The sequence below is a fragment of the Pinus tabuliformis genome, chromosome X (assembly GCF_031772625.1).
Source record: "Pinus tabuliformis cultivar Carrire ecotype Pingquan chromosome X, CPIR1, whole genome shotgun sequence".
Lineage (NCBI taxonomy): Eukaryota > Viridiplantae > Streptophyta > Pinopsida > Pinales > Pinaceae > Pinus > Pinus tabuliformis.
In genome coordinates, this window is record NC_142308.1 from 891706283 (window position 1) to 891778371 (window position 72089).

At 38.8% G+C, this 72089-nt stretch overlaps 1 pseudogene; it reads left to right on the top strand.

Moving 5' to 3' along the window:
- The first annotated feature begins 36777 nt into the window (after positions 1 to 36777).
- LOC149142556 (AP-3 complex subunit delta-like) lies at positions 36778 to 59378 on the top strand (annotated as a pseudogene).
- Positions 59379 to 72089: the final 12711 nt, after the last annotated feature.

Below are 72089 nucleotides of genomic sequence, written 5' to 3' on the forward strand. Positions count from 1 at the left end.
TAAAATGACATGAAAGGGTGTTTATAGTTAAATTAAAACAAATTGTTCGTAAAAGATGCTTGGAGTGGTTGGAACAACTTCTCTAAAAATATGGGATTTCATGACAAAAAGAGAATGGAAAATAACTTCAAAAAGATGCATTGCATCTATCATTTCTCCTGTGGCTTTAATTAACAAATCTCAAGCATAGTTTTGACTTCTGGTGGATGAATCATCCTTACATGCAATTGACCTGTGTACACCGCATCCAAGAGTTCAGGTATCATGCAATCAACAACATCTGCAAGACATTTGACTATCATTTGTTGGCTATGCAGTTTGACCAAATAGATGCAATGTGTATCCCAATTGAGGCCTTTTAATTTTTCGAGCTTTTATTCTCTGGTGTTCAAATCTTGCTTCCATTGCTTTTCCAATACTTTTACCTTAGGGAGATTTTCAGGGGTACACTCAAAAATTAATTTGGCGCTGTGTAAATTATCATTTATCAATTCAATGATATTATTCCTTGCTGCCCTGGCCATTGAAGTTGATCTTTCTTCTTTGATCAACTGTGTCTCCCATTCTGAGAATAATATCTGTTTATGAGATTCTTCAATCACTTGTAATTTAGTAGCCCTTCCCTTTTCTGTGTTTTGCCAAGAGATATAATATGTAATCTTGTCATCTGCATCCTTGAATTCCAATCTAGAATTTACTGCTTGATCTACCAGTGTGTTAGTTTTGATGCATAATGGATGAATGAGGGACATCTTTTGGCAGAGTTTGGTTAGCTGTTGAGATAAGAAATTATTTATTACTAAGGATTCCTTTATGAACTCTTCAAATTTAGGATTTTCTTTGAATTTCTCTATTGAGAGTTGTAGCTGCATTATTTTCTCATCCTTAGCTTTAATCTCTTCATGATGCGCTAGTTTTAGCTGTTCAAACTCTTGGGATAGTTGTTGCTGTCTTTCAATTTCCTGCTGATTAATCCTCTATTTCTCGGCCTTTAGTTGATCTTCAAGTTGTTTAATCTTTTTATCTTTTTCCTTGATCAATTGATTAAATTCAGTTTCTTTATCAATTATGGTAGTTGTATATGCACCTGCAAACTGAGATAATTTAGTCAAGTCTTCAGAGGGATCAACTTCCGAGTCTTTCCAAATGACATTCATGTATTCATCTTGAGAGACTGTTGCCGATACTTGGTTTATTTTCCTCTTCTTCCTCTGTCTTTTGACTAGAGCCGTGTGTTTAGGGCTATAAAACACATCCAATGGTGGGATCTCCTCAAAACTCAATATAATATCTGATGAAGGATTCTCAGGGATTATCTCAACTTCCCTTATAGTTGAGTCCTTGCTGGATGCCTTTTCAACCATAGGGTCATGAATCAGGGGCTATTGTTTTAAGGAAGATTCTAGTGCAATAACAATTTGGGTATTACGTTGACATTTAATCTGTTGATCAAACTATTCCCATTCTTTGATCAATATCATATCAATGTGAAAATTTGTGTCCAATTGTTCCATTTCTTTCTCGCTTGTCTCAGCTGCCTCAGACGTTTTCTCCTACTCTATGCTTTGTGCTATTTGATGGATGACTAGTGCAATACTCAAAAAGTCTAGTGGCACTATTTGAAGCCTTTGCATCCTATATTGGATGAATTTCTCCATTTTCCCTGGTCCCAACTTAATCTTTTCCAGGTGGTGTACTTGTGAGAATGACCCGACTGATCTAAAGAAATCATCCAATTCATCTTTCTTATGGCTGAATTGTTTAACTTTTACCTAAGTAGTGAAATTAAAGGCAACATTATTCAAATCATATTGCCATTTGGGAATAACCGCTATGTTCAAACTCCCTGTTTTCTCGGCTTCAATTTATAATCATGTAATGAATAAATGTTGCAGCGAACCGAAAATGCAGGCCATAACTGTTTCTTGGCATTGTTGAGATTTTTTGTAAGCCATTTTTCAACCGTCTGACAGGTTATTTCCCTAGCCAATAATTTATCTGGGACATATAGGGGAAGGACATGCGGGTTGGTAATGCTGCCAAAAACCCTAATTTATGTAAACAAATCTTCCCCAAACCAACTACCAGTTGAAGTTAGATCAATGCTAGCTTCCTCAGACAGCCTAAGGGCTGGTCTATTAAAGATGGCCTGATGAATGGGTAGGATGAAGCCACCGAAAATCCTATAAAAGTGCTTCTTATATTTCTTTTTCCACAAGTCTTTATGGTAAATATGGATATGGGTTGGGTACTGCACAGTCCATTTCCATCCCATGATGGGAAAATTAGAATTGAAACAAATGGTATCGACTATGTAGGCACTCATATAGAATGGGGGAACAACTTGAGTGGTCACAAACCTATTTTTCCTATAGTCAAGTATTTGGACTACCATTTTGCCTTAGAGGATAGTAGCCCAATCCATCACAAAAGAATTCAATGCTGCTTCTATTAACAAGACCATTTCAATGGAAAACTTAGCAGAATTGGGGCTTCCAAATAACCTACACATCATTGCGGCAACATAACAATATGGAGATGCTAGAGAGTCCACAGAATACATAGTGGATGACTCGTGCTTTTGTTTGTTAGGGAAGTGCCTCCATTGTTTGATGGGGTCTGACTCTATTTCGTTTTCCTTCACAAAAGATTCCAGGAATGATTTGTTGTAGCACTCCTGAGGCTCTGGCAAGTGATACATCTTTTTCAAGTCCTCAGGCTTGAAATATCCAAACATTTTTCCATCGGCTATAAATAGTGTCCTATCTGTTATATTGATGCCCTAAATTACCCATTTTACCATGTCATTGTATGGCAAAATCTTTGGTCAGGATGCTATTCTATGAAGAAAAGATTCGGCTAGATCACTCTGTGTATTCTTAGATTCTGTAGGTCCATCCGTTGTTGCCTGTCCTTCAATTACCTTAAGATTTTCCTTTTCCATCATATCATATATGCCTTCCCATGAAATTTTCGCACAGTCCTAGCATGTCATATCTGAGATCACCACAACTTTTTATATTCCTTCGGCTACTACAGGGGAAACTTTCATCTTCCGGGCTTTCTTTGTCATTTTAGCTGGCTGCATACTTCCAGATTCAAACTACAATTATATGAAATAGAAAAGAGTGATAAACTTAAACTTTTAGAGCAGTTAATCCTTGAATAGATAGTGTTGATAATAGTACAGTTGAAGATCAGGGTGGGAGTATTTGGTGTGAAAGATTTCATATTATGAACTAATATCAACATGAACGACGAAATCTTGAAGGACTGAAGTCATTATTGTTCTTAATGTTTCACTATATTGAACATCATCAAACTTAAATGCTTCAATAAATAGATCACATCGCAGTTTTCCCAAGGCCTAATTAGAATGTGTGCCATCAATCTTCCGATTTTGCGATGAGCGATTTCAATATATATTATTTTAATATTCCAAGAGCCATCACATATTTCAAATCAGGAGGTGTAGGCGCCATGTTCTAAAAGCCTTTTGAATTTATGCGATGTATGATGACTTGGAACAAAGAGTTGGGGAAATCCTTATTTACCCACCCGCAAAATGTTTTCTTTTTATTATCACTTTATTTATATTTAACATCGCATCACATTTTCTCAAGGTGAGTATTATTTGTCTTTGCTAGGATTGTGATATGCGAGATGTGAGAATCTTATCGCATCTCAAGTTTTCAGGTGTGGCTTCTCTTGGTTTTGTGATATGCAAGATGTGAGAATCTTATCGCATCACAAAGTTTCAATGTCCTGTTAAACCTAACACTTGGAATTTGTGACTTGATAGGCGATATGTGATCACTTTTTCATATCACATGTTTGATAATGGTTTTCTTAAGAATCTCTAAGGTTGAGACTTTTGGATCGCAACAATATCATATGGATTGTATGTTTCTTAACCTTAAGCGATTTGTGATGTGTGTTGTTTTTATAGGGTTTTTTGAAGCACTTTTATTTAAAAAGCGAGAAATAAAGAAATTGATCTATATGTAAAGATTTTATTGCTTTTTACAAGCTAAAGGGACCCTATTTCCTATTTAGCATCTAAGAATAAAATTAAGAAAAATATGAAATTGGGGGGGGGGGGTGTGTTGTTGTATAGCATAACAGAAGTGAACTTTGCATCCCTGTCTGACACAATCTTGTTCAGAACATCATGCAGTCTCACTATCTCTCTAATGAAAACCTATGCTACCTCATTGGATAAATATTTAGTCTTGAATGGAATGAAGTGAGCTACCTTCCTCAACCTTTTAACCATGAACATAATAGAATCATGATGATTCACTATCCTCAAAATACCTATGATGAAATCCATGGAAATGACCTCCCATTTCCATTCCAGAATTGCTATAGGCTGTAGTAGACTACTTGGATGCTTGCACTCCACCTTTACCTGCTGACGATATAAGCATCTATACATGAACTCAACCACTTATTTCTTTAGGTTTGGCTACTAGTAAAAATTCTTCACCGGCGTCAATGTCTTATGATATCCTGGATGACCCAAATATGACTTCACATGAAACTCCCTCAAGATAAGCTTCTTAAGCTCACTGCAATTTGGCACCTAGGTCCTGTCTTGAAACCTCATGAAGCCATCTGCCATGAGAGGATAGTCTGCATCCTGATCCCCCATACTTGTACCTGTACCTATACTTGTACCTATGCTCTGCTATAACCTATGCATAATATCCATGTAATTTTCATCCCGATGTCCTACTTGCAAGATCCTATCTTGTAACTCTGTCCCATAAGAGCTTATAGATTCTATATGATTTACCTATACCTTCCTAATGAGAGCATTTGCAACTCAGTTCTCCTTGGCATTTAGATTTAGTTGGTCAAACACATACCTCAAGTCGCTATGATCACTCATCAATGTGAACCTCCTACCTAAAAGATAATGGATCCACACTTCAATGCATGTATAATCACTGCTATCTCAAGATCATGCATCAGATAGTTGTGTTTGTGCTCATTCAGTTTCTGTGACTCATAGAACACTACTTGTCCTTCTTACATGAGAACTCCACCAAGTCCCCTTTTGCAAGCATCTACACACACAAAAAACTCCTTGTCTGGATCCACAATCTTAAGCACTAGTGCATGTGTGAACAACTTCTTAATCTGCTCAAAACTATATTCACATTCTGTCATCAATTCAAACTTCTTATATTTTCACTGCGATGATGTGATAGGATATGCAATGCGTGAGAAGTTCCGGATGAACCTCCTGTAGTAGCATGCCAATCCCATAAATGATCTCACCTCATCTACATTATTAGGAGAGCTGCCCAATCCATGATGTTCGTTATCTTCTCTAGATCTACTGATATGCTTTCCTTGGAGAAAACATGTCCTAAGTAATGTACCTCATTCTAAAAGAAGTTTCACTTGCTAAGTTTAGCATACAACATATGCTCTCTTAGCAATCTCAACATTGTTACTAAATGTTCAGCATGTTCCTCCTCATTCTTAGAATACTAGTATCTCATCAATGAATACAATAACAAACTTTTCCAAATAATGATGCAACACGCTATCCATCAAACACATGAAAGTAGATGGAGCATTAGTTAAGCCAAATGGAACAACAACAACAAACCTACAATTTCCATACTTGGTACTTAACACAGTCTTGAAGATATCCTCTTCCTTGATGTGTACCTGATGGTATCCTGATCTTAAGCGATCTTAGAGAACACTGCTACTCCCTTTAGCTGATCAAACAATTCATAAATCCTCAATAAAGGGAGCCTGTTCTTGATCATTACTTTGTTTAGCTACATGTAATCAATGCATAATCTAAGAGTACCATATTTCTTCTTTACGAATAACACTAGTGCGCCAAGATGATACACTAGGTCTGATGTATCCTTTGTCCAACATTTCCTTCAGCTGCAACTTCAACTCTACCAACTCATATGTGCTCATCCTATAAGGTTCTTTCGATGCTGGACCTGCCCCTGGAACCAGCTCAATAGAAACGTCTACCTCCCTATGAGGTGGCATCTCTGAAATGTCCTCATGAAATACATCTCGAAACTACTGCAATACTAGGTACTTGCTCAAAACATCAGTGTTGTCAACCTCCTTACCATTGTCACTAGAAATGTGTGCTGCAAAAATGAGACAACCTTTTCTACAACTATGCTTAGCCTACATAGCGGTAACCATCCTCACTAATGTAGGATTATTATTTCCCTACAAGGTCCTCTTTTCCCCACTATCATCCACACACTCAATGGCCTTGCCAAAGCAATCCACTTTGGTTCTATGAAAGTATATGCAATCCATACCCAAAAGCATACTATATGATCCCAATGGCAATACATTCAAATGCGTTGTTGCAGGCATCCCATTTAACTCAAATTCACAAGCTCTTATCCAATGGCGAACTCGCTTCTTTGTACCTGTAGCCAACTGTACCAATCAAGATTCTACATGAACTTATTTTCTCAAGCCATACTTATCCACCAGGCCTAGACTAATATAATTATAGTTAGATCCAATATCAATTAAAATATAAACAACTTTATCACAAAGCTTACCGTCCATCTCAATGATCGATGCCTGATGATACACCTGCTTGTTTTCCACTACTGCCTACATCTCAATAATTCTATGACTAACATCACCAACTGTATGTGCCTCCTGAGCACTGTAGATCTGGGATCTACCACCACTTTGATATTGTGGACAATCCCTCTTATGATGATCCTTACCACATGTCCAATACTGCAATGGTTCCTTACCATTGCCTCTAGCTTGCTGCTGTCCATGTCCCTTCTCAGCTGTATTGAATTTCTTTTAAGGAAATGCATTATCTTTCTCACTTGCATCTTGAGGTCTTCCTCTCCTTTTTGGCCATTTTCCTTTAGCTTTGTCATTTTTTTTCAAGTCACGTTTAGGCTCAACTTTGCACTTCAATTGCTCATAACAATGCTTCAAGTTTCGAATGGCCTCCACCAAATACCTAGGCTCATTGAACTCAATCCAGTCTCTGTATGCAATTGATAATCCACTGAAGAATCTATGAACATTGGCCTTCTCCTCTTTGAGGTAAGGCACATATCTCAACAACTCCAAAAATTTTCTAGTATACTCCTCATTTGTGATAGAACTCGTTGGAAACTCATAAAACTCCTTAGCTCTGTCATCATAATACCTCTCAGACAATAAATTCTTCTTAAAGATATTTTTAAACGCATGCCAGGTCAACTCATCATCATGTATGTCCTTGACATTCTTCATGTCTTCCCACCAAATATCTGCTTTACCTTTGAGACTGAAAAGGGCTATCCTCGCTTTCATGTTTTCTGAGTAATCATGCAATCTAAATAATTTCTACATGCCAAGCAACCAAGCCTCCACATCATGTGATTTATTTATCTCTCCATTAAAGGTAGGTGGATTTTCCTTATTGAACTCATCTGGATAATATACCCTATCATCCCTCCTATAGAGATGATAATGATTACGATCATGATGTATGTCACAACCAGAACTAGAGTAATACCTATGTCCAGTACCTCTCCTATTCGGAGTGTGCAATATCCTGCCATCTATGATAGTGCCAGATATATTTGACCTGTGTCTACTATGAGATATGCTTCCATATGCCCCATGAATTCTATCATGTTGTCCATGAATGATCCAAAGAGGTCCATGTCACTACAAATCTGACAAACTCTTAAGTAATATCGCATTCGCCTCTGCTTGTTTCTCTTGTGCCTGCATGATTTTGTCATTGTCTACTTTGCAACTCCTTATTTCCTCCTTGAGGCTTCTCAAGGTGTTTTCTAAGTCAAAAGAGTGCCCCACACCATGCTGCTCATCTGATTCATAGGGAGATTCTATGTATTCTACCACCTTGCTAACCATCTGATTTATTTCTTGCAAGGCATACTATCTCAGCGAAACCAAATAATCATGAATCAACGTACCTTAACATACTCGGGGAGGATACCTTGTCTACAAGATCATCAAATCAACACGATGCATGTACAACATAACCATAATAACATATAGAAATATATCAACAAGTTCATCAACACATAACCATCATACTTACTAGGGTCCAATAATCAATGCAAGGCCATAGCAACAATGCATGCTATGACCTCATGCATGACAAAAACCATTACTCCAATATAAACACTGCCTCATGCAACTATCCACCCGCATAAGGAATTCCTAATCAACTACACATATGCATAACCACATGTAGTCGAGCATAAGTGATCAATTATTATAATCAACCTACAATACCGATGGATGTAATGAAATAACCAAGAATGAAACCCAACATACAAGAATGTAATCAAGCTACATATAATTGTATAACCAGTCATATAATCATGACGATGCATTCCATAAAACCGACATCAAGTTCCTCATGATAACCTTACTTCTAACATGATCAATATGATGCAGTGCAATAAGCACATGGAACATCAATGTAAGAGCCACACATACAACTGACATGCATGCATGACCAAAACATTCACCCATATCTGTAGCACCAGATATGACCCAAGGAGAGTGTAACAATTCTTTGATACCAATCTGTAACACCCCCTCCCAGTTTTACCCAAAGTAACTATGCTAACGGGGTAAACATGAGGAGAGATGGTACTAGAATTATATTTGACCTCCTATGTCGCCTTAAGGAAGTGGAACCAACAGAACACCACATAAATTCATCCAACATTAACAACAAACCCCTCACGAGACAAGTCAACCACTCAGACAACATGTCCCAGGATCCCACTGCTATTCCACAGCTCTTAGTCCTCAGTCACTCTCATGCTATGGGCAAGGGAGTGACCAGTAATTCAAAGTCACTCTCACAGGCCTACCTACTAGTGATTATGGTCCTGAATTTCCAGTTTTGTGCCAATGACCCTAGGATTTGAGCCACTTTCATAGCCCAAAATACTAGCCTCTTCCCAAAACTTATTATAACTTTCACAGATCATTAAAAAACACAATAACAATGCTGATAAATAAAAATCACCCTCAAGATTATGCCTGAGCATCCCCAACCGGGACTGACATTATGTCAAACACTTGGCATCAATGCAACCTATAGGTCTAGGATACAAGACAGAGTATAAATGACTGAAACAACTTATAAAACATCATCAGAAGGATCACCTCCTTCTCGATTGATCTACTAGATCATAAATTAGGTCTTGCATCCATCCATTTAACAGTTCCAAATAAATACATGAAATAAACATGACATAAATAGTCACATAACCATGCTTATAAACAACATTAAACCATGTAAATAGTAGAGATATGACAACCATTAAATACATATATAAATCAGCACAGAAGTAAGAGAACTTAGCTTTTATTAATCATAGTCAAATCCGATGAGGTTCGGGACTTCCACGTACCACCCGACCATAGACATGGCTGAACCAAATCTCTCTTTCAGCCAATCACCCTCATACCATATTCCAAGCATGAATGTGGGATATCATATAAAAACCAATACAAGAACAACTAAGGGAATCCAAAGGTTAAGCCACCTCCATCCTCATCAAACCGTGATCACACAAAAACCAGTGCTCCAATCACAACCAAGCATAATTTGGAATGCCATCTGAAATCCATTACTATCCTTGAGGAATTTTCCATCTCCTTGTCTCTCAAGCTTTACCACAATCCAAACCCGAATCACTAGGCCCTAAATCGAGACCACTCCCTCAGGTCTTACATGTATCCCGCCAAAACCGGTCAAGGGATTCCTAGGCCTTTGGGAATGAACCTTGAGACCACCTCTGCCCAGGATTCCAAAATCCATCCGGCAATTCCAAAGTTCCAAAACTGAAATAAACATCCCAACACACCATGGAAGTTGGAAAACGGCTACGCTAGGCTGAAAACCATTGTCATAACTCGAAAAAATCATGCCACCGATAGCAAGAGAACCATACACCAACATGCAAATCCATGCATGTCCAAACTAACTAGGAAATCACACATGCAAAAGGTTACCTGCAAGTATTCCTACTGAAGTTTCTTGATCCTACTTTCCTTTTTGTGATCTTTTCTTGCTTTTCTTTTCCTTTCTCCAAACTAGAGTGCTCCAAGAAAACTCCAAGTGACCAAGAGAGTGAGAGTGAGAGAGAGAATAATGAGAGAGCTCCAAACTTGAACTTAATAAAATCCATGAACTAATCCTAAGAATCCTTTTTATGAATGGGGCCTCTATTTTCTTCATTTTAGCTTATTTTCCTTCTTTTGCCTCCTCACATGCAACGTGTGACCCTTTACCTCCCTTTTCTCCTAATTTCCTTTATTTTCATACATAAATGTGCCAAAAATTCCTTTTGTCTTTTAATGCCTTTTTCTTAGCCTTTTCCAATTTCCTTTGGCAAAACACACATCCAATGATGCCCACTAGGATACATTTTCCCATCATTAACCTTAGAATAAGTGTCCCTTAATCGTGGTCTTATTTTTCCTTTATTAACTTTTATTACATGAACTTCTCATGAGGGTTGTTACAAGGGATACTGGAAGCTCAAATTGGCATTGGGATACGGCTGGGACTACCTATCATTTCCCAGAAGTACCAGTTGGCTACAACCTAGATGGTATAATTGAGCTAGTAGTTTAGCCTGCACATTAGCTAGGGGAGTCTCGGTCAGTACTAGTGCCAACCAGTTTATGGACATACTCCTTTAGTTGTCTTGGTATGACATCTATACATGAGATCACGAGGTGACCAAAATACTTTGGTAGGATTTTCTCAAAGGAGGTGGCATTGGCAAGCCATCGGACGGTGCCTTGTGTGGACCTGGGGACTCTTCACTTTTGTGTGGGGCACACAGGACGCAAAGGAGCAGTGTAGTGGTATCATCACTGCTAACACATAGGGAGATTCAATTCTCGAATCCCTCAGGGAGGATTTGGACTGAAGATCCATTCATTGGTGGGTATAATGATGCAATGGTGGAGGTGATGATATCGATCAGGTGTGGGCTTACACGTAGAGACATAAATCTAGGCCATCACATCCAGGGATGTGTGGGAGCATTTGGTATTGAGTAGTGGACTACAGGTGGGCATGGAGATGCATGGTGGTGTACCATAGTGTGTTGGTCATGTTGTGGAGTTACTGGTTGCTTGACGCAGACATGATGCGTGGCAGTACAGGATGGTATAGCCTTAGCTGGGGGTATTTAGTGGTGTACAGGGATAGGTTGTGTCCTACAGTGGCATGACGAGGAGTACAATGATACTTGGTGGTATGATGTGACACATGATGCAACGTAGGAGAGTCTTGGAGTGTTGTGTCTAGGAAGACTCATGGACCAGGGAATTGGGTGTGCCATTATATGCAGCTCACCCAAGATCGATGAGGACATCGTTGAGCATCTGGGGAAACCATTTTTAGTCGAGACATGGCTTTGAGGTAGTTATCAGCAGATTTGAGGCGAAGAGAGTGTCGTTCGTAGTATCACTCTTGAACATTATGGTAGAGTTTTGATCATACCCTTTGGGACATACCCTTCCATCATCCTCCCATGTTACTTACAGTCACAGAGTGTTTGGTTGTTTCCCCTTGACACTATCCATTTAGGCAGCAGGGCATGGGAGGCTCACCCTAGACAGTTGGATGAGACACCATGTGTCATGAGTTAGGAGGAGACTCTCCATTTGAGACCCTTGGTAGGTGCACGAGTTGTCAGATATAGGCTTAGGGATGACGTGGTTGATACCCGAGGTAGCATATGTTCCACCCTTGAGATCATACTTGAGGGACGGTAGATTGTAGAATTCATCCTAAGGAGGGTACTGAGGCTCCGAACAGTGTTCAGGTGTATCATTAGGAGTTGGGATAATGGATTTCTCTTCGTGGTCTAGATGGAACATGGTAGGTTTGTATGTGTGGGAAATACTCCTCATACTTTCGGTCACCACATGGAATACATACATGGTTCAGAGATGAGGGCCAGATGGGATCTAGAAAATAGTAGTGCTACACAATGACATCCTATGATGAGAGGGAGTTACGAGCTCCCCGTATGTTTGGGGGATCCAAGGACCTGGTTGGCGAGGGGACTACTCCCCTTTATGATGAGAAGGGTCATGGAAGATGGTGATATAGTTCACTTTAGGTTTGACACATGGGGGATCACTTAGACCTCCATGACATGGCGAGGCAGACTTATCTTGTTATGGCTCAGGGTCAAGATTGGCATTGGAGGATTATATTGGCATCATGGGGATGCCCGGGCAGGATGAGCTTGACTCTCACAGATATTTCACCACTAGGCCTCAGGAAGGGAGGATATAGTCCGCGCACGATGGGGAGTATGTCATAGTCAAAGTAGCGTAATGTCAGCATGGTGGCACCATTGTGGGACTAGAAGGGAACCAAAGCATCACAACTCTTCATAGCTTAAGCGAAGATGAAGGTAGTAGAAAGATATGAACTAATTGTCTGGTTTTATATATAATTGAATAAAATTAATAATGGAATTAACAAACTAAGTTGTAACAACTATATTTTCTCCTTATTCTTCTGTAACTCGAATTTAATTTTCAAATACATACTTAATATAGGTGAACTCTAATAAACTTTTATTATTTTTATTATTTCATATAATACTTATAATATAAGTTTCTATTATATTGAATGGAATTAACAAAAACTAATTATCCTGATATATCCTTAAAATTTTAAATAAATTAGATTAATAAGGGATTTAACATACTAATTGACTTGAATTTATTTGCCAAATGGGTTAGTCAAACACGTATCTAACTAATTAGGTTGTCCACTTAATAAACATTTATTGACTTTTTCTTATTATTTCATTTAATAGTAAAGATATAGGTTTTTATATAGTCTATATAATTTTAAATAATAATAAAAGGTCTATTAATTAATTATTGATTTATAGGTCACATTTAATCAAATAATGAAAAAAAAAACAAAAGTTCTATTAATTAATTATGGATTTATAGGTCACATTTAATCAAATAATGGAAATATAACAAAAATAAATTAATTAACTAATTAAATATCCTTGTCCCTTTCTCTTGGTCTAGTCCAGTTACCCAGTTCAATATAGCCGTTTCTTGGTCAAGTATAACCATTGAATGATCTGCTCTCTCTATTTAACCTGTAGCCATGAACTGGTTCTTCAACTTGTCCTGACGATGAAACACACTTGTTCATTTGAAATGCGTCGACAAATGAATTACGATGTGATTTTCACTGAAAACTCTTCTCTATAAGCTTCATAAACTTTAGGGATGAACTGACTACTACATAGGGAGATCATGCATATCTTCCATTTGGCTTTAGCGAGTCACGGATGGAGCAGGAGAATTTTGGTAATTGCACCTGGTAGGATAGTGTTGGAGTTAATGCTTACATCCTATATTTAAGATGTTGGTTTGAGATGGTTGAGAAATTATCTCAACCTCTCCTTATAAGTTAGGAATAAGTTAGATATGAGAAACTCTATATATTAGAGTAATCTTCGAGTGTAATGTGTGTGTGTGTTGAGCGCATACACCTTTGTGTGAAATATATTAATGCTTTCAGCCACTTTTTAACATGGTATTGGAGTGCTAGGTTAGTTCTATGCTTCTTTAAAAGCTACAAATGCAAATTTTTCCATAAAATTGCCATTATTTAGACTGAAAATGAATGAAGAGACAACTATGTCCACTCATGTAAATAATTTAATGTCTCTTATAAAGAAAATTATCTGAAGCAGGTGCCAAGGTGGAGGATGACGATGATAAAGAAATATTACTAAAGAGTCTTCCTTCAAGTTATAGTAATGTTGTCTTCACTTTGAGTCAAATGTCGTCACAAAAATTTCATGAGACAATTGCAGCACTTCTCACTGAAGAAAAGAGACTAATACTGAAGGATATGGAAGAGAACTCTCCAGTAGAAAATGCATTGTTTACAAAGACAAGCATGAAAAAGAAAAATGAAAACAAAAGTGAAATTGAATGCTACTATTGCAGGAAAACTGGGCATACAACGTGGAACTGCAAAAGCCATGCTAGTGATCTATTAAAAGGGAAAGAATAAGAAAATATAGTCGCAGATGAATATCCATTGAGTTCTAATGATGAATTCAATGAAGAATTTGAACCTCTTAAACTTTTTTAGAATAGCTCAGTGAAAAGGCTCATCATGGATGTTTGTCTAGATAGTACGGTAGTTTCAGATCTTGGGAAGAATCCCTCATTCGTTAAAGACATAGGAGTCTTCTTCTAATGAGGTTATGCGACGACTTGGGACACCATTAATTAATTGACTTTGGGAGGTCCTTGATTTCTGAGTTCAGGAGTCGAACTCTGGAATCCAACTTGCCGACTACACCTTTACAAGGGTTATGAGGCAACTTGATGGAGTCTATACTAATAAGTTGTAAACCAGTTAAAGAATGACTGTGTATTTTGTTGTTTGTGGATGATTTCAATAAATGTATGTAATGTATGCATTAAGAGGGGATGTGAATGCTTACATCCTATATTTAAGATGTTGGTTTGAGATGGTTGAGAAATTCTCTCAACCTCTCCTTCTAAGTTGGGAATAAGTTATATATGAGAAAATATATATATTAGAGTAATATATGAATGTAATGTGTGTATGTGTTGAGAACATACACCTTTGTGTGAAATATATTAATTCTTTCAACAATTTTTTAATATATAGTAAGTGGAGCAAAGGGAGGTTCACGTTTGACATGATGGCCTTAGATCCTGGTATTGAAGGATTCTTTCATGTCAGGAAAGTGCAGAGGTCAGGGACAATTCAGTGGCATATTTGGGACCCTCACACATTTTGCAGTGACAGTGGGGAGCAACATCTAGAGAGGATACTTGTTTAGGCATTGCTTGAGGACAAGTTATTTTTGGTGGGGAGGATAGTGATACTCCCACTTAGCAACATTACTAAGGGAAATATGAATTTTTGGCCAGTTTTGAATTAATTCACATTAGCACTTAGGATGTGTGGGTTTAGAGGCCCCTCATGTATTTTTGATCAAATGTGAGTCTAAAAATTAGGGGATGAAGGAGAGAATAGAGCCACTAATGGTACGTAGGGTCCACTCATAGAAAATTGCGGCCCACATGGGCAACACACTCTCATTGGAGCGAAGTTGGTGAGGGAAAGTTGAACTAGGCCCACATGGGCATCTTGGAGGATCTTTGATAAATAGAGAAATAGGCACTCATTTTGGTCATTAATTCCTCTATTATGAAATTTGTCTTTGACATAACACACTTGAGAGGAAGCCAAGTATGCAAGCGTTGTTTAGCACATGAGTGTCTCCGAGTAGAGATCTCAACCCTTGCTTTGGTGGGCTTCGAGTGCCAGCCCAAGGAGGGAGTTTGAGTTAGTGCTAAATCATACTAGCAACAGGGAGGTCGAATTACAACAACAAAGGGAGTATAAGTAGGAAGGACAAGTTATAGAAGTAGGGAAAGTAGCAGCAGGGAGGCTGAGTTACAGCAATATGGAGTCTATGTTACAACAACATGGAGACCAAGTTACAATAGCAAGGAAAGTTGTAACAGTGTAGGGACTATGCATTGCTTGGAGGAGACCCACATGAGAGTTGAGGAGTGAAGGGAGTTGGGCATAAAACTTGAGGTGGAGTTTGGGGAGGTGTTATGGGGGATTTTCTAGAATTTGGTAGAGCAGAAAACACAACATCTTCTACAAGCTACATCTTTTTCTTGTGGAGGAGGGCCAATAATTTAGGGCCAATTTTGGAGTGTCAAAACTAGGGAAAACCCTTTCTAGGTTTTTATGGGTTTTTGAAAAGGACCTCAGAAATAATTTGGTACAATTTTCTCGACAGATTTGACGGGTCAAACAAGGGTTCCAATTCAGCGAGCAGCTAGAGGAGCCAGGGGAAATAGGGTCGAATTTCCGAAGTCAAGCATGGTTCAATTTCTTCGTGGGTTATTTTGGGTATTTGGTGTAGAGGCCGAGACTAATTTCCTAGAATGTTTTGAGCACCAGAGAGGACCCTAACAATAGATCCATTTAACCGACAACGTATTTCTAGGAATTTTTAGTGTAGAGCTTAAGAAACATAGAAACATTTTGGTGGAGGGTGACTTATTTGTGATTTGGGGCTTTACTAGCTTGCCTTGAGCAAGTCTAGGTTCATTCCTTCCAACACATTATTGTAACCCCATCTTTATCAATAAAAAGAGCTCAAAAGTGAAATTTTTGGTGTAATTTTATGGCAGGGTTATGTGTTCATTGTTTATGGTGTTTTTGGCTATTTTTTCTTTGCATATTTAGTGTTATATTTCCTTAGGGATATTACAAACTCATATATATGTGGTTCACCTAATTTTTACTATGTCCATGAATAATCATTCAGTCCTTCCTTATATATTATCCAATAAAATGAAGAGATACAACTTACAACAGATCTGCTATAATTTCCTCTTCGCTCTCACTCAGTTTCCTCTCTCATTCTTGCTCATAATAATAATACACAGTCACAATAAAATTCCCTCATATAAACCAAGGGTTTCCTTCTAGGGAAAAAAACCCTAAATTAACATAACTTCTACCATCAAATCATCCACCTAATGAACGATCTAGATTGAATATGAAATAAAAATATTTTACAAGGAATATTTTCATCAATTTTTAGCTTCGAGGGCACTGCCCCCATGCCACTGCCAGGGGCTTGCTAGCCCTCCAATCCCCCAGCTGGGGGAGATATTCCTCGTCGGACAGCCGTAGTGGGGACAACTCCCCCCCGTGGGAGGGGTGTACAATATTCTTAGGGTGTTATATGAAATCTACGACTGCATATAGAAGTATCTTCCCTAGACTGGGTGGCCTAGCCTAGAACAAAAAAAGGACAAATAATTTATTGTTTCCCTTAAAGTAAATAGATAATGGGATGAAGCCTACCTATAATATATTGTATTCTTTGCTCCTCTCTTGGCTTGAATGCTCGAATCCTAGCTCCGATCACTATAATTAGAACCTGCACAATCAATCAACAAAGGCCAATGATCTATGATATCTATGTAGCATTATATAGATATACTTCACTGAATGGATCAACATGGCATTGAAGTACATGAAATCATAACATCGCATATAGGAAAGCAAATAACTCTTTTCATTAATAGAAATTGAGTGACTTACAACCAAATATAGGATTTGATCTTGTAGAAGAGCTCCTCCATGTTGACTTGTCCTTATTTGCCACAATGTGTACCTATATGTCACCCTAATGAATGGAATAATAAATATTCACAACAACATACAATGATGTGTGGTTTGACGGTAAGTCTACTTGGGTGAAGCTCAAGAGACTGCGGTTCAAATCTCATTGAGTACATGACCCGCTTTGGTGGCAACTCGAGAGCAGATTCCCCACCCCCGCCTTGGCGGCATGAGAGTCTCGCTTTGCTAAAATCATAGGATCTTAGTATATCGACTTGCAGGTAGTTGGATGTACTCTTGGTGTTATAGTGGCAGCTACGAGGATTGATCCTGGGTCTCCCATAGATTAGGACTGGTAGTTGCCGATTCACCATGTGGTTTAAAAAAAAAAAACTCTTCACAACAACATGAGGGTATAATCTATCTCCAAAATCCAACCCCTAGCTGTGGATGACTGCAAATATATAAAAGAGGATGGTAAGATGGGAGTTCTTATCCCTTACCGATATAGGCTTGAGATACACTCTTCGTGCGAGGATGAGATCAAGGATAAGGGATGGAAAATCCAAGGAAGGATAGGATATGATTCAAAAGTTTTATTAGAGGTAAATAGTTGTAACAACTCTTGGAAGCTTCTGGAAGAAGAAGCTTAGGAAATCTTTTAATTTTCCAGAATTTATAGAATCAATGCACTCCCAACATAGGGGTAATACCCCTCCAATTTCTATCATGCTAGGAAAAAATGGGAGAAAATATTTTATTACCCAAATAGATAAATGGAAATTTAAATTCTTGGAAAATGAGCCACCTAGAGATGAGACTCCTGCCAAATGTGTAGGTTTTAACCCTGTACAGAAATTACCGGCATACGAATTCTTAAACAAAGAAAATAAACAATGTGAGAGCATAACCCATAAAACACATATGCACAAAGATTTTTCCTTGGATCCCATAACCAGGACTACCAGCTTGATTTTTCATTATGTTCCTTTCAATGTTACAATACATATTTATACATGCCGAAGCATCCAATACCATGGACTGAAATCCATCGCGTCCAATACCATGGACCGAAAACCATCGCGTCCAAAAAACATGTGCGAAAATCATGCACAAAAACATAGGTGGGTCCGCCCAACCTAACATATGGTCCAAAACCAAAATTTTCCGGGGCGCTGCCCCAGACCCCATCAAGTGGGGTTACGGGTGCCCTTCAAACCCCCTATTAACTACATGGAAAGAATATAACACAACCCAACAATCTCCCACTTGTTTTTTTCTTTCCACAGGGGGGCCACAGGAGAGCTTAGTCATTTTTTTTCAGCCCTGAGATTCCCATTGCTTCTCTACACCAAGAGAACTTCTCAGAGCTCACAGATTTTGTCAATGCATCTGCAGTATTCTTCAAAGTGTCCACCTTTACCAGCAACACCTTTTTGTCTTCTATCATATCCCTCACAAAGTGATACTGAACATCAATGTGCTTTGTCTTTGAATGATAAGCAGGGTTCTTTGCCAAGAAATTTGCACTTTGGCTGTCACAGTCTATTCTTATAGCTCCCTGTACTAACCCCATACTTGAACACAATCTCTGCAACCAAACTGATTCCTTGCTTGCATGAGTGGCTGCTATGTATTCTGCCTCTGTAGTTGATAGTGCCACTACAGATTGTTTCTTACTCATCCAACTGACTGCACCTCCAAATAGGTTAAACACATACCCACTTGTAGATCTTCTCTGATCCAGATCTCTAGCCCAGTCTGCATCAACAAAGCCATGAATATCCAACACTCTGTCCAATCCTGGTCTTCCTTGGTAGCACAAACCATAATCACTAGTGCCACGCAAATACCTGAAAACCCACTTCACTGTTGTCCAGTGCTCCTTCCCAGGTTTTGACATAAACCTGCTCAATACTCCCACTGCATGTGCAATGTCTGGTCTAATACAGACCATTGCATACAACAGGCTACCCACTGCACTTGCATATGGAACACGAGACATGTCCTCTTCCTCTTCTTGTGTCTTGGGACACTGTTCAACAGATAACCTCACACCTACAGGAATAGGAACCTTCACCGGTTTACTATCCTGCATATTAAACCTCTGCAGTATTGTCTCGACATACTTCCTCTGGTTTAACCAGAGCTTCTTCTTTGACTGATCTCTTTTAATTTCCATGTCCAAAATATAGTTTGCAGCACCAAGATCTTTCATGTCGAATTTGGAGGACAATTGGGTCTTCAAATCCTGGATAATTTCTTTGTCATTTCCAAGTAGCAACATATCATCCACATACTAGACCAGATAAATAACACAGTCACCAATTAATATAAAATACACACAATGATCTTCTTTGCTTTTGGTGAAGCCAAGTCCCCATATAAATGTATCAAATTTCTGATACCACATCCTTGGTGACTATTTTAACCCATATAGAGACTTCTTTAACTTGCATACCAGTTCTTTCTTACCCTTCACCGCAAAGCCTTCAGGTTGCTTCATGTAGATTTCCTCTTCCAAATCCCCGTGAAGAAATGCTGTCTTCACATCCATCTGTTCTACCTCAAAATCAAAAGCAGCAACAACAGATAAAAGTAATCTAGTAGAAGTTACCTTGGCAATAGGAGAAAAAATATCACCAAAATCAATTCCCGGCACCTGGGAATAACCTTTTGCTACCAACTGAGCTTTGTATTTCTCCACCTTTCCTTCCGCATTTGTCTTCTTCTTGAAAACCCATTTGCTGCCAATGGGTTTCCTTCCAGCCGGCAACTCCACCAGATCCCAAGCCTCATTTTTGTGCAAAGATGCCATTTCATCAACCATGGCCTCTTTCCAGACTTTTCCATCCTCTGAATCCACTGCTTCCTTCACAGTTCTGGGATCATCATCGGTAACAGACAAAGAAAAAGCAGATGGACTATACCTTTCTGGTTGCCTTCTTTCTCGAACTGATCTTCTCACAGCCGGAGTTTGTGGCTCTTCATCTTCTGATTCCTCCTCTGCGGTAGAGTCTGATTCTTCCTCCTTTAGCTCAAACTCTATCTTCTCAGGTTCCTTTGGTTGGACTTCATGTTGAATAACATCTTTTACCTCTCTAAACACCACATCTCGGCTGTACACAACCTTCCATGTGACTGGGTTCCAAAGCTTATAACCCTTTAAACCATCCTTATACCCAATAAAGATGCACTTTTCAGATTTACTATCCAACTTGGTTCGTTTCTCCTTTGGAACATGTACATATGCATCACATCCAAATACCCTCAGATGTGAAAGAGAGGGTTTCTTACCAGTCCATACTTCTTGTGGAGTCTTATCCTCCAACGCTGATGAAGGTGACCTGTTGACCAGGTAACATGCAGTATCCACCGCCTCTGCCTAGAATTCCTGTCCTAACCCAGCACCACTGAGCATGCTTCTTGCCCTTTCCATCAACGTCTTGTTCATTCTTTCTGCGACTCCATTTTGTTGAGGTGTATATGGAGTAGTCTTCTGTCGTGCTATACCACACTTCTTACAGAATTCTTCAAATTCCTTGCTGCAAAATTCTCCACCATTATCTGTCCTCAACACCTTTATCTTCTTCTCTGTCTGATTTTCCACCAGAGCCTTAAATTCTTTAAACCTGTCAAAGACTTCAGATTTCTTCTTAAAGAAATATATCCATGTATTCCTTAAGAAGTCATCTATAAAATGATACATAGCACACAGACTTACCCAGTGATGGAATCTTCACAGGTCCAAACACATCACTGTGCACAAGCTCTAATATCTGTTTCGTCCTCTTACCACCAGAGGGGAAACTCACCCAATTTTTCTTCCCATACACACAATTTTCACAGAAATCAAAATCCAGAGAGCTATCATTCATACCTTCTACCATACCTTTACCATGAAGTATTCGAAGGCCCTTCTGTTACTGGGAAAAGTCTATTTAGAACAGCTCTATCCCACTAAGGTGTGACAGCTGCCTTAGAAACAAACAGAGAAAAACTACTTTTGTATTTCCTTTATGAACTATAAATAGAGAGGAATAGAAAGAACCAACCTGTGTCTTGCGCTAATCCTTTGATTAAATCCCTCTCTTCTTTGACAGCTTCCAGCTACCTGCTCCCTTACTTGCCCAGCTTCACCAAGTACCTGTAAGATCACAGAAGAAGAAAACTATACAAAGACATGGATCTATATTCATAAACAACTTAGGATCAGATTTAAGTTAACCATACAAATGTAACAGGCATCAATGATACAAAAGCATGGAGGAGAAACTCAAATAGTTTTTATTGATAAACAAGAAGATCCAGGAGGAGTTACAACCGATGATTCCTAACCCAGCATCAACCTCCCAGCAAAGAATCCCCTCTTCACCTCCAACATAGCATAGATCACCCAATTCTCTAATGTTTGTCTCAAAACCAACAACAATTCCTTACAATGTGCAAAATTCCAGCCTCTGGATCTCTGGGATGAGGGATCCATATATAGATGTGCGTAAGGAGGATGAGTCAGCTTGTGATTTGATTAGTGTCTTCTCTCTGTCAGTTCTTGCTTCCACTTGGAGACTGAAAGCCTCTTACTCATCCTTGGTCGAATTCAGTGAGGCAAGTGTCATAGGAGAAGATTCTGGAAGCTTCCATTGTCTTTCCACCTCGCGGAATGACACTGCCATTTGTCATTTCGCGCCCAACGCACCCTCATAGTTCATTTAGGTGCATTGCAACGCACTTAGCCAGTGGATTTAGGTGCTATGCAATGCACTTAGCTAGTGGAGCAGCTAAAATGATCCTGTTATGACTTATTTTGAGCAGTTTCTGGTGGAGAACTTCTGGGAGAAGCTGTAATTTGTTGACCTTGTTCCTTTAGGGGTTAGAACAACACTTTTAGGGACTTAGGAGCCCTTGGTTTATGGACATTTCATGCTTGGAGTTGTAAGGCACAAAAATGTCTATAACAGTTGCCCCCTAAAGTATGAGGCCGTTAATTGGTTGAAATGCTTTATTATGAGGATTCGAAGTTCTTTCAATGCTGGGAGGAGACTTGTAATAAGATACAATACAATACATTATCTTCATTCTGTTTTTCATGATCTAGCTAAGGTGGGCATTCCCATGCTCAGCTTTATAAATTCATTTTCATGTACATAGGACAGACAATCGTCTGATGGTAGATTGATGATTCTGATAGAGCCATCATCCTTTTGGTAGGATGATTATCTGTGCTGCAATGATGTACATTTTAATGTCTTTATTCCCCTGAATATATATATCACAGCTCGGATGGATGAAACTAGATCCGTGGTCTTCAATCTCTTCCGATCTTCACTCGAAGTACAAGTCGATCCATGTGAGAAATGTTTTGAAGTCGAACATGGAAAGACATCGCTTGATTACCAGTCAATGATGTAGACTGTTAACAAGCGCGAGAGGAATTAGCGATAATGATAATGATCCTCAAGGTACTGCAGTACAATTCACGTGGTGTGAATAAAGGACCTGGTGTCGAACACCACGTAAAATCTTTCGGTCGAAGGTCATTGATGTAAACCTATCGCCGGAAGTGAGAAACTTGCCATTGAGGCATGCAAGCTTCAAAGTACTGAATGGGGTGTTCCTAGACCATCTTCTTGGATAATGAGCTGATGTCGACAAGAAGTGATCTGTCATAGGAGGGCCTTAATGAATCCCACATCAATGACACGGAACGGAGCAAATGATTTTGATGGAGCTGAAAACGATCTGATGATATACGGTTCAGGGTGGCGGTCATGAAAGAATGGAGTATAATGTATGGTAGTGGGTGGGACACAGGTGGCGTTTCTGGATGAATTCTCTTGAACATGTTGGCGACACTGATGTGATGGATTGGTAGCATTAACCCCAAATGTGGATGGTATGGTGTGACCATGGCGATGTGACCGGTGAATGAAACAACTCAACCCGACTCGGACACGGAGTGGAAGTGTCATGTTCAAGAGCGACTTGCTACCAATAAAGATTCTTTGAGTTTTCTTCCCAATTTTTCCCTAGTCATTGCTGACCAGTACCTCTTTATTTTTGTCAAGCTTGAGCAGGATAACATATGCTTGTTCTATAATTTTCCCTTTGGGCAAACCCATCGCTATGTTTTAACGAGCCTAGCGATAGTGAAACTCGTTCTCGTCTAAAGACAAGTTTGTCGCTATTAATCTTTTTAACGAGTTTAACGACAAAGATAACTCGGTCCTTTTCATTTTTAGAGAGTCTAAAAAGGTATGTAAAGGTAACTCCAAAATTCCTTTTTCGTGATCTAATCCCTTAAGTCCGAAAAAGTATAAAACAATACAGAAGGGATGAATTTTCGATAGCTTTAACAAGCCGAACAAAACAAGCGCTCAATCTTTTTGTGCAATAATCCCCCAGGTCCAAAAAGATTAAAATCTAGATGAGGGATAGCACTTCCTGTCCCTTTAACGAGCTGGAAGGCCAAGGACTCGGAAATCTTTTCATATTTTACAAGTCAGTTGAAAAGAGCTTAAAGAAGAGTCGTCTTTTGAGGAACAAGTGATAAAATGGGTAGCAGCTGATTCCAGGTAAGGTTTGGAATTTTCCAATCACGGCAGTGTCACAAGGATGGCTAGTGAAATCACTCTTCGCAGCTGTTCCTCAAAATGGGTAAACAATCAAATGGAGGTGAATGATTGGCCAATGAAAAAGTGGAGGTGACGGTGCAAACACGACCAAGGCTTTAATGGTTGAAGTACTACATTCACGGTGGTTATTTACCAGGGAATAGTTCATTTTTTAACGAGCTTGAACCTTGCGGTAACACTGCTCGATAAGTTTGCATGCCCCCAGCATAATAACGCAAATCGAGGTGCATGCCCCCCAAGCTTCATTGCATTCAACTCGGTGGTTGGAATGAAGGTTTACCTTTGAGATTTGGAGAGGGGATTTGTTTCATTTTTTTTTTTAATGAGGTTGACATAGTAAAAGAACTATCCTCATGACTCCTTGTTTCATTTTTTAACGAGGTTGACACGAGATAAGAACTGTCCTCGGAGTCCACCGTATTTACAGTATTTGATAGAAAAACAAAAACTGATGGATGATTAAGGTTGCTGGAATAATCTTCGTGGTAATCCAGAAGATGGGAGCGATGGTGGTAATCTTCCCATTATGCCTCTCCTATCATCATTGATTGAATAATTCCTTTGTCTGTAGAATGTACATGCGACCAAGGATCTGAAGAGGTACCATATTCCTTAGACCTATTTATCCAAACACTCGATGAGCGTTGATTTGGGTTTGCCTCCCATGCTAGGAACATTGATTGCTATAATATTTTCGTTGGGCTTGGGGGCAAAACCACTGCATGATCCATGTTGATATCGTTTTCCGAGATCTTTATAGAAGATATCATGTTGCAGGTTCCTATCGACGCTACTTCCGCCCGATTGATTGGAGGTGGAAGAGCAAAAGTTCCCATTAGTATAGGATCTTTTAGTAGGCCTACTCCGATATTCTGAAGCAAATGGCGGCTTCCATGGATCATGGGAATGCTTCCAGTAACTTGAGAACCATTGGGGACGAAGTTTTGTTGATCGACGATTGTAATCCCTCCTTGAAAGGGAAATGCAATCTTTCTAAAATAGGTCAACACAACAGCTGCCATGGCATATATCCATGGTCGTCCTAGTAGGATGTTGTAATCAAGATTCCCATCGATGACTTCAACATCTATTTCTACCGTTTTCCCTCCTAGTTCAACTTTCAAGTTATTTAGGATACCATATGGGGTATATGTCCTTCCATCGAATTCTTTTAATGTCGTCGAAGATCGCAACAAGGTTGGAGATCCTAAAGTTTTCCAGAAACTCATTGACATAATGCATGTAGATGCCCCCTCATCAATAATTGTTCGATGAACAGTTTTGTTGAGGGCTTTCACTTGAACAAGGAAAGCTAGTTGAGCTGGTAACTAAGGATCGTATCCTTTATGATCGAAGGATACAAGATTGGAATCCTTTGGATCAATCCCACCAATGGACGATAATAAAGCCTGCTTTTGGGATGGGCAATTTTGTAGTACTTCAAGAGTCGACATAGCGGATGGCGATTGGGCCAAATCTTCCACTATGTTATAATGTTGTGCCGCTCTAGCGCGGGGATTAAATGTCGAGTTGTGTACTACTCCCTTGGGCGGTTTTATCGTCAATTCAGGGATGGTGGGTGGTACAACCTCTGTAGAAGTTGTTGTCGAACTACTTGGTTGATCTTTATCCTTGTTGTTCGATAGCTGCGGATTCCCATAATCTTTGTTCCTTGTCGATATAAAAGCATCATTTTGCTGTTTTGAAACCGAAAACATTAGCACTTGAGACAGGGAAGCATTTCCACTTTCAACCAGATTTGTTCCTGGATTTGGAAACAGATCAGTTAACACTACGGAGGTTTTTGAATTCTTGAAGAATTTCTTAAGCTCAGCTCTGTGTGGACAATCTGCGGTCCAATGATCCTCATTGCATATAAAGCATGGATTTTTTGGTTTCCTATTTCCAGGAGGGTTTGAAGAAGATTTTTCAGGTGATGATTCCTCCCGTTTCTTCTTCTTCCCTTTGCCTTTCTTCTTGCTTCCTGGTTGTTTGGTTTCTTTACCTTTGTCTGTCGATACGGCATTTACTTCCGAAGCAAGAAGCTCGTCTTTTGCATTTGGACTTGAAATCTTACGGGCCTTTTTGGACGTAGCCTTTGTCGATTTCGTGTCTGTCGTGCCAATCACGCCATCACCGGCATGAGAGTCATTGTTTGATTTAGGAGGAGGAGGAATTGAGAATTCTAGTCTAGGGGCGTCAGGTATTTTATCGTAGAGCATGCCGAACTGATTGTAAATCAAGTCCAGATATTGTGCACGAGCAATAACTTGGTCTTCTGTTACGACTCCCCCCTTTGCCACATCTTCCGTGATGGAAGGCAGTAATGACTTGATAAACCATTCAGCTAAGAGCTGATCGGGGACGTACGTTTTTACCATCCCACGACGACGTTGCCACTCATGTATATGATCAGATATGTGGGTGGCCGTCGTCTGTTTGAAGTCGGTAAGGAGTTCCGTTCCCGTTTCGTACCTTATTGGTAATTGAAAATGGGTTAAAAAGGTTGTGGCTAAGGTACTAAAGTTGTCGAATGAAGCTCTAGGCAATTCGATATACCATTTTGTTGCCGGACCAGTTAACGTCCTCTGAAAAAGGCGAAGCCTAATCGAATCATCGTTTAGGGTGTTTGATGAACACCACAGATGAAATGTCATCACATGATTCGACGGGTCTTCACCCGGATTTCCATTAAATTTAGGAATATCTGATGGAAGTTTATGCGGAATCGCTGGCCACCAAGGGGCGTAAGCAATTGGATCGTTTGAAAACCGGTTTATTTCAGGTAACTCTAAGGTTGCCACGAAGGGTAACTGTTGATTCAGGTTAGGTGAAGCATACCCAGGATAAGATGGAATTGCCTGAGCAGTTGGTCTTTGCATACCGGCATAATGCATTTGATGCTGGTATGTTTGGTAAGGTTGGTGAACTTGACCATTGTAAAATGGTTGATTTTGACCGTTTTGAATGTACGGCTGTCCACTGTTCGCAAAGATTTGCTGCTCAGAACCTTGGTATACTTGTTGGAATTTTGGTTGTTGGTATTGCACTAGCCATGGTTGTGAAGCCATGTGTTGTTGCGCGATACTAACCGTTTGACCAAGGTGAGGGGTAATTGTACCCATCTGGACCTATGTCGCCCCACTAGTCGGCGATTGTGGTTGAGTCGCAGGGTCAAGGGGCTATTGCATTACAACCTGAGAAACCTGAGGTTGGCATACAACAGGCAGCGCTTGAACTTGCGACACTGTCACAATAGCTGGCGTAGTCGGGATGTTCGACATAGGTACGCATTGTTGCATCGAATACACAACTCTTGGTTGTTGAGGTAGTATAGGTACCCAACCACTTGAGGTAATTCCAGTATAACCTGAATGTTGTTGTGAACTCCCGTATGGATATCCTCCCGGAGGGGATAATGAAAGGGTATACTGCCCCCCATACGGTGGTAATCCAGAACTCAAGGGAATTGTTTGCCCTTGGGGACCAGACTGCCCAAATTGACCTCCAAATGGATCAATTCGTTGAGACTCAACATAAGAGTTTCCGGATATTATTCCGGATGAACAAACGGGAACGGACCATACTGTCAAAGTAGCCACTGAGTGAGCTCCTTCTAGCGGTTGAGAGCTAGTCGGGACAGATGGTATGCCGGCGAACATTGTCGGAGTGATAGCAGGGAGTTCTGCCGTCGCTGTGTCAGATGACACAGTCCTAGATGTTGACGGTTGTTCAGACATTTGAAGTCTATCCAAAAGATTACCTAGCGATTCTACAGGAGCTTCCGCTGGCGGTAGACTAACTTCTGATGACGAAGGATATAGAGTGATCCTGACTCCGAAGTGCGTTGGAGTACTTGTTTGAGGATCTTCAACAATTTCTTCTATTGCAATCAGACCAGGTGGAAGGGGAAGACCATCAGGTCCGTAAAATATTTCTAGTGTCGAAGAAGGTGTGAAATCGGCATCGACAGATGTTTGAAGAGTAAGACTCTCCGAACCAGTTGTAGATGGAACTGGTTCGGTAACACAAGTGTTTATTCCCCAGTGGAGTCGCCATTTTGTTACGGGGAAAAGTGTCTATTTAGAACTGCTCTATCCCACTAAGGTGTGACAACTGCCTTAGAAACAAACAGAGAAAAACTACTTTTGTATTTCCTTTATGAACTATAAATAGAGAGGAATAGAAAGAACCAACCTGTGTCTTGCGCTAATCCTTTGATTAAATCCCTCTCTTCTTTGACAGCTTCCAGCTACCTGCTCCCTTACTTGCCCAGCTTCACCAAGTACCTGTAAGATCACAGAAGAAGAAAATTATACAAAGACATGGATCTATATTCATAAACAACTTAGGATCAGATTTAAGTTAACCATACAAATGTAACAAGCATCAATGATACAAAAGCATGGAGGAGAAACTCAAATAGTTTTTATTGATAAACAAGAAGATCCAGGAGGAGTTACAACCGATGATTCCTGACCCAGCATCAACCTCCCAGCAAAGAAGCCCCTCTTCACCTCCAACAAAGCATAGATCACCCAATTCTCTGATGTTTGTCTCAAAACCAACAGCAATTCCTTACAATGTGCAAAATTCCAGCCTCTGGATCTCTGGGATGAGGGATCCATATATAGATGTGTGTAAGGAGGATGAGTCAGCTTGTGATTTGATTAGTGTCTTCTCTCTGTCAGTTCTTGCTTCCACTTGGAGACTGAAAGCCTCTTACTCATCCTTGGTCGAATTCAGTGAGGCAAGTGTCATAGGAGAAGATTCTGGAAGCTTCCATTGTCTTTCCACCTCACGGAATGACACTGCCATTTGTCATTTCTCGCCCAACGTACCCTCATAGTGCATTTAGGTGCGTTGCAATGCACTTAGCCAGTGGATTTAGGTGCTATGCAATGCACTTAGCTAGTGGAGCAGCTGAAATGATCCTGTTTTGACTTATTTTGAGCAGTTTCCAGTGGAGAACTTCTGGGAGAAGCTGTAATTTGTTGACCTTGTTCCTTTAGGGGTTAGAACAACACTTTTAGGGACTTAGGAGCCCTTGTTTTATGGACATTTCATGCTTGGAGTTGTAAGGCACAAAAATGTCTATAACACCTTCTCTCCAATATGTCCAAGACTTTGATGCCACAACATGGTCTTCTCTCCAGAGACCACTGGATTTTCTACTCCATTTTCAGGAACCATAGAACTATTGCACCCATCAACAACAGTGCTACCTTGCAGCTTGTACAGAGTTCCAATCCGAACTCCCCGCATCAATATCAGTTCTCCTCGAACGATCTTGCAGGTATCTTTCTCGAACACCGTCTTTACACCTGCATCATCCAACTTGCTTACAGAAATCAGATTTCTGGCCAATACAGGAATATGTAGAACACCTGGAAGTGTTCTAACCCTTCCACCTTGCAACTTCAACTTTACTTTTCCCAGACCAATGATTCTAGCCTTCCTATCATCTCGTAAGAAGACATCACCACCATCGTATTTCTCATACTCACAGAACCACTCTCTATGGGGAGTGAAGTGAAAGGATGCACCTGAGTCAATCAACCATGCCTCATGATCTACATGTGTACTTGAAGAAGCCAAGTACACATCCCCACCTTCATCTGAGGTGGTTTTCGCCTTTGCAGAAGGAGCATCATCAGATCGCTTTCCTTTATCAGGAGCTTTAGATTTACAATCCCTTCTGAAGTGCCCTTCCTTTCCGCATTTCCAGCACACCACCTTTGTAGGTTTTCCTGGAGATTTAGATCTCCCTCTAGATTTAGATCTCCCACTCGATGACTTATTTTTATTTCTGTTCTGGGACCGTCCTCGTACAGACAAGGCATCACCATTCTGGTTGTCCATATTTTTCCGTCTCATCTCCTTTGTCAGCAAGGCTGAGACTATTTTATCAAACTGCAAAGCAGTTGCATTGCTACCTATTGCAATAACCAGACTATCCCACGAATCTGGTAGAGAACACAACACACTGATGCACTTATCTTCATCTGAAATTTTAATATCAACAGATAATAACTGACTTACCACAGTATTAAACGCATTCAGATGCTCTGTCACTGAGTCTCCATCTTTCATCCTCAGGTTATACAGCTTTTTCCGCAGGAATAGTTTATTCACCAGAGACTTAGATTGGTACAAAGTCCCTAACTTGACCCACAAAGCCTTTGTCGTAGCTTCCCATGATACATTCAGCAATACTGAATCTGAGACACATAATCGTATTGTGCTCTTTGCCTTCCGATCCAACTTCTTCCATTCTTCATCGGTCACTCCCGATGGTTTAGTACCTGGATCTACCGTGATCCACTGATCTTTATCCACCAACAGATCCTCCATCTTGAGTTTCCACAACTCAAAATTTTGACCATTGAACTTCTCAATCTCTATCTTTCCACTGCTCGCCATCTTCTTTCACCACCAGAATCGATCTCGCAGATCTCCCACTGAACAGGGTCTACCACAGGCCCGAGCAAAACCCCTCACCAACAAAGGCGTCCCCTTGAAGCCAAAACAGCTCCGATACCAAATGTAGGTTTTAACCCTGTACAGAAATTACCTGCATGCAAATTCTTAAACAAAGAAAATAAACAATGCGAGAGCATAACCCATAAAACACATATGCACAGAGATTTTTCCTTGGATCCCAAAACCGGGACTACCAGCTTGATTTTTCATTATGTTCCTTTCAATGTTACAATACATATTTATACATGCCGAAGCATCCAATACCATGGACCAAAATCCATCGTGTCCAATACCATGGACCGAAAACCATCGCGTCCAAAAAACATGTGTGAAAATCATGCACAAAACCATAGGTGGGTCCGCCCAACCTAACATATGGTCCAAAACCAAAATTTTCTGGGGCACTGCTCCGGACCCCATAAAGTGGGGTTACGGGTGCCCTTCAAACCCCCTATTAACTATGTGGAAAGAATATAACACAACCCAACAAAATGAAACCCCATTGGTTAATGGGAGTGGATAACTCCTTCATGATAAGAATTCTAGATCAAATACTAGATAAGATTAATGGATGGGAGATAAATATCTATTAAGTTGCTTAGATGGAGAAAGATGTTAAGTTAAAAAAAAAGCATAAATGCCTCGTTGCAGAGAAAGGAAAGCTTTTATGGGAAATGCCTAGGCAAGTGGATAAAAAGATCCAGAAAAGCAGGACGCCGCTAAGGGAAACCATATCACGGAAAAAGGGAATTAAATACCCAGTGAAGGGGGAACAAGAGGTTGTTTATCCATGGGAAAGTACTCTCGGCTCAGGGGTGAACTGGAGGAAGTCAGTTCTAGGTTGGGTGGTGGTGTTCAATTTTCCAAGTCACACCTACAACTACTTTATCGTTGGTAAACGAATGCTGGTGTCAAGAGGATGCGATGATACAATATATGTACTCAATTTTGATGGTATTCCATGGGGATACATAGGCTCAGTTGTGTATAGCATGGACCAGGTTGATTTGTTCTTTAGTTTGCTTCCAATTGTTTGGTGGCATGTTTTTAAGTCACTCTCGAATTTAATTTAAATTGTAGGTTTATGTATATTAATTATTTAATGCAACTATAACTTTCATTGATGGAATATATAACCAAAAGTGTGTATTCACAAATAGTAATGTCTAATGGTCCAGCGAAGTAACCCTGACATTGTTACTAAGTATGCTAAGTAAAGGCAATTGTAGCCAAATATATTTGAAAGGGGTATGTTCAGACTCGAAGAGGTTGAATTGGACCCTGATAGCACAGATCGTAGAAAGTTAATCTGGCTTAGCCACATGTACAATAACAATAAATCCCCACAAAGGGATGGGTCCTCCATAAGTAATTCCACACTAGAAAATTTGGTCACACGGTCGCACACTAACATATGATAAAATGATGCAATGGTTGGTTGGACGGGCCTATCTCTTCACTATTATTAATTTATTTTACCTAGCAATTCTATACTGCGGGCTATTGTAGAAAGAAGTTTGATGCCCAGTTGTCTCTCCACTTAAGGGTTTGAAGGATAGAAAAATGATACCCTCTGGTAAAGGCTAGACAGGGTTTTTGGGCATGTTCATGCTGTGAGTTTCAATGCCCTTCGACCTAGCCCTACAACTTTAAAAAAACAACTGCCTCTATCTGCGGAGATGCATATTTCAGAGGATCATTGCAGTGAAGTCCTAATCTCATGTTTAGCTCCTTTATGTACTTTAGAAATTTCCCCATTATATCCTTAAGGAAGTCAGTGTCCGGATGAACTATAAACACCACCCTTAAAGGTGTTTTTGGAGGTTTATTTCACTGCTCACAAATATTTTGAGCCAAATCAATAAGTCATCATCCTTGTGATACTCTATTATATTGTTTTCTCTCTCTTTCTTTCAACTTTTGGAAAAATAAAGTAATTTATACTTTTTTCTGCTCCAACATCAAGAACATTACACAGATTTTGATATAAAACTTCTGCAAAGAATGGAGTAAACAGAGACATTGCAAGAGCATGCTAAAGAGTTGAAAGTTCCATTCTACAACCTTCTCCTATTCACCCCTTTACTATTTTTTGATTAAATTGTACATAAAAATTTGTATGATTTTTTATTAACTTTAGAACAAAAATACCCTCGTGGACAGACGATATGCATCCATCTCTTTCCGCACAAATTGGACAAGGATCTCACAAGCATAAATAATCCATTGATCAAGTACGTTTGTAGATGTCTACAATTCGTTAAACATAATAGGTCTAAAAGGACTCAGACCCTCCATCCAAATCCTTCGTGCATTATGAACCTGTTGTGGCCACAACTACCACCCTATTGAAACATGCCTTTGATAGAAAATTTTCAATGGGTCCCCTATAAATTTGGTCTTTCATCCCTTCGAATGATCCGTTTCATCCCAGTGTTTTTAACAATGTGGAGACCCAAATCTTCCATTCATAGATGGATAAAGCCCTTTAACAGATCCCTTGCTTAGGCCCTTCATTCCTATATTTATTGGGATTTGTTTAACCCCTCAAAACCCTCATCGCATTACTATTCCCATCACCATGCCTTATAGTGGAAATCCTTCACAAAGCACACATGAATCACCCCTTTCTCTCATCGCACTCCGCCTTGATCAAAGGGAAAAGGGCTGATTTATCACAAGTGAATGAGAGTGATGTGAGTAACTCCTCCATCAGATCGCAAATCGCCAACTGGCCAATCCCCAAAGCCATATATAAAGGGCGCATAAGCATTCTAGACCTAACAGCCATATTAATAGAGGTATATTGTGTTTCAGATACAAGACCATCCCTCATTGCTATTGGCAGGGTCTGATATCTATGTATATGGCGCGCCCTAACCACCCAGACCCACCAATGATTATAAACCCTGATATATTAATTTTCAAATCTGCCCTAATGATCATACGCGGGTCTTTCCGTATATCCATATGTTTGTGTTGAAACATTAAAATTAGGGTTTTCCAAAGGGAATGGTAACATTACGGACCTGAAGGGATGTATGAACATTAACGTATATGTTTTCTCAGGCCCGCCTCCCAATCACATATAGCATATCAGCGGAGCCCCGAGCCTTATACATATTATGCACATCGATATAGAGGACCTGCTGACCTATCAAATATGATATATATATATATATATTTTCGAGTCTGAAGCCCTATCACACATCACGATCCCTCGAGCCTCAGGCTTGCGCATATTGCGATAAATGATAGATCTGACCTGGCGATATTTACAGGTTCCAGCATATAATATTTGAGGTCTGGCTTGGATGATTAACTTGGGTTTTTCCTACGTTTTTCTTTGTTTTCCAATTTTTTTGAAATTATAATGGGATCAGGTTTTCCATGTAAAGGGCAAGCTTGTGGACTCCCGATAGTGAAATTGCACATCAGCGTGGTGGAAGGCATTCGTCCTATGACCTGAGAGGGAGTCGATACCCAATTGCGATGAAAGGATGCCCTCGAAAACTATGCCAAGCCTATGCTTTGAGTGGGAAATTGTATGTTCACTATGTTTTATGCACAGATCCTTTTCACACTTGTTTCCATAGTTATAAAGTTAATGGAAGAAACATCTGTGTTTCACGAGAATATCTCTATCATATCGCTCACAATTATGAAGATAAGGATAGCCATCTCTGCAGGTGAGAAGTAAAGGACGCAGAAGGGGATACGAAGAGGCATGGATGCAGAAGCGTTGTGTTTAAGGGTCTGGATGCAAATGTTCCAGGTCGGTAGCCCATGCGTTACCTGTGCATTCTTTAAGTAGAGCTGTCTCGACCTTCATCATGGGGAGACATCACACACCTTCATCATGATCCTATCTCTATGTACTCAATTGGAATATTTGAAACAGTGGGAAGATGAAGAGGCAGGGTGACCTCAGCTTGTTGGCAGTTTCACTAACCTGTTGCAGTTATACATATTGATCTGTGTAATGACAAGAGGTAGGGAAATGTCATGGAAGGCGGAGGGTTGTGCAAGGCCGCATAAGTATTACCTTCAAAGAGGAGAAAGGGCTTTTGATTTTCGAGAAAAGAGTGTTGCCTTATTGTGAATGAGGAGGATTGTTTTTGAAGGAAGAAGGAGCCTTTAGTTTGAGAACCAGGATTGTATTGTTTTGGATCAGAGTGCTATTACTGGCATGGATGTAAATGTGATTTATATTTATGCATATTGATGACTTATAGTTCATTATTAGTCTTTTCAAATTGAATGTGATTCAGTTTCACGGTTAACTTGTGAATGGTCTCTGACCTGAAACTAAATTAAACATCAGTTGCAGTTTTAATTCCATAGAAAAATGTGGACTCCTATATGAGTGATTGGATTGCAATTTAGTGTTAATACAATCTTTTCCAGCTGTGAGTTCAGTGATTGATTCATTTGGACTTGAATCTATCCATGATGTTTAACCTTCTTTATTATGCTCCTGTTGAACATATATATGATGTTTAGACCTCTGTATCATGCTCTTGCAGGATAGATTAGAGTAGTTAGAAGTAGCATAGATAGGATTTAATACATAGGGGTTAGTTGTTCTATCTTTGTTGATTTAACTAAAGTCTTTGTCCTAGAAGCAATCTTTCGACATGTTCAAACAATTTACGGGGTCCCTTAAAACCCATTAGAGCTAGCCATTCCAAACGAAAGTAGGTTTAATTGGGGCTTGCGATCGGGTTAGCCCCCCTTGCTTGGCATTGTGCACATTTGCCATGTCAACAAATTGGCACTAGAAGGAGGGTCTGAACCGCCCTCTCCAGATTTTCAAGATTTCATTTATAAGTGCCATGCATGGATTCAAAAAGGTTAATGTATGGATCATAAAGGTCATAGAGATCCTGCACACATTTGAAAGGACCTCACTTTGAAGAAACAGAGACCCCTCAAAGACCTATTTCTGGGTCACCCAAGAAAGAGAGACTGCGGGAGTATCCTGTCACTTAGGAACAACCAATCAGAGCACTTAATCGAGTTTAAGTTCATTCCATCTCTCAGCTTCTCATCTTTCACTCTTTACCTCCAACAAGTAAGAGAAAGCCAAGGATCTTTACCCTGAACAAAGATACATCTGCAGCCACTTCTCTCGAAGACACTGTGCTAGAATCCTTGCAAAGTATCGACACCCCTTAGGAAGAAATTCTTGAGGATTACCCTTCTAAAGGTAACTCCTCATTTGATTTTGAGAATCATAGCGGAGAAGTCTCTGACCAAAACTTCCCTACCCATAATATGGCCAACATTCCTCCTCTAGGTGGGAATCAGCCTCCACCTCCTCCTCTGAGTGGGAATCAACCTCCACCTCCTTTGGGAGCACTCCCTCCATGGCTTGCACAGGATGCTGTAGTGGTACCTAGGCAGCAGTATCCCTTACCGAAAAATAAAGAAAGAGTGTTACCTAATTTCGACCTTAAGAGGGGAGATACCACTGATAACCATATTCGCTATTTATTCCTAGCCTTGCATAGGTTGGTGGTCACTAATGAAGATGTGGTGTGCCACCTGTTCTCTTTTACTTTGATTGGTGTGGCCTCCACATGGTATTTCAGCTTGAGAATAGGGTCAATCACCTCTTGGGATGCTTTTAAGCAGGCCTTTTTAGAAAAATTTGGTTATGAAAAAACACCTATGGCCTTAGTTTTAGAATTATCCCGTCTAAAAATGGAAATGAAGGAGAAGGTTAAGGATTTTAATATATGATTCAACAACTTATTCAATAGAATCCTAGCCACCATTATACCTACTGAGGAAGTGCTCATGGAGTTCTATGTCTATGCTCTCCCTATCCTTATAACAATTTAGGTTAAAAGGAGTAATGTGCAAACCTTACAAGGTGCTATTGATGAAGTGATGAAATTTGAAAATGAAATGATCAGCCTCATGGCATGCCACCCTACAACTGGAGAAAAGAAAGTCCCTCAGACATCTAAGAAGAATAATGTAAATGATAACAAAGGGGCAGAAACTAAAGATAAGGACACCACGGATGTGGTAGGGTTGCATCGGATCATTAAGAAACTTATGAGCACAACCATTGATACGAGAAGGAATCACAAAGAGAGTACTAGTGGTAAGGGAGGACATTATAATAACAGAAAACCCTTCAAACCTTTCTACCGGAAGAAAATAGAGGGTGGTCATGGTCAGATTGCATTACCTGCTCCACCTAATGAAGGGGCTTTAAACACAGAAGAATTGGCTTTGATTGGATCGCTCCTCAACAAAGAATAACCTATACTGGAGCTCGAATTGGAACAAGGAGATGAGGAGAAATACTAAGTACAAGAACCCTCAGATGAGGAAACCCAAATTAATGTGTTGTGGGATTTCCATAATGATGAGAATAATGACTAGGGAGACAACACTACAGAAATCAATGCTAATGAAATCGACATGCACAGTAAAGGGTTGCTTCTAGGTGCGACAAAGCCCTCAGACCAAACAAAGCAAGATGTTCGCCCTGCGAAAGTGTCTGCTCCTAGAGTTCTTGTTGAGAAGAGTGGGTCTAGCGGTCAACCCAAGAACACCCCTATTGCAAGTCACCCAGAGAAAGAAAATGCATCTCCCACTGCAATGAAGGCTACTCAACATGGTAAACCCCCACTTAAAAATGGCAAAACAGGTATGTTTATTCTTCCCTATCCTGTCTATAACATAGATTATAATATCATGGATGATCTGAAGAAGTCTAGGGCCAATATCACATATTTTGACTTGTTAAAATTAATGCAACAAAGAGATTTGCTGCTGAAAGCTATGAATGAGCGGAACTGCAAAAGCCCCACTACCTCAAGCACCCAAACCAAGAAGCCAATGTCCAAACCTATTAGTACCACTAGTGCAACCCAAATACCCTCAACTATGGAGGCCACATTGTCTAAAATGAATTAAAAACCCCAAGATGTCAGCATAGACATGATAGGGAGGAAATTGAAATCTATGACTCCACCGTTCCTCACTATGTTTGAAATTTTCAACATGAATGTCCACAATTTCTTGGTAGATTCTGACACCTCATCCACTGTCATGCCTTATGCTGTGGCTAAAAGACTTCAAGCCATACCTGAAGAAATAGAACTCGAATCATGCAATTATATAGGACAAATGTGATAGTAATTAGAGAATTGAAGGATGTGTTGATTCGGATGGCTACTAAACCACAGTATACACAAGTCATTGATATAGTTGTAGTCGATATACCTGAGGCCTATGGAATGCTGCTTAGGAGGGACTAGTCAGCAAAATTGAATGGATACGTGTCGACTGATTGGTCCCATCTATTATTTCCTCAAAAGGGAAAGGGTGATATGCTGAGAGTCGATAGGGAGAGATACATGAAGTATGTGGTAACGGAACTAAATGGTCCCAATGAACCTATAATATTTACCAACTCCATCCTTGGGAACTATAGTTTCAATGTTTATAATACGGAAACCTGTTTTGGAGAGTTTCATGTAGAAACCATTGAAGAAACTTTGACACACACATAGTTGGAAATTCCCTCCTATAATCCAACTGATGAGCTATCCTATATTATAGTAGATGATAGGACCAATTTCTTAGATAGTAGTTCAATTGATGTAACATTAGATGCAATATTCTGGACACTCTATTTTGATGGCTCTAAGTGCCTTGAAGGTGCAGGTGGTGGAAGTATTCTCATTGACCTGCAAGGGAACCAACATCTAATGGCCAACCAGTTAGAGTTCAGATGCACCAACAACACAGCGGAATATGAGGGCCCACTGCAAGGCTTGAAGAAAACCATTGGTATGAATGTGAAAAATCTTAAGGTTTTTGGTGACTCATAGATAATCGTAGATCAGGTAAGGAAAAGGATACATTACAATTCTCCACACCTGGTGAGGTACCAACATGAGGTATGGGATTTAATTGACAGTTTTGATTCCTTTAATATTACATACATACCTTGAGGCAAAAATCAAGATGCTGATCTGATGGCTAATATGGTTGCTAAACTTTTGCCCTATTTTAGATTGAAGAAAAATAAATGTTTTGTTGAATTGATTTTCAGATTGTCCATGCCTGATAATATATTGAATTGGTAGGTTTTCAAAGATGATGAGGAAATCCTTGAGTTCCTACACTGAAAGAAGACATTTAAGAGTGCAGTCATTGACGAAAGGGAGCATGAAAAGCTTATGAATGAAGAGGAAGATGAGGAAAAGGATCAGCCCAATGTGATTCCAAAATAAGTGGCTAGGATGGAGCACTTGTATGACTTGCATGATAAATTCAAGAAACCTACTAATTGCAAAACACACAGCTTGTCCATAAAGTATGAAATGGTCAACCTTGGGACCGAAAAGGACCCAAAAAATGTTAATCTGGGCCTGGGGTGTTCTCTGATAGGAAAGGTTGCATTTGTCAAACTATTTAAAGAATACAAGGATGTCATTTCATGGACATATGAAGACCTAAAGACCTTTGATACCAATATTATGCAGCATGTGATCCCTTTGGAAAAGGAGGCCAAGCCCTACCAACAAAATCTGCGTAAGATGCATCCAAGCTTAGAACCATTGGTGAAGAAAGAACTGAACAAGATGCTGGATGCCAAAATCATATTCCCGGTCAGACACACCCACTGGGTAGCTAATCTTATGCTAGTGAGAAAGAAAAATGGAGACATCAGGCTCTGTATTGATTTCATAAACATAAACAAAGCATCTCAAAAGCAAAACTATCCAGTCCCTTCTATGGAACACATCCTTCAATGTGTTTCTGGGTCTGAAATGTTATCCCTATTAGATGGGTTTTTAGGATATAATCAGGTATTGGTATCACATGGGGATCAGCTTAAGACAACCTTCAACACCAAATGGGGCACTTATGCATACTGAAAAATGCCTTTTGGGCTCATTAACGTGGGTGCCACATTCCAGAGAGCTATGGACATAACATTCCGAGGGTTGATGAATAGATCGGTAGTGGTGTACATGGATGAAATCACTGTGTATTCATATCGCAAGAGGGATCGCATTTATCACCGGAGGCAGATTTTTGAAAGATGTCGAAGGTATGGAATTTCTTTGAACCCCAAGAAGAGCATCTTTGTAGCCACTGAGGGGAAACTACTGGGTCATATCCTTTCTAAAGACGGGATTGTGATTGATCCTGAAAGAATATAGACCATCACAAGAATACAGCCCCCTACCAATAAAAAAGCCATGCAATCTTTCTTCAGGAGGATTAATTTCGTTAGAAAGTTTGTCTCAGGCTTCATTAAAATAATATGCCCCTTATAGTTGATGATGAAGAAAGACGTTGCATACAAATGGAGCGATGAAGCCAAGGAAGCATTTTGGCGAATCAAGGAAGCCATTGCTGAAGCTTCTGCACTGGTCAGCCCTGATTTCGGCAAAGGATTTTTCTTATACGCCTTTGCTTCAGACCTTTCATATGCCACAATTTTCACTCAAGAAAATGATGACAACAATGAAGTCCCCATTTCCTACATGAGTTCAAATCTCCAAGGAGTGGAACTGAATTACCCAGGAGTGGAGAAACAGGGCTATGCAATTTTCAAGGCCATTAAACATTTTCGCCCTTACTTACTAAATGCTAAGACCAAAGTCATCATGCCCCATGTGGTTATAAGAGCCCTCTTCGTGCAGAAAGAAATGGGTGAATGAAGAGGGAACTGGATGACCACCCTACAATAGTTTGACTTGGAGATAAAGTCAGCACAAATAGTTTGATGGCAAGGACTTTGCAGGCTGGTGACAGAAGCCTTAGCTGACCAAAAGGAGGCACCCGAAGAATTAGGAATGCTGAGTGCACAATATGCACAAAGGGAACTCAGGGAAGAGCTCTTATGGAGTAACGAAATGCTGATTTATGAGTGAGAAGCATCAAAAACCTTTTTGGACTCTGAGTCGTGGTACCACGACATACGCTTCTATCTAGTGTGAGGTTCGTGTCCTGAACACATGGATGCATCATTGAGGAGAGCTCTCAAATTAAAATCCAATTTGTATTATTTGGCTGGCAACATCTTGTACAGAAGAAATCAGGATGGAATCTGACTGAGGTGTTTAGAGAAAGATGATGCCAACCATGTATTGAAAGAAATGGATGACGGCCCAGGAGGTGGTCATTGTGGCAGAGAGACCACTGCCCAAAAAATATTAAGAGTTGGATACTATTGGTCCATAGTGTTCAGAGACTCTCATGCCTATGCTCGTAAATGCAAGGTGTGCCAAACCATCGTAGAACAAGAAAGAAAGCCTGTTGTTCCCCTCAGGCCTGTCATGATTTAACGATCGTTCCAGTAATGGGGCCTAGATGTCATAGGTGAGATCACTCCAAACTCCTCACAGCAGCACAAATTATATACTCATAGCGACTGATTACCTCACCAGATGGACTGAAGCCATCCTGCTCCGGAAGGTGAATGAAGATGAGGTAATATCATTAGTTAAGAAATTCACTATTAACAGGTATGGCATCCCTGACACTCTCATCTTTGATAATGCTTCTTATATTTCATCTCTAAGACTAACTAAGTTTGCTATTGATAAGTCAATCCACATAAAATACGAAACAAACTATTATCCCCAGGGAAATGGATTTTCAGAGTCTTCCAATAAGAACCTTATCCACATAATCCATAAGACAGTCGCTGATAACCAAAGGAACTAGCACAATGCCTTGACAAATGCCCTTTGGGCCGATTGGGTCACCCCTAAAGTGGCCTTGGGAAACTCTCCATACTTCCTAGTCTATGGATAGGAAGCCATCTTGCCCCAAAACGTTGCCCTCCCATCCTTACAACTCTCCCAAGCTTCAAGAGGAACCCCTTCAACCCTGCTTCAAGAAAGGATTGACCAACTGATGAAGCTAGAGGAATTAAGGGATAGAGCCATAATTAAATTCAAAATCACCAAATGATTGTAAAAAGATGGTTTGATCATCATCTGGCAGGAGATAAAGATTTCAAAGTGGGGGAACTAGTTTTGAAATGGGACAAGCTGAGTGAGCCAAAGGGTAAACACACAAAATTCTAACATCTATGGCTGGGCTCATTCCAAGTCATTGAAAAGATTGGTCAAGGGACTTACAGGTTGAAAACATTACAAGGGGAGACTGAAAAGCTCCCTGTTAATGGCTAGCATTTAAAGAGGTACTTCCAGTAGTCACCGCATGGGTGGCTGCCTCCTGAGTAGGTTAGAGTTCATTTCTTTTTGCTGTTAGTTTAGTTGTATTTCTGTCCTTTCCTTTGTTTTCTTCCAAGTTTGTTCTCCTGTTGTTTTGAATTACATTCCTTTTCAGCCAACTAATTGTAGTCCTCTAGTCTCATTCTACCTTTCAGAGTTTCCCTCATTCACCACTCTTAGCCTTTCCCTTCCGCATTAACTTGCTGATGATTTTGTTGTTCCTGAATCCATCAGTTCCCTTCCAATCAAGCAAACTTTCTATCAGCCCATTAGCACTTGAGAATCAACAGTGGAATGCAAACTAGAACCCCTAATGGGCATCTGTTGGGAACTATGTAATATTTGTTGATAACTTGGATATCTGGAGCACGTAAGGACATATATATAAGACAAAAATATGTCTAACTATAGTTGGACTAGCATGGAGGAGTGCTGCATATAAATAAATCGCACTCAGACCTAGCCTATACTTGCTTGTAAGGTTTACAGTCATTCTCCACTGGTGCCATCCACCACACTAAATGGTCCAATACCTATTACTCACAAGTAAACCTCCTTTCATGGGCTAAGCTCACTGTCTCATACCCTGTGGAAAATCTAATTGTTCTCTAGTCCTTGTGCCTAAAACTGGAAGGACTTGTCTAAAAAGAAATGAAATGATAAGTCCTTGTGCCTACCTACAAGGACAAGTTGTTTGGGAAGCCAGTTAGTGTAATGACTATTGCTGTGCTCAGAGTATCGATTGACACAACAAGCCCAACCTTGCTTAAGCGGTTTAAAAATATGGCATGATCCATGAATGCACCCCATTCAATCAATAAATATAGCACTGAAATTCTCATATAAAGTGCAAGAAAAATATGTCTACATCAAGCTTGATGAGTAATAAAGAGCTGAAGTACACACCTAAATAGGCATGGACAAACCAGTGATGGCCCTAAAGGGATTTTTGAAAGAGGGAAATAGGTAAAGGGAAGTCAATAAGCCTCATAATGCTGCCATTGGAGAATGCCTGTCAAAATCATATCATCAAGTAGAAGCTATTTGTCTCTATCCCTTCTAAAGCACTAATATTTAAGTGGAACCCATGCTTGTCTATCTATATAGTTTTCATTTCAAGTTTATTTTAACATCCTGATGTTCTATTTATTTGAAGGTTATTTGGAAGTAGAGATAGCTGGCTCGCCCAGTGGTTCACCATTTGTTGTGGCCACAACTACCACCCTATTGAAACATGCCTCTAATACCAAATTTTCAATGGGTCCCCTATAAATCTGGTCTTTCATCCCTCCAAATGATCTGTTGCATCCCATGATTTTAACTATGTGGAGAGCCAAATCTTTCAAACATAGATGGGTAAAGCCCTTTAACAGATCCCTCGCTTAAGCCCTTCATTCCTATATTTATCGGGATTTTTTTAACCCCTCAAAACCCTCATCACATTACTATTCCCATCACCATGTCTTATAGTGGAAATCCTTCACAAAGCACACATGAATCACCCATTTCACTCATCGTAGTCTGCCTTGATCAAAGGGCAAAGGTTTGATTTATCACAAATGAATGAGAGTGATGTGAGTGAGTCCTCCACCACATCACAAATTGCCAACCGGCTAAGCCTCAAATCCATATATAAAGGGCGCATAAGCATTCCAGACTCGACGACCATATTAACAGAGGTATATTGTGTTTCGGATCTGATACCATCACTCATTGCTATCGGCAGGGTCCAAGATCTATGTATATGGCGTGCCCTAACCACCCTGACTTTCCAGTGATTATAAACCCTGACATATAAGTTTTCAAATCTGCCCCAACAACCATACGCGGGTCTTTCTGTATAACCATGTGTTTGCATTGAAACATTAAAATTGGGGTTTTCCAAAGGGAATGGTAACATTATGGAACCGAAGGGATGTATGAACATTAACGTATAGGTGTTTTCATGTCCACCCCCTAATCAGATATCGCATATGGGCAGAGCCCCAGGCCTTATACATATTATGCACAACGATATAGTGGACCTGCCGACCTATCAAATATGATATATATATATATATATATATATATATATATATATATATATATATATATATATATATATATATATATATATATATTTTTTTTTTTTTTGGGTTCGAAGCCCTATCGCACATTGTGATCGGCAGAGCCTCAGGCTTGCAAATATTGCGATATGCAATAGGTCGGACCCGACGATATTTACAGGTTCCAGCATATAATATTTGAGGTCCAGCTTGGGTGATTGACTCGAGTTTTTCCTGTGTTTTTCTTTGTTTTCCAAATTTTCTGAAATTATAATGGGATTGGGTTTTCAGTGTAAAGGGAAAGCCTGTGGACTCCCGATAGTGCAATTGCGCATCGGGGTGGTGGAAGGCATGGGTCCTATGACCTGAGAGGGAGCCGATACCCGATTGCGATGAAAGGAGGCCCTCGAAAATTGTGCCAAGCCTATGCTTTGAGCGGGAAATTGTATGTTGACTGTGTTTTATGCATAGATCCTTTTCACACTTGTTTCCATAGTTATAAAGTTAATGGAAGCAGCGTCTATGTTTCATGTAAATGTCTCTGTCATATCTTTCAGAATTATGAAGCTAATGATAGCCATCTCAGTAGGTGAGAAGTAAAGGATGCAGGAGGGGATACAAAGAGCCATGTATGCAAAAGCACTGCGTTTAAGGGTCTGGATGCAACCGTTCTGGGTCAGAAGCCCATGCATTACCTGTGCATTCCATAAGCTTATCTATCTGTGCCTTCATCATGGGGAGACAATACACAGTAACCCATTTTGCCAACACTTGTTCTCCTCCTTAGGAAATGAATCAACCCAACCGTTATGCCTTCTACATGCCAGTGGTCACGCTAATGATCCTATAAGTATTACCTTCGTGCAAGGCCGCATAAGTATTACCTTCCAAGAGGAGAAAGGGCTTTTGATTTTGGAGAAAAGAGTGTCACCTTATTGTGAATGAGGAGGATTGTTTTTGAAGGAAGAAGGAGCCTTTAGTTTGAGAACCAGGATTGTATTGTTTTGGATCAGAGTGCTGTTACTGGCATGGATGTAAATGTGATTTATATTTATGCATATTGATGACTTACAGTTCACTATTAGTCTTGTTAAATTGAATGTGATTCGGTTTCATGGTTAACTTGTGAATGGTATCTAACTTGAAACTAAATTAAACATCAATTGCAATTTTAATTCCATAGAAGAATGTGGACTCCAATACGAGTGATTGGATTGCAATTTAGTGTCAATATAGTCTTGTCCAGCTTTGAATTCAGTGATTGATTAATTGGACTTGAATCTATGCATAATGTTTAACCTTCTTTATTATGCTCCTGCTGAACATATAAATGATGTTTAAACCTCTGTATCATGCTCTTGCGGGATATATTAGAGTAGTTATAAGTGGCATAGATAGGATTTAATGCATATGGGTTAGCTATTCTATCTTTTTTTATTTAACTGAAGTCTTCCTCTTGGGAGCAATCTTTCAACATGTTCAAATAGTTTACGGGGTCCCTTAGAACCTGTTGGAGCTAGCCATTCCAAACGAAAGGAGGTCTAATTAGGGCTTGTGATTGGGTTAGCCCCCCTTGCTTGGCATTGTGCACATTTGCCATGTCAAAAGAACCATGAATTCCATATGCATTGTGCTGGCAGGAAAGCTGATGAGCTCACCTATTTAGTGCTTTAAGTGAATGTGCTAGCCTAATAGCTCTAGAGTAGACGCAACAAGTGCATCTCACATTATTAGAAGTGGATATTAAACCTTGTAGGGGTGTCTAATGTCCCCATGACCATGTATTCTAAAATGGGAAGCATAGTTGATGCTTGACAAGTGTTTAAGAAACTGCTTGTAAGACATAAGGTTTCCTATGATGCAATGGTTGTAGGATATTTCAATGATGGCTTTGCCAAGGAAGCTCTTCAAGTGCTTGATAAACATCTAAGCCAAGGCATGACCCCAAATCATGTTACATTCATAGGGTTCCTCTCTACTTGCAACCATGTAGGTTTAGTTGATGAAGGTTGCAATTACTTTGGTTCCATGGCTAGATGTCATCGAATAACTCCAAAAGAATATCATTATGCTTGCATGATGGATATCGTTGGATGATCTGGGGGACTGAATGAGGAAGAGGCCTTATTGACAATATGCCATTTTGCACATGAGGGAACTATGTGGGGAGCATTGCCCAGTGCCTGCAGAACTCATGGCACTATAGATGTTGGAAAACATGTGGCAGAAAAACCTTTCGAGCCAGAACTACAAAATGCTGCGACATATGGGAAACTATCAAATACATATGCTACTGTGGGGAGGTGAGATGATGTGGAAAAGGTGAGGATAATGATGACAAATAAAATAAAATAGTGTCTCGAATGGGGAATGTGACAAATGGTACTAGAGATCCTAGGTGCAACATTGGGACCTAAAGGGCTCTATCACAAAAGGGAATTCCATCAGTTTAGGACAAAAGTGAGAGAGATCAGACTTGACATAGGCCCATTGTCTTGCTATAGCTTTGTAGGTTCATCATTACCTATAGATGTAAACAAAAACATATTTCACTTTTGACAGAAAGGAATAATGAAGGCTACCAGAGACAAAGAACACAAGAAGGAGAGCAACTTGAATTTCGACTCGTGACTCAACTAAACACTTAGGAATGTTCAGGGGTAAGCCAAATAACAATTTCCCTTCCTCATTGTATATGAAATAGAAAATAATCTCGTGGTTTAACATATCGGGTGATGCATTACAACACCCAATCTCAAATATCAAGTGCCCAATTGTACAACTTTTAGGAAAATGAAAAATTTAATTCATATAATAGAAGGGAACTTAGTCCTATTCATAGATCAAGCTAATAGAATTAAAGAAAAGAAAAGGATTTAATAATAGGCATATTATGCTTTGTGCTTGATTTCTATGAATATATATGAATTGGGTGCAAGTTGGTTCTATCTGTCGAGGACCAATGGTTACTAGTCCAATCCCCACGAAGTGAACTGAGGCACTGCCATACCAAAGTTGAACTGCATCTGGGTATGGAGTATGGATTGTACCTAAGGTATGGAAAAGGAGGTCATGTAAGGTTCTTTATGCTTTTTATTCCACCTCTGAGTTGAGAGTAGGGGTGATCTATCAATTCTTCTTATTTCTATTTTTCCATGTGTGTATCGGTGCATTGGCTATGGACACAAGACAAAGACATGTACACCTAGGCCTAATATGCCCATGGAGGTTACGAAGCTCGAAGATGTAGATTTCGAGTTCACACAAATAACACTTCAACTTTGCATCTTTGAGATGTATAATAGAGCGAGGATTATATGGGTTTTGGAGTCGATCATCAAATTGCTTATGTGACATTGTTTATTTTTTGTGCTTTTAAAGTCTCTAACATTGTTTTAGATTCCAACAGAAATGTTGTCATGGTGAGAAGGGTTCCCAAGATCCCAATGCTTTACTAACCAATATATCTAGTACTAGGTTCTATAGAGAATCAGTGGCACTCTATGAGGCTTGAATTGTTGAGAACTTTTTGTATAAAACTGTTACACAACATTTTTTCACTTCCTTTATGCTCCCTGTTCCTTGATCCTAGAGGAATTCTATAGTGAACCCTGCATGCTTTGCCTTCATTGAGAAACTCCCATTATGTCCCTCTTCATGAGCAGATCAATTCCCTTTTGCACCATTTCCCTTGAAACTTCTGTTTTTCCTAGTTTACAAGGCCGACGCTAATGAAATTTATCTTCCTCGCACCGATGTGTAGATATTAGCACTATTCCCCACACTAATCGGTGTGACTAAACTATGTTCCTGTAACGTTGGTCCTATTATGGAAATTTTTTTAAAATTGGAGCTGAAGCTTCCAGCTCTAGAAGCTTTGTAACAGAATTTTGGTAAATGGTTTGGCCGGATGGGGTTGAGGATGACAGTTTGGGATCCTTTCCCCTATAATTATGGAACTACCTTAAGGGATAAGTCCTTCTCCCATGAGAAGAGGATCCATCTCCCATCCATATTTCTTATATAAACCTCCCTTTTTCCCAAGGATAAGCTAGTTAGAGTGTGGGCTGAGTGTGAGTATACTATTTTGATTAGACAAGAAAGCTATTACGAGTTGTAGCAATCTATTTGTGTGAGGGAGAAGTGTGTTTGGTTTGGAGTGAATTCTAAAGGGAAGAGCATTTAAACTATTGTTGTTTGAAGCCATCATGGAATGCTAGCAGAAGTGTGTGGGAACCTAGTATTGTCAGAGGAAGACTACGACGTCAAGACGAATGGTTGTAATCTCTCTTTGATATTAATATATGCAACTACCAATTGATTTCATACATGTTTTGTAATATTACATATTCATGGCTTGATGCTTCTTGACTCATTAAGTAGGTTGAATTGCAATTTATCTATTATTATGTTTACGTGTTTCATTGTTTACTTGTTTCAGGAACTTGAAGAAGGAAGCGAAAGATTGCTCAAGTGAGCAACTGAGGACATAATCAAGGAGGATAAGCAACCAAGAGGTAGGCCCTATTGATTGATTCTAATCTAAGGAAATATTCCATAGAATGTATCTATTGTGGCTAGACCCATTATCGGGCTAGAGGAATTCGTTCGTGTTCGCACATATAATTTTACTTCACCATAAATTGGCAACTTTGTTGGGGAGATCCCATCTTTTGTTTGTTTTGGATTTCATGATTTCATGAGAACTTTGCAAGTTTCACATTTTTCATTTGGTTCCATTTCTTTTCCCCTGCCTACTGGCATAAGTCTAAAATTCATAGTAGTAGATCTGGTCCCTGTTTTTTATTTATTTTATTTTTGCTTAGTTCCCTCAGGCAGCGTGGTTAATTGGCTGACAGTCACGCCAACCAGTGAAAATTGGGGAGGAACAGTCACGCTGAATATCCTTTGGTGCTTGTTGTCAGTTAGGCAGTCGCGCTGATCTCTGTAAGTGAAGATTGGCTAGTGTGTTCTAGTTTTTGACCTCGTGAACCCTTTTGACTATTTTCTCCCTAATTAGGAAGCTACTTTTCATTTGGTTTTACTTGCTTGTTGGCTTGTCATATTTTTGTTTAATTGATCGAGTCATTGAATGGTTAATGACACTAGGACATCTAGCTATTCATCCATTCAGTAGCTTGTGGACTCATCAAGTCCGGTTGTGGGTGTGTTTGCTCCTTGCATTTGATTTTTTATTGTCATTTTACGACTTTGACCTCTTTTTGCACAAGTTTGAAAAAAGTTTCGTTTGCTAGTTTGAACATATTTTTACGGCATAGAATACATTATCAGTCTTGTGTTTGGTAAAGTCTGTGTTTCATTCATATAAATGAACTCCTCTTTTCATGTTTGTATCTGATTGAAGAGCTCATAGTCTCAAAAAAAAAATCATTGAAAGATTGCATGCGAAAAATTTGTTTTGTTGTTTCATGAGAAAATATGAAATTCTAGCTTGTTGCATCATTATGATTTGCATCTCTTAAAAAACTAGAATTGCATCAACATTTGAAATAGGAAGAGAAATTTTCCATTTCGAAATGACTAATAGATAAGTGCTTGTTAGGAAATTAAGAATCGAAATTCATTTTTCATTAGTTTCTTTTTTGAGAAAGTGAAGTAGTGAAAGATCATTTTGTTTTCCGTTGCTTGATTGTTTGCATTTGATTGAGTAGTTTATACCCTCTCTAGTGTAGGCATTTCATTGAATTGAAAGGGTGTTGTCCCATTTAGTTGCATTTTAGGTTTTTCGAGTAGAATTGCTAAGACCTGAAAATTGAAACCTAATTCAAGATCAACCGTTAAAATTTATTAACCTATGGAAGCATTGAAGCTTAAGGCCCACATTTAGTGGTCTAGGCTAGAGAAATGTTCTGATGTCTTTAAACCTAGCAGCTGTCGTTAGCTTTGGCATTAGATGACACTAGTACAGATTTGTGCTCCCCGTACCATTGAGTATATAATGGGAGACCCCACTAGGCTGCAATCCTTTTATCCTTAGGAAGTCAGGTCGGCCACCTTGTAAATGTGATACACCAAAAACATCATTCAGGGAGATTGCCTGCTCGTACTTCTTGGTTCGCCAGGAGGTATTATGCAATTCATGGTTGCCTGGTAATCATGTTTACCTAGATCATCCAGAGCATTCATTTGATCTTTCTTACTCATTAAACTTAAAATATCATTTGAGCACTTGTCCTTTCGAGCTCGTTTCCAATTGAAAGCGATAGAGTCACCTTTCGTCCTTTTCTTGACTCTTAAAAAATGAAAAGGCAAAGTTTTGTTTTGGTGTCTTAAAATTAACTTCCCATGAAATATTCTTGGTTAAAGTTATCTTCCTTAGTGATTCTTTAGAGTTGATTCGAGTGGAAACATTTCTAGAGTCCTCCAGTCAAGGGTTCCCCTCGGAAGGGAATCCTATTCCTTTTCCTTCTTTTGGAAATGTTGGTGCTCCTTATGTGGAAACATTGTCCCTCCCTGGGTTAACCACTGGCTTACTTGTCTGGTTATTTTCGAACTTGGTGGTCATGAGTGTCCCAACTCCTCTCCAAACATCTCCTTCATTCGAGTCATGTCATGATGATTCTAAGGTTGACCCCTCACCTTCTTCCCCTATTTCTTCACCCTCATCTTCTACTTCACTTGGTGAAATTTTGAAATCCAGTAACTAGGAGGCTAAGAAGAAGAAGAAGAAGACGGAGATGAAGAAGTTAGATAAGTGAGAGGCCAACCGTGTGGCTATTACTCCAAATGCGCCCCACATCGACAAACCTTCTGATCCTTCATAGAACATAAAATTCCCTTGCAAGCTGTGTAAGGGTTACCATCTCCTTCGATACTGTCCTGACATTCCCAAAGTCTTAGAGGTATGGTTTGAAGACCTAAATCGACCATCCTTGTCAAACTCTAGAGATCATGTGGATGTTACGCCTTCAGCTAATGATGGTAATAAGAAGGGAAACATTATATTCCCCTGTAGGTTATGTGAAGGGATGCATCTTCTTCACCTTTGTCCTCTTATGGATAAAGCTTCCAAAGTTTTGGAAAACCTTGCATCTCCTCAAACCCAAGTTCTTGTTGGTTATTAGAGGCTTTCTTCTAACGCTCTCCTAGTTTGTAATGAGATTGACTTGGATTCATCTCTTGCCCGTCTTGCTCTTCCTAGGCGAGACTCTCTTATGTTTGTTCCCAACCAAACATTGGTCAAAGTGAGTGTTGACTTGGTTCTGCCACCAGTTGCTCACTCTGTTCCGGAAGAGAGTGGGGATCATATTGCTCATGTTCTTCTCATCTCCTCAGATTCTCATGAATCGAAAATTGAAACTCCCATCCTAGTTGTTCAGGAGAGTCCTTTTCCTATTCCTACAAAGCATGGGGGAAATCATATGATGCCTCCACCAAGTAGTTATGTCACTTCTATTGATTGGAGTCATTTGACTGCTTTCCACCTCCTGTCTTATGTGCTTTTCCAGATTACAGTAAAAGTCTATAATATGGTAATACATGGCACTATATTAGATGAAGGTGCATTTGTTAGCATCATGTATTCTACTACTCGGCAAGCTTCGGGTTGCCCATAGCTTGTACCTGTCACTCAGAATCTATTGGATTTCAACAGAGGAGCCAGTCAATCCTTAGGGGTCCTTCCAAAGTTCCCTATTACTTTGGAAGAGAAGACCGTCTATATAGATGTGATGGTAGTCCAAGGTCGTTTAGATTTCAATCTTCCCCTTGGACGCGACTATGTTTATGTCATGGGAGCTCTTGTTTCTTCGTTTTTCCATGTGGTTTGTTTTCCACACGAAGGGAGAATTGTGACTCTTAATCAACTGTCATTCGTTAGTCACCAAGCGCCTCATTTGCAACCATCGTCCCTTATCGGATCTTGTTTTCAAGTAGTACCTTCCTGCCACAGGTAAATTATGTGGCAACATGTTCTATCTCCTCACCTGATGTTGATCACACAGATGGTATAGTACATTATGTATTAGGGGCATTGAAACCTGATCTGTCTTTGGTACCAAATGACATTTATTCCTCATGGAGCGTGATCCTTCCATCTAGTGAAGAGGTCTTGGGAGCCATGTTATCGTATGGTCCATGAATAGATGTATGAGGATAGTTCTTTTACTGTTTCAACCTTGTTAAAAAATGAAACAGAGGTAATGAGCATAGTTCCTTGTCTTGTGTCAAGCTCGTTAAAAAATGAACCAAGGGGTTGGAGCAATGTTCCTAGTCTTGTGTCAAGCTCCTTAAAAAATGAAAGAAGGAGTCGTGAGGATAGTTCTTGGTCTTGTGTCAGCCTCGTTAAAAAATCAAACAAGGGTCACGAGGATAGTTATTTTTCTTGTGTCAACCACGTTAAAAAATGAAACATGTGAGGATAGTTCCTGGTCTTGTGTTGACCTTGTTAAAAAATGAAACAAGGGATGTGGAGCATAGTACTTTGTCTTATGTCAAGCTCGTTAGAAAATGAAACAATGGTCTTGAGGATAGTTCTTTTACTGTGTCAACCTCATTAAAAAATGAAATAACTCCCTGTTCCAAATCAAGTCTTTCCAGGATCTCGAAAGTGAACCTTCATTCCAGCCACCTAGTTAATTGAAATGAAGCTTGGGGGGCATGTACCTCGATTGAGTCATTATGCTGGGGGCATGCGATCTTATAGCAAGCATAGTTTTTCATTTCAATCTTGTGTAAACATGAAACTGAATCCAAGAAAATTTCTCCATGGTTCAAGCTTGTGTAAAAATGAACCCATGCCCAATTTACATCTCGTTATTACATTTTTATCAGCTAATTTCTGCTAGATGAGATTTGGTTGTTTCATTCCATTGCCACCATATCTTTGGCTAATCATACGCTTTCACTTGGTTGTTTTTCCTTTACTGAGGGACCGCAATGATGAGTGCTTTTGTTAGCCAACCTCTTGAACATTACATGTTTTGAGAAATTATACCATTACCATAACCAATTGCTACCCTTTATACCACTTGTTCATCCAGGACGAGTCATGTTTCAACTCTTTTCTCGACTCATAAAACTCATATGAAATATTGCCGAGTATTTTTCCCTTTTGACTCGTAAAAGATAATAAAATGGGGGGTCTGCTTTCATCTCTTTTCTAACCCTTTAAAAATGAAAAGATGGTTGAGCCCTTATCATTTCGAACTCGTTAACAGATGAAAAATGTCATGTGCCCAGTATAAGTTTACTCCTTTTTTGGGCTGGGAGGCACTATTTATGAAAAAGGTACACCTTGACTGGAATGGTCAAGCGGTTCTCTCAAGTATTGTTTTCTACCTTTTCGGGCTCGAGAGACACAAATGTACGAAAATTGACCATGAGGAGTTTCCTTTTATATGTCTTTTTCAAACTATCTAAACATGAAAAAGATACTGAGTTACACCTTTGTCGGACTTGTTAAACTATTAAATGACATCAGATTCGTTACCATGACGAACATGAGCTTCTCCTTCCTATGGCTCGTTAAACTTACTAGGTCGGATTCATCCGAAGGATGAACTTATAGTGCAAGCATATGCTATCCCCTTCAAGCATGTGATTAAAAAATAATTGGGGTACTTGCCAAAAATGGTGGGGGAAAATTTGGAAATCTATCGAGTCGTGTCAGCAACTTACTCTTGAACATGACACTCCTTGATTTGTGTCAGGTTGGGACATCCTCCATTGCATTGTTGACCTTCCTGGGTTTGGGTCATTCATTTCTTCCTTCCATTTGATCTCTGCTATGTCACCATGACCACTGATCCTATGGATCCAAAAGCTGCCAAACTTCTAGTTGTGTCACCGATATGTTCAAGAGTTGTCCTTCTGTAGTTACACTTACCTTTGTTTCTCTGTATCATCCAAAATCATTTTGCATCCTCTCGTCTCACGTCAATGATGTGGGATTCATTATGGCCCTCCTTCGACATGGTCACTTTCCGTCGACATCAACTCATTATCTCGGAAGTTGACTGCGAGACTCACTTCCAGTACCTTAGAGCTTGCATGCCTCAATGGCATGTTCTTTGCACTCGACGACAAGCTCACGTCATTGGCTTTCCATCGAGTGATTTCATAGGTGTTCGACTTCAGTTCCTATATTCACATACTGTTAATTGTGTTGACAGTACCTTGAGGGCCATTGTCATTATTGGTGGTTTCTCTCGCGCTTGTTAACAATTTACATCATTGATTGGTAATCAAGTGATCTTCTAGTATGTTTGATGTCAACACATCTATTCACATGCTAGAATCTGTACTTTGATCGGGTCATGTTGGACTACATGACCGTGGACTTAGATCACAAAATTCCAGGTTGTGAAGCGATGTGACATGGTTATGATGATATGCATGTCTCTATCAGATGGCTGGCCGTGACCGTAGTTTGGTTTCGTTATGATCCTCTTTAACAGATGGTTGTGCCCATACCTGGATCCATTTACATGATCATTATTTGGATGGTTGTGTCTCTGCGAGGATTCATGTATCATTTCACAAAGATCTCAGTTTATGTATATGTGTCTGTACTTGCTTGTAGTTTTTTCGATGGTAGACCGTTTCCCCGCACTGATTTATAAAGCTTTTCATCCCTCACTCCGGTTCAGCCTTCACGCTTTAGGGGGCATTTCTTACACAAAATTTTGTCACTGTCCCTATACTCCCCATTCCTTGATCCTGGAGGACCTTTACAGTGAACCCCACATGCTTTTCCTTGATGGAGAAACTCCCATTATGTCCCTCTTCATGAGCAGATCAATTACCTTTTGCACCATTTCCCTTGAAACTTTTGTTTTTCCCAGTTTACAAGGCCGATGCTAATGACCTTTGTCTCCCCCGTGCCGATGTGCATAGATTAGCACGATTCCCCAAGATGATCAGTGTGACTGAACTGTGTTCTAGTCGTAATGGTCTTGTTATGTAAAGTTTTTTAAATTTGGAGTTGAAGCTTCTAGCTCCAAACGCTTCATAACTGAAGTTTGGTAAGTGGTTTGGCCCGATGGGGTCAAGGATGATAGTTTGGGCTCCTTTCCCATATAATGATGGAACTACCTCAAGGGATAAGTCCTTCTCCCATGACAAGAGGATCCATATCCCATCCATATTTCCTATATAAACCTCCCTTTTTCCGAAGCACAAGCTAGTTAGAGTGTGGGTTGAGTGTGAGTATACAATTTTGATTAGACAAGAAAGCTATTACTAGTTGTAGCCATCTAGTTGTGTGAGGGAAAATTGTGTTTGGTTTGGAGTGAATTCTTAATGGAAGAGCCTTTAAACCATTGTTGTTTGAATCCATCATGGAATGCTAGCAGAAGTGTGGGAACCTAGTCTTGTCAGAGGAAGATTGCGATGTCAAGATGAATGGTTGTAATCTCTCTTTGATATTAATATATGCAACTGTCGATTGATTTCCTTCATGTTTTGTAATACTACATATTCATTGATTGATTCTTATTGACTCATTAAGTAGGTTGAATTGCAATTTTATATTATTATGCTTACGTGCTATCATTGTTTACTTGTTTCAGGAACTTGAAGAAGGAAGCGAGTGATTGTTGGCGTGAGCAAGCGAGGACATCATCAAGTAGGATAAGTGACCAAGAGGTAGGCCCTATTGATTGATTCTAATCTAAGGAAATCTTCCATAGAATGTATCTGTTGTGGCCAGACCCATTATCGGGCTAGAGGAATTCGTTCGTGTTCACACTTATAATTTTACTTCACCACAAAAACCTTGGAAAAGATTTGAAGGAAAGTTGTCCTGTCATGTTTTCAGGGATCAAATTGATTTTGAATTGGAAAATCTCATAGCTCCAGTGTATCTCTCTTCTTATTAAGCACCTATGTTCTCACCATGGCTCGTTAAGTCTGCACTAATGGCTTACATATTTGATAGATATGAAGATACACATCATATTTTATAGATATTGCTTCTACTATCACCACTTTCCTAGAGATAATAAGCAATAGTTATAAGAACAAGCATCCATAAACCTAGTTTGTTGAGGTTTTGGTTTCTTCCTTTAATTTTACAAAATTCATACATTTAAAATTAAATCTAAGTCTTTTGTACTCACAATAAGTGCCATGCAAAACGAAATGCTAGTTGAAAGTCTAATAACATTCAAAGAAACCTCGTGCTTGTTCAATTTAAGCCATAATTATGAGAATGGCACTATTCCATCTCTAGAAAATGCATATGTCATTCTCAAATTTTTTGTGGTTGAGCTCATGCCACAAAAAAAATAAAATTATATATATATATATATATATATCTATATATAACCACGAAAAAAACTCCAAGGCAAATTATTTCCCCTGTTCCATTTCCATGTCTATTCTTGAATGAGTGATAGAAAATTTCAGCAAATGCATAACCACCAACATTATTTGTACTGGTCAAAAGATTTGGGATATTGGTAACCAAAATTTGCATACCAAGTATATATCCCCAACCTACAATACCAGATAGAATGATGGCACTTATAATTCCATATGGTCCATTCTTGTCTGCAATTTTTTTTTGTTTCCTCCATCAGGTGCACAGAAGCTTAATAGCCTGTCAAAGTGTATTGACTCATTAGAATTGCAAGGACAAAAATATATGGTTTACTATGAATCCCAACGTCATTTTCACCATTGAGGTGTGTGAAAACGAATTCAACACTAGCTCTCCGAGGGGCTACAATGGGTCTAGGAATCATAAGAATAATGTCACCTGTCATCACTTTGAAGGTTTTGACATGGTAGCCCCACGCGCTTACATGATCCCACAATCTATACCAAGTGCTTATTTTTCTCTGGTCTCCTGTTGAGGCTTGGCAACAATATAGGGACAACTGTTCATCCTTTGATATCTCCATGACATTCTCAGAGCACTAGCCCCTTAGCTTTCTTCCTTGTTCTAGAAAACACTAGACGACTTGGTGAAAAGTCTTCGTGTATAGATGATAGGAGAAGCTCAGTATCTAGCAAAAACAATGGAGGAAATACACAAGGAAATTAAATCAACAGGTCATCACACAAAGGCATTTTCATTATAGAAGCTGACATATATGAATATGCTTCAAGGTTTTGACATGTCTTGGGTTTCTTTTCATGTTGTTGAGCTCATGAGTATGCCCAGATTTTGTCATAAGAAAAACAGGTATTTAGCTGCATCCCAGAGCTTCCACGAGGACAAAAAGGTATTGATACTTATAACTAATAAATTGAGAAAATATTTAATAAGTACTAATGAGTATGAAGCTAGTTTTGCATTAGAATTCTTATATTGAAATGCAATCCTAGATCTTGCACGACATTTAATGCTGGAGGTTTTCACCATGTTGGGAAGAAACATGACTTTATTGAAAAAGAAGGCCACCATAGTGCTTCTAAGGGTTTTTGGCAATACCCAAGTGATGTTAGGGTTTCCTTCAAGAGATTGATGGATTTTTATCCCCAAGTAGCTTGAATAGTGGTTGGCATGCTTTGTGAACTAGACACGAGAGACTCCAAAACCTATTTTCCCTCACACTTGAATTTTACCGGCTTTTAGTGGATTCTACAAATAATTAGATGTTTATTAAGGTTGTGAATATTTTTGGGTTATTGGCACCACTGGAGCCTAGGTTGGGGAAGAATATTGTGGAGCCCATTTTCCAGCATATGCATAAGACAACAATGAAGTCGTTGCTTTTCAGTGTATATGGACTGTGATATAAAGCTTGATAGATTATGTTGCAGTAGTTAAATTGTCTGTGGAGAAGGTGAAAGATTTGATGATAGAAGATGATCCCAACCTGAAGTATCTTGGACTGCATGCATTCACTACTCTAATGCCGAAGAATATATGGGTTGCATCTAAAAACAAAGAAGTAATCTTAAAGGCTCTGATTAATCCAGGTCTTACTATCCAAGTGGTTTCCCTCCACCTTATTGTGGGGATTATATCTAAGAACAACCTCATTTATACTGTAAGAGTATTGATGTATTATAGTCTTGTATTACATCCTAATTTTTTCTAATGAAATCTTGGGTAATATTCCTTCGACCTGTAGCAGGAATGTGTATGAATTGGTTGTTGACTTTGGCTGGTAAGTTTCTATTCTAGGTGGCATTGGAAGGCTCCCTCATTGTTAGCATGGCAAAGAAGTAGAAAGGCAACTTATAGATATTGGAATAAGGGTTAAATATGTCAGGCCTGAACATGTGCAAGTTTCTTATAGCTTCCTTATTGATCTTGCCTTGCTTGAGTATCCATTTCTCCACTTAGTACTTTCTGCATCTACTTGGATTATAGGGGAATACATTGAGCACTCACAAAATCCTTGTGAGATTATAGAATCTCTTCTGCAGCCTCAAAAAAAATCTTTTTCCACCATATGTGAGATGTTTTTATCTCCATTTTTTGCTCAAAGTTCTTGTATTCTGCTATTATTCATACATGAAGAGAAACAATTGTTTTGTATCTAAATATTCCATGAAAGACTCTGTGGGAGTGCCGAAATCTCATCTTTCCTTGGCAATTGAGTCTCCAATTCAAGGGGCATACTTAAAGCCTAAGAAAATGTTGCAACGAGCTATATCTGGTTGTTCTAGTTTAAAGGGAGAAATTGGAATTGGGGGCCAGAAGGAAGAGGCTTCAAGTGTTGTGCCTCAAAGTAGCGGGCAACCAAATGTAGACTGCAAAAATGAGAGAAGGTTGGTAGATATTGAAGATGAAGAAAACTTTGACCCAAGGTCAAATATTGAACTTCCTAGTAGAGCAAGAGTGGATGTGATTATGGATGGTGAATACTTCACCTTGTTAGAAGTGCATGGAGGTTTGTCAGTCAATTTAGGAAAACAACTCAATTCATATTCTGCACTTGATAATGCTATTGAGATAATTAAACTGAATTTCAGTCGCCTTTCAAAAAGTGGAGATGTAGAGGTGCAGAAGAGGGCATGCAATTTACTTGGCCTTATAACGGAACTAGAAGGAATTCAAAATAAAATTCAGCTCATAAATAAAGTCGTTGGACATTACAAAATAAAACCAATGCGTTGCAAATAAGCTTTTAAACAGAAACCTAATTAAATAATGAAACAATATAAATCTAAATTAACATTGCGCAAATCTGAGTACGATACCTTCTTGTAGCTTGACCATAGAAATAGTTTGAGCATAAAAAACTAATTTAATTTAATAGAAGTATAAATTTTTAAAAAAAGCCAATCAAACCCTTTGCTCTTCGGTAAAAATTTTTAGACTAGGTCCTAAGGAGAAATTCAATTATTAAACATAATAAATTAAAATATTAGTTTTTAATCATTAGGTCGGCCTATAAACCCTAGCGGTCAGCCTTCTCCATATTTATACCAGATTCTTTTTTCTCTTCTCTGTATATCAAGTCCTGATGATGAGTCTTGTTCTAGGCTCGAAACGTCGACTAAAAGAAATAAGATGAATACTGTGGATTATCCGAATTCAACCTCTCAAAAACCACTCCACAGAAACCTGCAATCCAAAATTCTAGGGTGTCTTTTGAAAAATCAAAATCCAAAAGGAATTCAAGGTATAGGGATAAACCAGGATTTTGGCGCTGCCCAGATTATCACACACATGAATAGTATATTTTTGCAAAAGCTTAGTCCTGTTTCAGTGCTTGCACAAGGAAGAGTACCATTACAAGATGAGCTTGTCCTCAAGGAGAAACTTGATGATTTTTTCTAATTTCTAGGTGATAAGCAAGTTTTAGATGTTCGTATGAGTTCGCAAATAACAAACATGAATTCATGAAAAGAAACCACTGCAAGATAGTTAAAAAAAAAAGATGAAACCACTTCCATAACTCGACTATGTGTGATGTACTTTTGAGTACCAAGCAATTATTTTCTTGGCTAAGGACAGGGGTAAGGTTGTCATTAAACCTCAAATATAACATTGTAATCCATACTATATTAACTATCACTGATAATGGTCTGCTTTATGATTGGATGGAGGTCATGTTCCTATGTCATTGAGATCTTGTCTTGTGACAGATTCAATCTCAAAACCTAATTTAATTAGTATTGTACAATTGTATTATGCGTGATTACCTCTATGTTGTCAATTTCTCTCATTGTGTTGAATTTTCCTACAAACACAAGATATATGGCCAAGATTAGCTCAATCGAAGCACTTCAATCCCTTGATATGCATTGTTGTAGTTAGGCTTTGGTTTCAGAGGTTGAACAAGTCCATTATTTCTCTATTCTCCATTTGAAAAACCGAGCTTGGTATGATGGGACCTACCTAAATGTAGCTATGAATAAATGAATTAAAGGAACCTTTGGTGTTGACTTGATGTTATGTTAATGATACTAACATTGTTTGAAAACATGTGGATAATGTGACTAATGCAAGGAGACTGCAGAAAGTAGGTGTTCGGCAAGCATATGAATGCATTGGAAGAAAATACATTTCTTCATATTATTTGAATGCAATGAAATTGAAAATGAGGAATCATGGTTAAATTGTGGGGAACATTAAACCTGTAGCTACTCAAATAGTAGTGATGTTATATTAAAGTTATGATAGTAACTATTGTAAACTAGAATTTAGAAGAAGGCATCTGATGTTCCTCACAAAAATTGATTGAACAAATTCCACAGGTAGCACTTGAGAGGAGACTTGTTGATAGAACTCCTTTGTATCCTATATCTAGGAAAGATCTGATTCAGGTGGCAATGCAATGGGAACTTGTAATTTCAGAAATGGTTACTTGGGAACGCATAAATAAATTGTAAGTTATAGAAATGACTAGAGATTACAACGAGGACAATGTGAGTTTAAGCGGGGGAGGAATGTAATACTCATCTAATTGCTATCATGATGGGAAAAATTGGGTGCAAATATTTTATTACCAAATAGATAAAGGGAAATTTAAATGCTTGGGAAATGGGACACCTAGAGATGAGACTCTTGCCAAATTAAATCCAATTAGTGAATGGGAATTCATAACTCCTTCATGATAAGAGTTCTAGATCAAATTCTAGATAAGATTAATGGGTGGGAGATAAATATCCAGTAAGCTACTTAGATAGAGAAAGATGCCAAGCTAAAAAGAAAAAACATAAAGGCCTCGTAGGAGAGAAAGGCGAGTGTTTATGGGAAAAACCTAGAAAAGTGGATAAAAAGGTCCATAAAAGTAGGATGCCTCTAATGGAAACCATATGATGGAAAAAGGTAATTAAATACCCTGTGAAGGGGGCAACAAGAGGTTGTTGATCCATGGGAATGTACTTTCGTCTTTGGGGTGAACTGGAGGAAGTAAGTTCTAGGATAGGTGGTGGTGTTCGATTTTCCAAGTGATACCCTATTAGTCTCTTTGGCCTTGGTAAATGGACGCTGGTGTTAGTAGGATGTGACAAAAAAATATATGTACTCAATTTTGATGGCATGTTGTGGGGATACCCAAGTTCAATTGTGTAGAGCACAGACCAAGTTGACTCATTCTTTAGTTTGTTTCCAATTGTTTGGTGGCAAGTTTTTAAGTTGCTCTCGAATTGAATTTAAATTGTAGGTTTTTGTTTATTAATTATTTAATGAAGCTATAACTTTCATTGATGGAATATATAACCAAAAGTTTGAATTCTCAAATAGTATGGTATAATGGTCAATCGAAGTAACGTTGACACTATTACTAAGTATGCTAAGTAAAGGCAATTCTGGAAAAAATTGTTTGAAATGGGTAAACATGTTCAAATTCAAAGAGGTTGAATTGGACCCTGATAGCATAGATCATAGAAAGTTAATCTAGCTTAGCCACATGTACAATAACAATGCATCCCCACAAAGGGATGGGTCCTCCATAAGTAATAGAAAATTTGGTCACACAGTCACACAGTAACATATGATAAAATTATGTAATGGTTGGTTGGATGGGCGTATCTATAAACTGTTATTAATTAATTTTACCTAGTAGTTTTGTGCTGTTGGCTATTGTAGAAAGAAGTTCACTACCCATTTGTCTATCCACTTAAGGGTTTGAAGAATGGAAAAATGATACCCGCTAGTAAAGGCTAGCTAGTGTTTTTGGGCAAGTTAATGTCACGAGTTTCAATGCCCTTCGACCTAGCCTAACAACTTTGAAAAAAAATATGCTTCTACCTGTGAAGATGCATATTTCAGAGGATCATTGCAGTGAACTAATAATCTCAAATTTAGCTCCTCTATGTACTCTAGTAATTTCCCAGTTATATCCTTAAGGAAGTTAGCATCTGGATGAACTATAAGCACCACCTTTAAAGGTGTTTTTAGAGGTTTATTGCATTGCTCACGAATATTTTGAGCCAAATCAATAAGATTCAACATCATTGGGATACTTTGTTATATTACCTACTCTCTCTTTCCTTCAACATCTGAAAAATTCAGTAATTGATAGTTTTTGCTGCTCCAACGTCAAGAACGTTACACAAATTTTGATATAAAACTTTTGAAAAGAATGGAGTAAACAAAGACATTTATAGAGCATGCTAAAGAGTTGAAAATGTCATTCTACAATCTTCTCTTGTGTATCCCTTTAGTATTTTGTGATTAAACTTTACATACATATTTGTAATATTGTCAATGAAATTCAGAAGGAAAATACCCCTGTGGACAGACGATATGCATCCATCTCTTGCCGAGCAAACTGGACAAGGCTTTCACAAGTAGAACTAATCCACTTATCAAGTACGTTTCTAGATGTCTACAATTTGTTGAACGTAGTAGGTCTAGAAGGACTCAGACACTCCATCCCAAGTCTTCATGCATTCTAAACCGTGAAGTCCATATGCATTTTTCTTGTAGGAAAACTAATGAACTCGTATATGCCAATGCTTTAAGTGCATGTGCTAGCCTAAAAGATCTAGAGCAAAGGAAGCAAGTGCTTGTCACATTGTTAGAAGTGGAAATGAAACCTTGTAGGGGTGTCTAATGTCCTCATGACCAAAATGGGGAGCATAGATGATGTCGGGCAAGTGTTTAAGAAATTTCTTGTAAGAGAGAAGGTTTCCTATGATGCAATGGTCATAGGATATTCCAATCATGGCCTTGAAAAGGAAGCTCTTCAAGTGTTCGATAAATTTCTAAGCCAATGCATGACCCTAGATCATGTTACATTCATAGGGGTCCTCTCTCCTTGCAACCATGTAGGTTTAGTTGATGAAGGCTGCTAGTACTTTGGTTCCATGGCTCGTTGTCATCGGATTACTCAAAAAGAAGATTACTATGCTTGCATGATGGATCTCCTTAGACGATCTGGAGGAGTGAATGAGGTAGAGGCCTTATTGACAACATGCCCTTTTAAACCTGATGCAATTGTGTGGGGAGCATTTCTCACTGCCTTTAGAACACATGGTAATATATATGTTGGAAAATGTGTAGTAGAAAAACATTTCGAGTTGGAATTAAAAAATGTTGCGAAATATGGGAAACTATCTAAGACATATGGCACTGCTAGGGGGTGAGATGATGCAGAAAAGGTGAGGAAAATGATGAAAAAAAATAGGGTCTAGAACAAGTGATGTAACAACAGGGTAACCTACTAGTGATCAACGCTACCCAACATGGAGCAAACTATTGGTGAACATATGTCCAAAGAATTATAGACTGCGTTGGTCCTTAAAATGGCTGAACTGAGGTTGTTTCAGGTAGAAACTTAGGGATTAAGTAGAGTCGTGCTTAGGGATTTTTGGAATGATGATACCAAGGGGTAAGATGTTGATTGATCTAGTTTTTTCTTTACTTTGTGATAAGTTAGGATCAATAACAATCAATGAGATCATCTTCTATTACAATACATTTGAATCATGATATATTTACTAAGGGAGGAATACTGTTACACAGAACATAATCTAGCACTACATATGCAATGATGAAAGGACGTGTCCACTGATGACCAAGGGTGGACCCATGACTTGATGACTATCTATATGATTGTAGCCATCATACATTGTGATCTTGTATTAATCCTGAAATCATAACCTAGATGGATGAGATTAGATCCGAGGTCTTCTATCTCAAATTTACGAGGTCAAATGTACAAGTATAACCATGTAAATGAATGAGCTAGAGTCAAACATGGTATATGTCATCTGATTATCAGCCAATGATGTAAGCCATTAACATACGTGAGAGAAACCACCGATGATGTTAATGGCTCTCAAGGTATTGGCGTACAATCCATATGGTCTAAATATATGAGTTGAATTCAAACACCACACAGAATCTTTTGGTAAAAGGCCAATGATGTAAACATTTCAGCGAGAGTGAGGAAACTTTCCATTGAAGTGTGAAATCACTAACGTACCGAAGGGTTGTTTCTAAGTCAACTTCCTGGATAATGAGTTGATGTTGACAGGAAGTGACCTATTTTAGGAGGGCCTTGATGTATCCCCCATCAGTGACATGGAATGGGTATCATGAGTTGAGATAGAATGATGATGATATGGAACTTGACTAGGAAAGACAAACATAGAATGAAGGCTTAAGAGTATTGTAGCAGATATTGACTGAATGACTTACCTCCAATACAGTGGCAACATTGAATGGAGTTGGCAGCATTGACCCAAAAGAAAGAATGGAGCCTTTGAAAATGGTATGATTAACCAAAGAAAAGCAGATTTCCCAACCCAAAAACCACAGAGATTAAGTGGAAAAGTGTCTTGTTCAAGAGCGAATCGTTACCATTAACAAGTGGAGTACCCTATTTTAATCCCAATTTCCCCAACCATACTGGTGAGTAACTCTTAAGTTTTTAAGAATTGGAGGAGGATAACATATGCTTGATTGTAAGTTCATCCTTTGGATGAATCCCTATGATTATGTTTAGTGAACCCTGAGGAGTGGTTCAGTTTTGTCATGTTTGAGAAGTCAATTGTTGTTTGATGTTTTAATGAGTCCAGAAAAGGTAAAACTCAACATCTTTTTCACGTTTAGAGAGTTTCAAAAATAGGAAAAAAATAAAAAACCAAATATTCCTTTTCATAGATAGTCCCTTGAGTCAGAAAATATAGAAAATAGTACCCAAGAGAAACTCAGAGTCATGTTCAACTAACGTATTCCTTTTTCATAAATAATCTATCTTAGTTTGTAAAAGGGTTAAACTTATACTGAGTAGACATCTTTTCATTTAGTTTTACGAGTTCAAAAAGACAAGTGCTCGAAAATCTTTTCAAATTTTTGGATTTTGAAAAGAGCTAAAAGAGGACTCTAGGGGGTCCATTTTTCGTGAGTTTACATAGCCCAAAAAAGTGAAAAAAGTATACTCCTAAGTTAAAATGATATGTGAAAACAAAACAAAATATGTTAAACAATTTTTGACCCACTCAGAACACCATAAAAAGGATCAAACATACATGTTTCATGATAAAAATGAAAGATTACTAGGTCAAAGCATTAAATATGATAAATTAATGAAAAAAATACTGTGAGTAATCAAAATGACTATTTATTTTATACCATTTCACATTTATGTTCAAGAGTAAGAGCTTTGAGTAATTTTCTCCCTCGATATTCTCCAATTGATTGCTGCCAATCTAGTGGATCATTTCAATAATTGTCACTTCTAGGTAGGAGCTAAAACCTTCCTCTTTCATTTCATGGTTTTATTTTGTGATTTCATGCATCTTTTCTGGATTTTTGAGCTGGCTAGGGTTTGGAAAGTTCACCCTTCAACCAACGCAGTATCCTCATGTTGAAAGGAGCATTTCATATAGGTGCCAATGCATTGCAGGGAGGTGTGAAATTCTCTTGCCTCCCTTATGGGCTAGCATTGGGCATAATTCCCAAGTTAAAATTGTCAGTTTCTCTCAAAATTTGTTAAGAGTTTTACATGAAAAGGATACTACTTAGTCTATTGTTGATGTTTCGGATCTTCATTAGCACAAAATGGCCTTTGTATGGAGAGAAAGAGAACATGAAGAACAAGACTTGAATGTAGCAAAAGATCTCGCTGCCATCTAGGCACTCAAAAACTGTGGATTTTTGAAATTTTTCTGGTTACACGGTATGAGGAAACAGGTGGAATTACTTGAGTTCCTTGTTCGTTCATGGGATGTGAAAGGACATGCATTCAGGTTAGGGGAACATCTAATTGAGATAAAAGTGGAAGGCATATATTTTCTAACTGGTTTATCCATAAGAGGTAGCCCCGTCTCTCTCCTAGGTGGGAAAAGGGGTGGAGAAATAGTGAAATATTATATTGTCAATTATTGGAGACCTCGAGCCCAACTGACTAGAGATGGAAATATCAGCATTAGAGATGTCACCCATTTTCCTCAGTGAACAATCCTATTCATCATTTCTAGATTGGATGGTAGTGCAACAATTAATGTAGGTAGCAGATCATACATGTAGTGTGGTTTAGAGTGTTTGGAACTGTCAGGCCAAGTGTAAACTCCTCAAAAATGAGATTGCATATTCATTTAGGTTGTTGATTATTATATACATGAGGCAGTGACTATTGAGTTTCATCTCATGATGACTCTCCATTTTCTCTATTATTTATAGTTTTTCACATAATCCTATGATTAGGTGTCAACATTCTCCCCATTTAATCTGAAGGGATGTTGGTGAGTCCAAGCATCATTTTGAATCTTTCAAGCTTTTCTCTTCCAAGCACTTTGGTGAAGATGTCTACAATCTACTCATTAGTGGAACAATGGTGAAGATGAATGGTTTTGACCTCAACATGATGTCGAATCAGATGATATTTTGTATTGATGTACTTCGTTTGATCATGGAACTTTGGGTTATTGGCCAAATTTATTGTCGAGGTATTATCAATCATGAATAGAGTCAAATGTACATGTTTTACCTGCAAATCTTCCAGAATTTTCCTGAGCCACACAATTTTCTTTTGTTGCCTCAACTGCTGCCACATATTCTGCCTCTGTTGTGGAATCTCCTGGAACTGATTGCTTGCGTGATCTCTAGGAGACAACTCCTAATCTAAGACTCATATCATAACCTGAAGTAGATACCACAGTTTCTTTGTCTCCATCGAAGTCTGAACTAGAGTATCCAGTCAAGCTGAAGTCACCCACCTGTGTATACTTGAGTCCAAAGTGTTGAGTTCCCTTTAAGTACTTTAGAACTCTTTTCGCAACAGACCAATTTCCCTCACAAGGTTTTTTCATAAACCTGGAGAGGATTCCAACAACAAACGAAATGTCTAGTCTGGTAGTAGTAAGGTAGTTGAGACTTCCTACAAGCTATCTATACTTTTTTGCATCCTCAAATTCTTTTCCTTCAATGGATGTCAGCTTTAGGTTTTGTTCCATTGGAGTAGTCAGAGGATTGCATTCAGCCATGCCAAACCTATTCAACAGATCTCCAATGTAATTTTTTTGAGAATGAAATATGGACTTTGGATGTTGAGTTACTTCAATACCAAGATAGTAATGAACATAGCCCAAATCAGTCATTTCAAAACCTTTCCTCATTTCCTTCTTTATGGATGCAATTTAGCTCTTATTGTTCCTTGTCATCAAAATATCATCTACATATACCACAAGATATACAATTATTTTTCCAACATTCTTAACAAACAAAGTTGCATCATCAAGATCATAATGTTTAAAATTGAGTTTCAGAAGATGCTCAGTTAGTTTTTCATACCAGGCTTGTGGTGCTTGTTTGAGGCCATACAAGGATTTCACAAGTTTTCATACTTTATGTTCATGTCCTTTCACAACAAATCCTTTAGGTTGGGACATAAAAACATTCTCTTTTAGATCTCTAGACATTCTAAGCTACTAGGGCAAAGAGTGTCTAGATGGTAGCCCATTTTTCTGCGGGGGAAAAAGTCTCCTCATAATCGATCCCTTCCTTCTATGCAAAAAATTTTACCACAAGCCTGGCTTTTTGCTTGTCAAGTGAGCCATCAAATTTACACTTTTTCTTGTAGGCCCTCTTGCAGCCAATTGGTTTGGTTCCCAATGGAGGATCAACCAGCTTCCATGCGCCATTATTTATCAAGGCATCACACTCCTTTTGCATTATTTCTTTCCACTCATAGAGAAACAATTTCTTTGAAGGAATTTGGTTCAAAATATGTAGACAAATTCAATTCACAATCATAAGAAACATCCATATAAATAGATGAATTAGAGTCATGTACATCACATCCATTTTGTCGGGTTGAATTTCTAGTTCTTTTCTTTCCAGCCTCATTAGGATGAACAATTTCAAGTGTCTTTGTCACCACTTTGGGGGACCTTTCTAAGATGGTCTAGGTTGCTCCGTTGATTGAGTTGGGACTGAATCAAGATTGAGTCTCCCAATTCTGTCACTCACATCACTCAAAGTGTCATCCGTTGTTGGAGTTTCATGTGGGGGAGAGAGTGCTTCAGAAGAAGATTCCACAGGTTGATGTAGTATAGGAATCCCCCCTTCAAGATGTGGAATATGATTATGAAATTCTTGAAATGTTTTTTCATTTACAAATCTATCCAAGTGATCAAGTTGTAGCTCAACAACATTGTCAGTTTTGGATGATTCAATAATGATTACATCTCTAGATACAAAAAGGATTTATTTGACTTCATCATAGATATGGTATGCTTTGGAGGTGTTTGAATACCCTGGGAAGATACACTTACGACTTCTTCCACCAAGATTGTTTCTATGTACCTTTAGTATCAAGGCATAACAGGTGGAACCAAACACCCTGAGATGCTTTACCGAAGGAATGTGTCCATATCACATTTTTAAGGAGTCTTGTTTCTAATAGCATTAGATGGACATATATTCTTTACATATACAACACATAGAACTGCTTCAGCCCAAAACATAAATTTTACATTTTTGAAAAACATCATGGACCGTACCATATTTAAGATTGTCCTATTCATTCTTTCATCCACTCCGTTCTATTGAGGATTATAAGGCACAGTTGTTTGATGTTTCATCCCATGTTGGCGAAGATAGTTTTCAAATTCATTTGAAGTGTATTATTTTCCATTATCAATGCGAATAGAGCCAATATGAAATTGTGCATGATTTTCAATCCATGTATGAAAGTTCTTGAATGTTTGAAAAGCATCATATTTGTTCTTCGATAAATAAACCCAACACATTCTAGTGTAGTTACCAATAAATGTCATAATATATTTATTTTGATTTGTAGAAGGAATAGGCATTGGACCACATAAATTTGAATGAATGAGTTCAAGTTTTCTATGTGCTCTAGAATGTGAATCATGAAAAGATTGTTTGCTATGCTTTCCTAGAATGCAAGCATCACATTGATTAAGTTTCCTAGGAAGTGTAGGCAAACTGGTAACACCATTTTTCTTCAACAAGTGGAGGCTGTCATAGTTTAAGTGTCCAAATCTAGCATGCCATAATAAACTTGATGAAATGTACCTTCTTCATAATGAGAATTGTATGAGAAATTTTGTGCACGAGCAGAGGTACCCTACAGCTTGAGAAGCCTTTCTTCTTCTATCCCCATCATGACAAGTGAGCAGTGTCATGCTTTTCTCACCTCAAACTTACCCTCAAACATATGAATGGAGTTTCCTTGCTAGAAGATGTGGACCAAGGACAACAAGTTTCTCCTTAGTTGTGGGCGATATAAAACATGATGCAGAATAAACTCTCGAAGACCAGGCAATTTAAGCCTGATTGTGCCAAGCCGCGATGGCTTGAGTTTTGATTTGTCTACAAAGTGTACTGCTCCATCAAAATTGTTAGTAAATTCTTCAAACTCTTCTACAAGTCATGTGGAAAGTTGCTCCTGAATCAAGCAACCAATCATTTTTTGAAGAAGCAAGTGAAGCATTAAATAAGTCTTCATTTACTCCAATATTACAATGTACCACAACATAGTGAGTGGTTTCAAGCACTTTACCTTTCTCTTTTTCATTAGTTTTATCTTTGGGTTGGTTTCTTTCCTTCTCAATTATGTCCCAAGGCAACTTTCATGTGCATGCATCATGTCCTCCATCTCTTTTGCAGCGTTTGCAATGCAAATCTGACTTTTCTCCTTGAGAGTGTCTACACCCCCTGCCTCTAAAATTTCTTCCTCTTCCTCTGGAAGAATATCGAGCAAGATTCTTCTCTCTATGTGCAAGACACACAACCTCTTTAGAAGACTGAGGATCTGTCTTCTTCCCAAAATATTTCCCTCTTTTAGCAAATTTTTTCATAAGGGAGTCAAAGGTAATATCTTTGAAGTTTCTATTTTCTTGCAATGACTCAAGATAATTTGAGTAAGTGGGATAGAGTGCCTTGAGAAAAGATATTAGAGGAATTTCCAGTTCAAAATTAGTGACTTTGATATCATGCATACTAGATTTTACTTCTAATGCAAGAGTAAGAGGATCATCATTTTGTAATTCAAGTCTGAATAATTTAATCATGAGTTGAACAACTTCAAGTGCAGAGTGTGAGTCATAGAGTTCCTTCAGTTTTTGTAAGGATTCAAAAGCATTTGAAAATGGAAAAATATGGCGACTCACCTCTTCATTCATTGATGTTGCAATCAATGCATAAGCCTTGATATTCTTATTTTCCGAAATGGCGAATTCCTTGTCTAAGGTAGGTTTTTCTGGCTCTTTGTCTCCATCTCCAACACACACTCCTTTCCACATCTCATTAAAAATGAGATTGTGTTTGATCTTCCGTTACCATTCTGGATAGTTCTCCTTACCGGTAAGAACCATTCCCACTATGGATATCAATGAATGCATTTTAAAAAATCTGTGTACTATAAAAAAATGTACCTTTGCTACCAATATGCTATAAGAAATTGCAATTCTAATGTATATAACAGAGGTATATAATAGAGGTATATATAAAAAATGTGCCTCTAATACCAATATGTGTCTCAATGTTTCTCTTCTAATTGCCAATATCCAAATTGTCGGAAAGTGAAAGGACTATTTAGACATGGAATGCAGTGTAGAGTTCGTGCTTCAGGAGGCTGTAGTCAACACATACACTACACATAAACTATTCACCACACATTACTTACTGTTCAAAGCACGTAGTTGACCATTCAATGCACATACCAGAAGGACATTCAATGCACCATTCCCATGTTGCATTCCCACTATTCAACGCTACATTCAAAACTATATTCAACGCTCCATTCACACACTACAATGTTGCATTCAAAATTGTATTCAATGTTTTTTTCTACGCAGTTCAACCTATGCATTCAATACAACCTTCACCACAGTCCATTCATAAAATAGAGACTATGAATTGATGCACATACAGTGCACAAACATTGTATATCCAAACCAAGCACACAAATCAATGCATATGAACCAGTGTACCAACCTGAGCTTAAATTTGTGGGTAGACTGTACATATTTATCAATAGAGCATAGCACCAACTCCAATATAGAATAACAGTCATGGAGAGCAAGGAGGGTATGTGTTACTAAGAGCAGAACTGATTTTAAAAGGCAGAGAACTTTAGGGAATCAAAATAGAATGTAGAGTTTCTGTATACCAAAGCATATGCAGCTGCCAAAATACGTTGGAGTATCCTAGGTATGGAGGTATAGAGCAACGTTTAGACCAATGTTCAGACAACATTCAATACTCGGTTTCCAGGAACCAACAATATTCAACTGGAGTGAGGGGGTATTGGTCAATATGAAAGAACAATTGTCTAAAGCAAAAGAGGGAAAATTGAAAAACATCGGCTATGGTTCAATTCTTATTTCTTTTGCTCTGAAGTGAATTCCATTATTACAACCTCAACATATCACACCTCAACCTATTGATTCGATGGTTTCATTGATGAGGAGGAGGATAGAGCTTATGTCGCGATATGTAGGTCTAAAGACGGTCAGCTTCCCACGGGCCTTTTTTAGGTGGCTGTGTAAATAATTCATTATGATAGATGATTATCTGTGCACAGGAGTAGATTTCCATGATGACGCTGAGATCATTCTTCTTAAGGGTGAGAAATGGGGTGATATAGGTAAGATATTTTAACCATTTAAAGGTTTTAAAAAGTTTTACAATTTTTTCTTTTGTGTTTTTTGATGTTTCTGAGACTAAACTATTGATTTGCTCTTGTAGATGTTGGGCCTGTTTGACCTCTAGGTGCTTCATATATCCATCGTGTCGGAGGTCCACAATAGGAATTAGCACCAGTACAAGTTGCCGCAATAGGAAGAGATGCACTACAGGATATCAGTGTAGTGGAGACCCTGGAAAAGGTGGAATGCCACATGGAGGGGATGACTCATGGGATTGATGAGACCACGATTGATCAAATCCCTATGTGACTTCAACGATACACTATTGGAATCCCTGTCCGTATTGGTCGACTACTGCACAAGATAGCATGTGAAATGTCATGTTATCATGGGCACTATTAGTCAATTGGGGTTCATAGTCGTATATACATATAATTTTTTATATGGGTCGTGTGGCCATATGTGTCTTGGCAAAAAGTTTTGTAAAACCAAACTATATATATATATATATATATTCAATGTTTCTATGTTTATATTGGTG